Here is a 72,089-nt window from a genome sequence, read left to right on the forward strand (position 1 = left end):
AAGCATGGAAGATGCCTTGGACAATTTTCATACCAACATCACAACAACCTTCTTCAGGTTTTTCCTAGTACTGTTCATTTACCTGCAAATAACATAATTTCAGTTTTCTCAATGGATGAGTAGTGTTGGATTGTTTAAATGTGACATATTATTACAACCTGTTCTTCAGGAGATAATATGTAGGCTGTTTCCAATTTCTAGTTATTAGAAATAGAACAGAAGTGAACCTATATAAGTAAATATCTGTTGTAACATATAGTGTCAATTGCATATATGCCCAATATTAGTATAGCTGGATCTTTTGGAATATCTATTTTCGTTGTTTTGTGAAAATTCTACCCTGTATTTCACAGGGACTCTTCCAGTGTTCACTCAAATCAGCAGCAAATGAGTCTTTTGATGTTCCCATCATCCTTGCTATCATTTGCTGTCTTTGTTAACTAATCTTAGACATTTTGAGTAGGGTAGGATAGAATCACATAACAGTTTTCTGTTTCATTTTGCTCAGCACTGACAGAGATGCCCAGAGATCAAAGACCTCTCATTAACCTTCAGAATTTTATGTGGAAGAGGAAACAAAAATATTTACTCATGTATTCTAATAACAAAAATAAGACAATTCTTCTTTCTCAATTTTTCATTACTTAGCATAAATGGAATGGAATTATATGAAATATTATCTCCTGCATACACTGATATTATCATAATAATTTCTATTATATTATAAAATATAGTGAATTTTGACTAATTGACCTGAGGAAGGAGAATGAGTGGAAGAAGGAACCTAAGATTTGTCAAGCTAAAGGAACACATGTCAAGAAACCACAATTTTTGAACTTCCTGTCTCCTAAGTGTACATGCTATAATATATAATGTGTTTTGGATATGCTGGAAGAAACACCAAAGGGAATAAAAGAGATTCCTATAGCCCTCTCCTGATCCAGCCATAGTAGGTATATTTTCATATAGAATAGAGTCACAGGTTCCATTTAGGCTTACCCCAATCCATAATGGTGAGGAAGAGGAACTGTCTCAAGATTTTCTCCAAACCACATTATTTTGTTCACTTTGGGTCCTGAGAGCCTCTCATCTCCCATGTCTCTGGTACATTCTGGAGGTTCCCCCCAACCTCCTACCTCCAGTGGTTGGCTGTTTCCTTTTTTCTTCTGGACTTCAGGGCTTCATTCCTTTTCTGTCGCCCAATAACAAATCAGAATCCCTTTTCCCCAAACCCCCACCTGTCCACTTTCCCTCCCAGGTCCTTCCTACTCCCTTGTGATTGCTTTCTTCTCACTCCTAATAGTACTGAATCATCTTCACTTGGGTGCTTCTCCTTCTTTATCTTCTTGAGTTCTATGGACTGTATCTTGGGTATTCTGTATTTATTTTATTTCTTTTGATTTGTGGGTAATATCCACTTATTAGTGATTACATACCATGCATATCTTTTTGTGTCTGAGTTACCTCATCAGGATATTGTCTAATTCCATCGATTTGCCTGGAAAACTCTGGATGTCCTCATGCTTAAGTGCTAAATAGTATACCTTTGTGTAAACGAACCACATATTCTGTTTCCATTCTTCTATTCTGTGACATCTTGTTTGTTTCCAGCTTCTGGCTATCACAAACAAAGTTGCTATGAACATAGTGGAACACAACCCTATGCAATAGTGAGGTATCTTTTGTGTATATTCGCAAGAGTTTTATTGCAGGGTCTTCAGGTAGATCTATTTCTGTTTTTCTGAGGAGTCTCCAGAATGATTTCCAAAATGGTTGTACCACTTTGCAATCCCTGAGGCAATAGATGAGTGTTCCTCTTTCTGCACATTCTTGCCAACATTTGTTGTCAGCTGAGGCTTTCAGCTTACCCATTCTGATTTGTGTAAGTTGGAATCTCAGGGATATTCTGATTTGCCATTCTCTGATCACTAAGATCTTTGAGCATTCCTTTTTTTCTTAAAATTCCATTCCCCTCTAATTTATTATGTGTGATGATTAATGCTGATCATTATTGGAATTTTATTTATAATTCTCTGAGAAAGGATTCTGGGCATGACTCTGAGGATATATTTAATGTTATTAGTTTCTGTCTATACTTAAGTAACTGATATGGTCAAACTAATAGTACAAATGGGATCTACTATTCCTGTCATGGTTCCTGGGATGTATAAAAGGACAAAGCTTGCTGAATATGAGCATTCATTTTCCTCTGCTTCTCAACTAGGTGAACAATTTCACTAGCTACAAACTCCTGACATCAGTATGATGATTTCTTGAGCCCTCAAATAATGAGCTATTTTTTCTAATGTAAATAATTTTCTAGAGTTCCTTTTCACAGAAATAGGAAAATATTTTTTAAAAAGTGTTGCTACAATGCACAGGAGCAAGTCTGATTTTATTGTATTAATAAATTGTTGATTAAGCCATGGAGAGTGTTTTTTAGTTAATATTTTTTATTGAATGTATTCTTCATTTACATTTCAAATGCTAAAACCCCTCCCGGTATACCTCCTTTAAAAACCCCCAATTCCTTTTCCCATGTCCTGACTCCTATGATATGTCCCTCCACATGACCTACTTCATCTACACCCCCCCCCCACCAATTTCACCACACTGGGTCATCTATTGACCCTTCACAGGACCAAGAGCTTCTCTTCCCACTAATGCACGACAAGGAATTCCTCTGACACACTTTTGACTGGAACCATGTGTTGTTGGTTCAGAACATGGGGGGTGTTTTATGTTGAGAATCTGGAAGAATTTGTTCAGATAAATTCCCCACTTTCATTTATTGAGCAGTACTTAGAATGACATTCTTTTGTAGTTTGGTAGAAAAAAATTATTAAGTGAGTCTAGAGGATCTGTCACATGAAATCAGGTGCCTGATTAACAGAAGTGGAAGAGAATACTGTAAATGTAATCTTCCAAATACTGTGTAGAATCAAGAGTCAGGCACACTGGAGTCCAAGCAATAACATAATTTAATACAATTTATGAAAATAGGTAAGAATATGTAATACATAACATAAAATAAATACAGTAACTGAAACTATTGATAACAATGAAGTTAAATATAAAACTGAAGTTGTTTCTTGTAATAATCTCTTCTGCTATGGTTCAGAGTGAAGTAGAATTGAACATTGAAGTGGAATGACCTGCATCTTCTTCAGTCATTACGAAGTTTCCATTGTGGAAAGTTGTATGTTGATGTTGTTTCATTGTCCTCTGGTAAAGGAAATATAAAAATATGGTTAGACAAACATTCTCAGTTATAGATTCACCCCACTTCAATTAAGACTTGAGTTAACACTATATCTGATTTTGAATGGTATTGCCTATTAAGATTCTTCACATACGTGTTGTAGTAAATCTGTTGCAACTTAATATGTATACCAAATGCTACTTATTTGGCAAGATTATCTCTCAAACATCATTTTTTGTACAAGATAGCACAGCTTGTGGAACATAGTTTAAGCTTATAGTATGTTGAATAGACTTTTAAATAAAATAATTGATTTAAAGCAAACTTTTAAAAAATAATTTCATATCCAGAATATCATACATGACTTATATACCATGGAAAGAAAGGAAAGGAAAGAAATGTAGCATGTAATATTAAGGAATTCATACAGGGTCTAAAAATATTCTTTTGTTGTACATACATGTTTGTAAGTTTGTACATATGTGTGTCTGTATGTATACCTATGTATATATTCATATAATCATACACAAGTTAAGTGTTGTTTAAAACACTTTTCCAATGCTTTAGTATCATGATATGCTCTAATGCTGCTCCGTTATTTTCAAATTTATGAAATCAGGAAATGATGTCATCCTTCCATCTATTTGGTAACTAATTCAAATTCTCTTAACCTGTAGGGACTTCTGCATGAGGAGCAGTAGATGGAATCTTTAATTCTGCAGTATTAGCATTTAAGGTTTCCCACTGTGACCATCTATGGCTTTTTTTTTTTTTTTAATAACAGGTGACTTACCAGCAGTATTTAATGACATCTTTATGTCATCGGACCTCTTTCGATTATCATCACTAATGATATAGTCCTCATTTCTAAATATATCTACATAGTTGTCAGTCATGATTTGTATAATAGATATCTGTAACATCACAAGGTAAAAACAAGATCCTCTATTATTTCACATAGTTTACTAAATTGAAATCAATAAAAAATTGAAATCCAAAATCGTGAGGAAAATAGCAGTTAGTCCAAACAGATAGGGATTTGAGCTTCTGTAAATTTAATTATGCCTATGTCTACAAGATCCTACTTCTTGTAAATCACCCAAGGTCCAGAATTCTTCAGAGCTTTGAGAATTTCATTTTGTTTTTGCTCTAATAACTGATTTTTTCTTCACTTTACATCAAAATAACCCACCCCTTACTCTCTTCCCAGTCCTACTTTTACAAGTCTCTCCCCCAACTGCCCCCTCTCTTTCTCAGAAAAAGGAGAGTACCCCTTGGATAGACCCTACTTAGAGACATCTTGTCCCAGCAGGACTAGGCACATTCTCCTGCACTGAGGCCCAGCCAGGCAATTCAGGTAGGGGGAAGGACATTCAATGACAGGGAACAAAGACATAGATAGCCCCTGTTCCACTTGTTAGTAGCCATACATAAACACCAAAAAGCACATTTTCTACGAATTTGTATAGTCCCTAGGTCAAGCCCCTAGGTCAAGCCCCTGTATGCTTCCTGGTTGGTGACCAAGGCTCAGTGAGCCCTCAGGGGCCCAAGTTACTTGACTCTTTTTAGGGTTGGCCTGTTGCTGTGTATTATAATGCTAATTGCAAACTCCAAGACTTAGTTGTCCCAGAGTAAGGGTCCTCAAGTAGACCCAAGTGATACAATGTGAACTTGACCCCAAGTTATTTCTTTTCTTTCTTTCTTTTTTTTTTTGTTTGTTTTTTGTTTTTTGTTTATTGGTTTTTGTTTTTTTTTTTTTTGGATTTTGGTTTTTTGAATATGTGTTTTTTTTCCCCGAGACAGGGTTTCTCTGTGTAGCCCTGGCTGTCCTGGAACTCACTCTGTAGACCAGGCTGGCCTTGAACTCAGAAATCGGCCTGACTCTGCCTCCTAGAGTGCTGGGATTACAGTGCATGCACCACTGCCGCCCTGCTCCCAAGTTATTTCTAACTGGTGAATACAGCCTATAGCTTGGCAGAATTGACATAGGCTTGGTTTTCTGAGCTTGGGGTCAGAGGAGGCCTAAAGGGGAGGGAGAAGAAGGTGGAGAGAGGAGAAAAGCACCATTGGTTAGGAGTCAAGAAAGCATGGCTCTGAGGTATGGCCAATTGTAGTTAAGAGCAGCCCAGGTAAAACATTGTAAGTAATAACTTGGGGTTATTGACAGGAAAGTAGATTCTAACAGTATAGATGTTAGATACCTGCCCAACTCTAGCGCTAATTTAGGCTTATTGTAAATAATAAAAGGGAACTATGTCTTTGTTCCCTGTCATTGAATGCCCTTGCCTCTGCCTCCCAAGTACTGTGATTAAAGGCATTGTGTGGTTTTGATCCAGGTACTAAATGATCAAAACAGGGAACAAGCCCCAAATGCGATTAAATATTTTCGACAACATACTCTGTAGGTCTTCTTGTGGTGTCCTTGACCCCTCCAGTTTGCTTGAGAATTTTATTTCAATAATGAAGGAGTGTACAACACACCAACATTGAATAAGCTTTTGCATCACTGCAATTTTTGTCCAATTTGGAATAACTAAATTATTCCTGAAACCTGTTCAATTCTTCTAAATTGTTCAATTCTTTTCAGCTATCTTTCCAAAGCATTCAGCAAGTCTCTAAAGCTGAAGACAATTATGTTATTGTTAGTGATGTTATGTTGTTTTTGTTAACACACATACCCAGAGCCTAATAATGTCTTTGCTTGTTTGATTGTTTGTTTTAGTTTGGCTTTCAAGACAGGAAATCTCTTTATAGCCTTGGCTATCCTGCTAATCTATCTGTGGATCAGGCTGCTCTTGAACTCACAGAGAGTCTGCCTGCCTCTGCCTCCCAAGTACTGTGATTAAAGGCATGCTCCCCTACCACCTGGCCCATAAATGTCTTTTTTTTTATTATCATGTCTGATTGATCATATATTCCATCTTACAAGGAGCTCCTAAATTTACTTTAGATTGGAACTGGGCACAGTAATCTATGACCAATGGGACATTAGTAAACACTGACCTCTTCAGCTTCTGAAAACTCTTCTACCATGTGTAGAAGGCTGGACTAGCTAGCCATAAATCACTACCCAGTTCAAATGACAGACATGATAGCAAACTCCAGTTGACCAGATAAAATGCTGATCTGATCATCCCACAAAGAATTAATGTGAGTCATGAATAAAACAGGACTCTTCAGGCATGAAATTATGGGATATTTATTATTACAATAAAGAATATGTGCAATATAAATAAGCAAATACAATTAATTTATACACTATACTGAATAGAATTCTAATCAATTAAGACAGAAAAATTGTCAAATCAATTAAGACAAGTTCTAACAAATCCTGCCAGCATTTTGAAAAGGAGTTGTGGAAAGAATACTCAAACAAAAGAAGAATGAAGAAATTTGTGGCTATAGGGATTTTAGTCTTTAATCAATGAAAAAAATAATTATGGACAGTTAGCTAACTGGGTGGATCCAGAAGAGACCTCAGACAGCCTACTGCAATTGTCCCTCCTGCAGAACAGCACGGCATTTAATGCCCTTGTGCCAACAGGTTGCTCCATATTCACTGGTGATGTTACAAATATCCTCTCAGACACTAGACTCACCTCAGTTCTTGTTAAAATTGATTCTAAAGATTTCCTCAAACAATTAGACAAATATCAAGTGAAAACATATCCGGAATCTGAAGATGAAAGGCATAAAGATATGTAACTTCACATTCTGAAACACATCTCCATTCTAGACAGTGAATTATGAACTGCTCGTTTACTATAAATCCTGGGCTTTTATGATGCTAACTGCTGACTGCTAAGAAAACTTTACGATAATAATTGTATTATTTCAGAAATTCATTTTGTAATATTTATTTAAGCCAGTTAGTAAGGCTAATTTTTGATATACATTTAAACCAGTTTGTAAGGATAATTTTTTGGTATTTTATCTGCATCGGGATGAAGCGTGACAGAACCTCTTGAAAGTAACAGCGCAGATAATAGATGAATAGTGGCACAGAGCTTTGTTTATTGGAGCTTGAAATTTTAATCAAGTAATTGTTTTCTCTAAGATCCTGGTACTTTCATTCATTTCAAAGAGCTGTGCCATCTTGTGTAGTCCCATGGGCTAGTAGGAAGTGAATAGACAGGTAAGACATGAGCTTGAGTACAGTGAACACCTCACACAGGATTCAAATGCGAATATTGATCATGCACAAACATGGACTCCTGGAAAATTACTTAGTTTTGGTTAAACAGGTGCTAAATGGAAAAAAAATGGTATTTTGTGATCCTTCTAAAAGGAGATTAGCATCTACCTAGATTTATGTATGGCCTCTTACACTGCTTTTAAATCTAACAATGTAGGAATCCTTCTCTCCCTGGTGAATCAAGCCTTGTAAGTAGGCACAGAAGGACACAGAAGTGGTCCATTATTCCCCTTGGTATGTGTCCTTTCACTAGCACAGCCAAAGTGAGCATATGGGGTAGCATTCACATCAAAATCGAAGAAGTTATTGAAAGTATCCAAAATCCCCTTACTGTTACTACACATCACCAAACTTTTGCCCAAAAAATGTATTGATGTTTTCTCCAAGTATTTTCAAGTAGTTCTCAACGAGATATTGTACGAGAGAAATACGAAACAAAGGGCAAATATGTCATGATGTCATTTGACAGAGTTGTAAATCACATTTGACACAGAATTTTAGAGCTTAGAAAAATGTAAAATTCAGAATCTAGAGGAAAAACTTCATTGCTAGAAAATATATGAGCGGGCTGGAGAGATGGCTCAGTGGTTAAGAGTGCTGATTGCTTTTCCAGAGGTCCTGAGTTCAATGTTCAATTCCCACCAATCACATGGTAGCTCACAACCATCTGGAATGGGATCCAGTGCCCTCTTCTGGTGTGCCTGAAGACAGCTACAGTGTAGTCATATAAATAAAATAAATCTTTATATACATATATATATGTGTGTGTGTGTATGTGTGTGTGTATGTATGTATATAATGTATGTGTATATGTATGTATGTGTGTATATATATATATATATATATATATATATATATATATTCCACATCTATCCCAATAAAATCTGTGTGACAAGTTCCACAGACGACTGAGGCATTAGACTTCAAAAGGAGGAGGTCTTCTGGAACCAGTTGTGGAACCCTCAGCAGGAGCAAACATATTGAGCTGTAGTTCTCATGGCAACAAATTTTCATTCCTTTCATTAGTTACAGGTTTGGGCACAAAACCATCCCTAGAAATGGGATCACTAACATGACATTATCTCTGGGAAAACCAATGCTTTACTTTTCAAATTGTTTACAAAATTATTATGATAGATAAAAGCTTTCCCAACAATAAGATTTCATATGGCTACATGTGTGTCATCAGACATAGGTTTCAGTATATGGTAAAGAAAGCCTTAATCAAAATAGTTTAAATTTATGTGTTTTATAAAGATTTATCAAAAATCAGGCATTAGATGATAAATAATAATTAACCATATGGGGCTGGAAAATTAGCTCAATGGTTAAGAGCACTGACTATAAAGATTTATTAGCCTGTTCTTGAGAATATGCTACTAGCCTTGGATGACTGCTCTATTGAATACATTCTTTTAGAATTGTTATATTTTGATAACTTATATTATTAATAATAATGTTACCTGTTCTGTTTGTGATTTACTGAACATGTAGTTTCAGAGTTGTAATGTTCAGATGATTTTTGTATTTTACTGTGCCAAATGATTTTTGTGGTATTCATGATAGTTTTGCTGAATAAGGTTTCTAAGAGTTGATATGTTTGATTTTTAATGTATAAAATCCCTTGCTTGAGAGCTGCAAAATACACTCAGATTCAGACTGCTTCTGTGTTTGTTTCTGTTTGTCACTGACAAATCCTTACCCATCTGGACTTCAAAGACCCTCATCCCAGGGATGCCCATACCTGACTGGGGAGGTCCGTAGCATATATGTGTGTATGTATACATATATATATGTATATATATGTTTACATATATATGTATACACACACATATACATACTCATATACATACATACATATATGTATATATATATGAGTGTGTGTGTGTGTGTGTGTGTGAGCAACTTTCAATCTTTTACAATCTTTTGACTGTAATGTTTGGCTGAATAAATATGTGATGAATCAGGAAGCCAGGTGAGCACTCACCACTGTTGTCATTTATAGTTTTACATCAAAGACAGAATAATCAAAACAGTGAAGCCTAATTATTTTAGGGTTAAAAACTGATATTGCAGTTGTAAATCTGTCGGGAGTATTAAGTTAATTGTGTGGCAGGAGCTGTAACTGTTGTTTACTGTCTTGCCTTTTCTTGTCCATGGCTGCTGAGATCTAGAAGCTGGAGCAGTGGTTCTGCCACTCAGGAGGAGGGACACTGGCTGCAATAGTCAGTGCAATACAGACTGTGGTGAGTACATTTTACTTTTTTGGTGCCCAATTTAATCATGAATTTTTTAAAATTAAGTAAAAATTGTTTTTAATCTTTGATTATTTATAGTCTGTATTATTTACTTTTCTGTTACTGTAATAAAATACCATGACCAAGGGAATTTATGGAAGAGATTATTTTGGCTTGTGCCTCCAGAGGAATGAGACCATCATGGAAGGGAGCTGGGAGATCACATGTTAAGCCCCAAACATGAACAGAGAGAGTGAACTGGAATTGAGGCTGGTTTACATGCATGCCTCAGAACCTGACCCTGGTAAGCTATAGCTGTAAAGTCACCACCAGGGTTCTGATATTTGAGCCTATGGGAGACATTCTCATTCAAACCACTACATTCCACTCCCAGGTGCCAAAGGTTCAGAGCCGTTATTATAATGCAAAGTGTATTTAATCCTACTTCTTATTCTCTGAATAAAGAGGCCAAGCTTAAAAACAATGGCTGCAGAAGGTCTCAAGAAGCCTTACTTCAGACTTCCCTAGGATACCCTCTGTGAACTCCCACATATTCTTCAGCCATTCCACTATGGGGCAGACAGAGGCCTGAGAACATCACAGGCAGGAGTCCAGTCCCTCACAATACAACCAGCCTCACATCAACACACTAGGCTGTGCTATGCAGAAGCGGGGGCTAGGCCTTTCCTCTGGCCTGTCATTGATTTGCATGGTCTGCCTGTGATATCAGACACCAAAAAGTATGGCAACCAAACTGTATGGTTCACGATGAATGTCAATAAATAGAATAAAAGAAAAAAGGAAGAAAAAAAGGAAAAGAAACATAACTGACAGGAATAATGGTCATATTTTCAGTAACTCTGCTAGAAACATTTTATAGTAAGTGGATTTTTAATGTGGAAGACTGTATGAACTCTGTGGCTAAGTAGAGGTGAGATGACTTAATGGATGAATCAACTCAAGGACTGTCCTATAAAAATGTGCAAACTATGCCTGAATTGCTTGTGTTTGAGTTAGAACCTCCCATTTTTCTGCTTGGGTTAGACTTGAATGATAAGAAACCTTATGGAGCTTGGAAAGGCAGGCTTGTCAGAGGCCATTGTCTTGGATATTGTCCAGATGTGTATACAAGTCTTCCCACACTTCTGGCTCATGTCCCCAGATGCGATGAAGCTTTGCTAGGAGCTCTCACCTTGTAGGCATGGCAGAAATTGTTAGCCCATTTGCCTTTCAGGCAGCTGTCCTGACAACCATGCTCCCTGCTCTTGTAAAAAAAATCACAGGGTTTCTGATTTTATCTTAGACACTTAAAACTCAGAATGTGCAGAGTGACTACTGTTTTCCTCATCAAATCCAAACAGGCCATACCCATTTGCTTCTATATCCAAATTCACCCTACATCACACACACACACACACACACACACACACACACACACACACATATATATATATACCTTCTTGATTCTTTGAGACTGGTGCCCAGCCAGCTCTAAGATCTGTGTGTCTCCCTCTTACTCCACAGTACTAAGGTTGCAAACACACCAGCACCATGGCTAGTTTTCAGGTGTGTTCTAGGCATTTGAGTTCAGGACCTCATGTTTGCACAAAAATCATTTCACCACTGAGTCATCTCTTCTGTCCCTCTAATTTGTTGACCTTAGACTAAAGCCTGGCAACTTAAAACAAAGGTTTCATAGACTATATTCTTCCACCAGCAGGCTCTCAAATTTTTCCAGCCTTTAATTCTTTAATTGGTAGAGAAGACGAACCTGATCAAGTCTCCTAAATGGTAATATAGGGGTGCTGCTCACTGCCTTGATCACTGTGGCCTGCTTAACCTGCTTTCTTACCCGGGTGTGGTGGCACATGCCTGTAATCCCAGCATTTGGAGGCAGAGGCAGGCACATTTCTGAGTTCAAGGCCACTCTGATCTACAGAGTGAGTTCCAGGACAGCAAGGACTACACAGAGAAACCCTGTCTCGAAAAACCAACCAAACAACCAAGCAACCAACCAATCAATCAAACAAACAAACAAACAAACAAACAAAAACCTGCTTTCTTTTAGCACAAAGGATCACCAGTCCCATCCACAATGGTCTGGGCACTCCCACATCAGTGACTGATAAAGAAAATGACTTACAGGCTTGCCTACAACCCGATCTTATGGAACATTTTTAAATTGTTGTTCTTTCCTCTGAGATGACTCCAGTTTATTTCAAATTGATGTAAAACTAGCCAGAACATCTGCTGACCAAAAAAAATTCTGAAGAATAAACTGATAATGAGATTCTGATTTCTTAACTTCCAATCTTAAGTACTAAATTTTTCATTTCTCATTCAGATCTTAGCCTGTGAGTCTTTCAAGAAGGAATTTATAATATTTTTAATAGTTTAGTGTTAGACTGAGCCACATAAAATTAATGTTTTTGAGAGTTAATATGTGTAATGTATGGTTAATGCTATTACCAAAGTACAGGTAACATGATCTACATTGAACAGTTATTGCACACACAATGTTCTGTATAATACTAAAGATGATCTCTCTCTCTCTCTCTCTCTCTCTCTCTCTCTCTCTCTCTCTCTCTCAGCGGAAGATTGGTCAATTTGCAAAAAGTGTGTTTTCAGATTATATTCTAGTAGAATATAAGTGATATAAAAATTTAAAAATAATATATACATACATGCATGCATACGTACCTGACAGGAAAAAACACACATAAAAAGACATTAGGAACTAACCTGGGGTAGCTTGTTACAACCCCATAGGTGCTGAAAGCACACAGTTAGGTGAAGATGTTTTAAAATAACACAATTCACAACAGGAGTATAAAGGAACAGAAGAAGTATTCATTTGAAAAAAAAAAGCTCTTTTTCTCCTCTCCTCTCTCAGCACAAATACCCACTTCTCTCTCTCTCTCTCTCTCTCTCTCTCTCTCTTTCTCTCTCTCTCTCTCTTTCTCTCTCTTCGCCCCACACCCTTTCCCCATGGCAATTTCCTTGGCCTTGGTCCTTGGGGCCAGTGAACTAGCCCACCAGAAAGCATCTTCCTAATAAATCTGCCTTAAAAGAAAAAAATATATATATATATATATTTGAAGAAGCAATTGATGATAAATTTTAAAAATTAAGATTGATAATTTAACATTCATAAAATATAAAAAAGATAAATAGATCTGGAAATTAAAAAATATAAAGCCCTATAAATCATAAATCCAACCAGCAATATCTGTAACCAAAATAATAAAACTGTCAAAAACCTATACACATAGCTGTGCCATATTTGAATTTCTGAGAAGAAAATATTTTGAAGGCAACAAGAAAAATAATAGCAACATTAATGCAGAAAGTGAAAATAAGAATTACAGTCATTGTCATAGCAGAACTTATAGTAGCTTGAAGGTATCTTTAACATGCCTACAGGAAGAAAGAAACTACTACTCCATAGTTGTACATACAAAATAAAGTAAGCAAAATAAAGACTTGGGCAGGCAAACAAATATTGTGTACACATCATCTGTGTACTCAATTCAATCAGTGGATCTATTTCATGAAAAAAAAAATACTTTTCAGGCAGGAAAGACTATGACACCAGAGAGAAACCTGGATCTATACTGAACATACAAAACAAAACAAAAACTAAGAATCAAATAAATGAAAGTTTAAATAATTCTTTTAACTTTCTCTAAAAGCAAATTGGCAGTGGTAAAAATAGTATCAATAGTTTATATGTTTACAGAACATACAGAAGTGAAATATGTGCTAATGCTAATAACAGGACCACAAAGTTAGGAAGGAAAATTGAGAATTTATTATGCTAAGGTCTTCAAAATGCATAAAATTATCCACTGTAAACACCAGAATAAACTACTAGTATTAAATATATTTGTGGGGCTCTTTCATATTGAATAAGACATGCCCTGCAGGTCAAGGAAAACCTGGAATTTTAGAATCATGTGGTCCTTTACTGCATGGACAAGCACTGGAGTCCCCTGGGAAGTCAGAGTAGAGTTGGCTGCATTACCTCAGGATCAAGTTTAGCAAACGTCACGTCATTTACTTTGAGCAAGTTAGTATAAGATAGATGTAGATAAATCAAGGAATTCATTTGGCAGGCAGACATGAGTAAATGCTGCAAAAATCAAGTCTGTTTCTGTTCCCATTTAATGTGGTATAATCAAATGACTACACAGTTCTGAAAGAAAAAATTTCTCAGATGCACTATTATCATGAAGGACCACTGTTTTACACAGAGCTAAAGAAAGATAAAAGTGGGTGTGAGGGTTGATTGGCCCGGGGGAAGTGACACTATTAGGAGGGGTAGCCTTGTAAGAGTGGGTATGGCCTTGTTGGAGGAAGTATGTCACTGTAGAGGTAGGCCTTGATGTCTTGTGCTTAAGCTCCACCCAGTGAGGAAAAAAGCCCTTCCTAGCTGTCTGCAGAAGACAGTCCCTTCCTTAGGATCAAGTTGTAGAACTCTCAGCTCTTTCTCCAGCACCATGTATGTCTGCAGACTGCCATGCTTCCTGCTAAGATGATCATGGACTGAACATTATATGGAACTGCAAGCCAGCCCCAATTAAATGTTTACCTTTATAGGAATTGATTTGGTCATGGTATCTCATCACAGCAATGAAACCCTAAGACAGTGGGTTTTGGTGGCTTGAAGACTAATGTAGGGAAATTCATTGAACGTTAACAAATGCTTTTCAAAGAGAATAACAAGGAATGTGTAATAATTTGACAGTAATTATGAAGTAAATAATAAAAATGTTCAATTTATAACTAGAAATGCCACAGATTTTAATATTAAACACATAAAAAGTACATTAAACACGAATGGTTTAAACACACCAATTAAAAGACAGAGAGTATTTAACTGGTTTAAAAAAGCGATATTAAACTTTGTACCATCTACAAGAATATTTATGGTGCATACCTTAAGCAATAGAATTCTTAAATTGTTATACTAATGTTGGACCAAGTAGAACTCAGAAAAATAATTATGAAGAATAATGTTGCTTAGGAGGAAAAGACTAATTACTAAGAATATCCAAAAAATATATGCATGGAGTGTGAGTCTCACAAAGAGTCCAGGTGGTTGTGGCCCGTGTCTTTAATTGCAGAACTTGGGAGGCAGAATTCCAGGCAAGCCTGGTCTACAGAGAGAGTTCTAGGATAGCCAAGACTACATAGATAACCCTGTCTCAACAAACAAACAAATAAGCTCAACAAAGAAAACCAGAAGAAAAGGTGCAAAACCACAAATATATATTCAGGACTCCATTTTTGAACTGTGTATGGTGGTTTTCATGACTGTAATCCCAGCATTCAGGAATCAGAGGCAAGATGATTAGATGCTTGACCTGAGGAAACCCTCACCCCTAACTGTACAACCCCAGGCTTGTATGCAGCTGAGCCTTTCTGTTCTGGCTAAGGTAGAAAATGGACACTTTTGGGTCTAAATGTTGATGGGCAGATACTACCAGGTGTTTGCTGAGATATTTATCCAAATTGAGTTTGTCTCAGACTTTGCACAGACAACTTCAGTCTGAGCTCTGTGAGTCCAGGTATTTTGGAAACTGAACTCTCATTCCCACTTCTAAACAGCTTCAGTGGCTGAGCACATGTGGCCCCAGGTGCTGCCTAGCCCCACACTCCCTAATCCCCCCTCCATCCCATCCAAGCATCCACCAGTAGTGGGAACAGTGGCAAGGAGGGAGCAGCCTGGTTCTTTTAAATCACCCACTGCACCTGCTTCACTACACCCGGGCAGGTAGGAGGGATGACATAAACAACACATGGCTGGCTGCTGTCTTGACTATGGGATAAAGAAGGAGGAGTCATAGCCTCCCCACTGTTTTAATTAAGGGCAGTCACATGGCTAGAAGCCACCTCTGTTATGTGTTGGAAAAAAAATGAAAACAATGTTCCTTGCTTATTGACCCTAACAGCCACACCTTGTAACATGATAGAAACCCACTTGATATTAATTTTGAAGGTATTACATTGGTTTCTCTTGTTAGAACTTAGTTTTTGTCTTCCAAAATTTATGGTTTTGCTCTATGTCTTTACTCTTTAAACGGCACTTTATTTTAAAATGCAGGTCCAGTTTAGAGCAGGTAACTAAAAACAGGCAAAGAATGTTTAACTCAGATATGCTTGGTGGGAACCAACCCTCAAACCTGTCAGAGAACCTGCTGAATATGGCATTTAAGATGCTTTAACTCACCATGACAGAGACTCCCAAATCCACCAGTGATCCCTTCAAGGTCTCCAAGAAGATGTGGGCATAACAACAAAGGACTCCACCTGGATTGTGGTACACTGATGACTGCTCATAACTGCCCCAATGCCTTACCCATTGCCAGGACCCTGTCCAAATTATGGACAAATTGGACACAGGACATGTAATGCTTCAAACAAAGTAAGGTCAGTCTCCTAATCCTTCACAGGAAGGTCTCTCAGATTTGCCAGGTCTGGCAGCCAAAGACTGCCGTGTACATGTACATGGGACCTATGTCCCCAATAAAGCCATCGACACCATGGGAACCTAGTGGGTTGGCCACCTAGGTAACTCTCCACCACTTTGATTGCTACATAGGTCCTTTGAATTATACTTCCTGCTTACTCAGGTAAAATCTATTCTTCTCAGGTCTCTGAGAAGACTAGACTAGTGAAAGAAGTAACTTTTTATTATTCCTTTATCTAAAGAAACTCGCTTTCCAGTAAGTGATCCCAGTTACAGCCACCTGTGTCTCATGATGAATAACTGGATAGGAAAAAAGTGTAAAATTTAAAGTTTATGTAAGGACTGAGGATTCAAAAGTTCTGAGAAAATGTTTGAGCGTCTAAGAAGGTGTTTTAAGGTTGGTAAGTGCAAGTTATGAGTATTAGAAGATGTAACAAAAAAGTATGGAAAAGAATGAAAGAAATCCTTCCAGTTTCTTTCCTTCACTATGGTACTGGTATAGTAAGACTTCCAGAGTGGTATTGTTTTTAACTAAAATCATTTTACTGTAGCTTTTGTTGGGGATTAGTTCTAATGCTTTGAAGTAATCCAGCCCCAAATCAGGAATCCTCTTATCCACACATTGAAGGTCCTTATCTCCATTGGTTTTTGATCGACCAATAAAGAGTCAACGGCCAATGGCTAGGCAGGTAGAGATTCCTTGCGAATAGTACATGTTGTTTAGCAGTTCGGAATTAAGTAAAGGATTAATTGCTGGTGTTCCTTTCTCTGGAAAGCCAGCCAGAAGGCCCTCACTGCCCAGGCGAGAGGCTCAGAGCTCGTTAACTCTTATTGAACCAGAGAGAAAATGTTCTCTGTATAAGAAATAATTACCTCACAGATAAAATGTTACAAAGAAGGAGAAAAATTAAAATCCTTCACACAGGCAAATGTGCACAGATGCACATACATTTATATACACACACTTATACACACACATTCATACACACACATTCATACACACATTCATACACATACATTCATGCACACACATTCATACACACACATTCATACACACCACACATTCATACATAAACATTCATACACACACATTCATGCATACACATCATACACACACATTCATACACACACATTCTGCTTGGGCCTAACCACGTGTTTCATCTCCTCCACAAGTGTTCATGCATACCTACACACAGACAAACAGACATACATATCTATAGTCAATGGCTGGACCTGAGCCCCAAATCCCACACACATACATTTGAATGGATGTATAGGACAGACCCCCCCAAGCCAACACCTTATTTCTATTCTCTGGCCTTTTTAAAGACAAAAATTCTTAGAAAATCACCTCATAGATAAAGTGTTAGATAAAAGGGGAGTTACAAAAGGATACTGATATTAAGTTCAAATCAGTGTTCATTATGAGTTCAAAAGTTTCATTGCATTCCTTATAATCCATCCTTTAGTACTATTTTGTGAGGAGTCTGTACATTCTATTCTTGATTCTAACTTTATTAGATCTTTCTGGCAAAACAACTAAAACCATTTCTTAAAACTTTCTTCCTAAAATTATTTGAATCAAGTCAGGAATTCTATAAGATAATTAATTCATCTGAACAGTATAAATTCACGACAGTTCATCTTTATGTTAATTTGCAGGAAATCTGCTCAATGGGGTGAGCCAATGTCCAGGAACCCTTAGGTGATATAATAGTGACAGGGAAAGTATATTGGCAGCAAGAAGCCATCCTGGGATGAAGTCTCTCGGAACATGGCCTCCCAGTTCACCTATGTTAGGCCATGCAAAAAGGCAGGTCACCTTCAGCAAAATCACCGCTGGCCTTAGCCTCTCCTACATGGCTCCTGCCAGACACTTAGGCTCATTCTTTAGCCTAAAATCTTTTTCAAATAGGAATGCTTAGTAGTGACAATTTGATCATAATATGTGTCAATCTCTTTGGTTAATCTCTAAGCTATTTTATAGTCTGAATGTAATGTGTTACTAGTATAAAGTTTCAGGAACTATTTTTCTTTTATTTATTATTATTTTAAACAGTAGGGGTGTAGTGTGCATGCAATGGTGCAGATGAATAAGTTCTTTTCTTCCCCTTTTGCATGGGTTCTAGGATTGAACCCTGACCATCAAGCTTGTATCTTCTGACAATGGCAGTTTCTACCTTTTGAGCCATTTCACAGGCCAAGTTTCAGTGAATCAACAACAACTCTTAGAGATTAAATCTTTACTTTGTGAAGCTCAGAAGCAAGTCTGGTCTTGTTGTTGTTTTTATTTGTTTGTTTTGTTTTGTTTTTGAGTGTGTGCAGCTTTGGCTTTTGAGAAGATGACATTTTTAGAAGCGGGGCCCCTTGAGGGTTACTAGACCTTAAATAAAATTCTCATCAGTGTGTGATGACAACACTCAGCAACAATCAATTCTTGAAGGAAATTTGTCATGTGAAGCTTTTCCAGAGGCATAGATGCAAGGCAGCGCTTCCCCCCCCCCCCCCTGCAGGGGACACTTTGACAATATCTAGAGAAGATTCTTACTTTCTCTCATGTGCATGTGTGATGTACATGCATGTGTATTGGAGGCTCAAGGTTGGTGTTATGTGTCTTCTTTTCTTACCTTATTTGTTGAAGCAGTCTTTACGTTGAATTCATAGCCCTCAGGTATGGCCAGTCTAGCTAGCCAGCTTTCCCAGGCAAGCCATGTCTGCCTTCCCTGCATTAGAAACATAGGCAGGCTGCCACACCTACCTGGCATTTATGTGGATGATGGGGGTATGACCTATGGTTCTCATGCTTCTGTGTGTGGCAAGATCTTTAGCCATCAACCTATTTTTCCAACCCCAAGATACAGTTTTTGATTGTGTGGCAAAGGAGGGGATGTTGCAGACTCCAGTGGCTGGAGTCGTAGAAATGGGTTATGTTCTGCTCTTCCATTCCTGGCCCCATCCAGTGAAAAATCACTTGTATCACAATGTCCTTAGTGCTGCTACTGAAATACTGGCCAAGACACAAGATGGCAGAAGACTGTTTTCCTCAGAGATAGCACAGAACTTTTGGGTCAGGTTGGACACAGCCTCTTGAGGAAACATAAAAATTCGGACATAACTGAACAAGGGCTGAGTGTGAAGCATGGCTTTTCCAGTTCTTTCTCAAATGCAAGCCTCACTACAATTATTCTGAGCTTGAGTTTCATTAAAACTCAACTGTTTCCAGGTTCCTTCTAAAGGTGTGCATGTGCATGTGTGTGTGCATGGGTGTGCGTGTGTGCATGCATGTGTACCTGCGTGCGTGCGTGCGTGCATGCGTGTATGTGTGTGTGTGTGTGTGTGTGTGTGTGTGTGTGTGTGTATGTTTGAAGCATTTGGGCTTCACATTTTTCCCTTTGGCTGTCTACAAAACTTCCTTGGTTTCCCTTTTCAAAAACTGCTCCTGTAGTTTGACATTTGTGTATAGAGATGAAGAAAGAAAGTAGACTGAAAGGTAGATCATTTCCAGGTAATCTTTAATCAGAATAACTCATCAAAGAAAGCAACAACCATTTAACAATTTGTATCCTAAAGAGCAAAGAGACCTGTGAAAATACTGCACTGTGTGAAGTGATTCAGATCCTTATTTGCTAAGGAAACCATGTGCAACATCTTTTTTGTTGCACCAAGGCTTCTCTAAGTAGGAGCACACCAGATCCTCTCTGCCACATCCCCGGAGCTTCCTTTCCTCAATGGAAGCAACTCTACTTTCAGCCAGGAATTTCCTAACTTTGTCTCTTGCGTTGACACCCTGCTAATGGCCTGTCACAACCCCAGTTACTTTTTTACGGAAGTCTCCTGTTCTCCGAGCAGGTCGATACCATGCGAAGGGCTGCCCTTCAGTTACTCTGATCTCTGAAGTCCTTTTCTTCCTACTTCTAGGATGATCTACCACCATTTACAGTGCTGATAGAAATCCCAGGATAACTGTTTTTGGAAATTACAAATAGATTTCTGGAGTGTGTCAAAATAGTGAAGGGATTCTGATTTGATAAAGTCTGAGAAATAATACAGGTTCAAAAGATGATTTTGCCATCTGTTTAATTTAAGGAAAGAGGATTTCACAGCTTGCTTGAGGTCTAGCTAAAGCAGCTGAGCTGACCTGCCTGGCATCACCACTGGAAAAGGAGAATTCCTGCTGTAAAGCTGACATATGCAGAGAAGACTCTGCCTGATCTGAATAGAGAAAAGTATTCTTTTCTGAGCTAACTTGCAAAACTCTCTGGGCCCCACAGTTCCCTTTTAGCAACACTGTTATCCCCACCCCACCTCCACCCTCCATGTTTGTTGCTATTTCTCTTACCTTTAGATTGCTAATTAAGGACATAGCTCCTTGCCTCTGTCCTGACTCTTAGCACAGTATATAAGACAGAGAAACCTCTTCAAGTGTTTTAGTCCTCTGTCTTGCCCTGTGTCCCCCTTGGGTGCAGTGGGTGAGAAGGCCTGGAGCTCAGACTCTGGGAGCAAGTGAGAATGGTGCGGCAAGCTCGTTTATTCTCCGGGAGCGCCCTTTTTGCCCTCCACAGGTGTTCCATTGGTCCCAAGCAACCATGTCCTCCAAGCATAGCTCCCGACTGGCTGTCACTGTCTGCGGCACCAATCCCTAAGCTCTCACGCAGGCTTCAGTTGGTCCCTCATTTGGAAGTTACCTCCACAGCAGCGCGGCCCCACTCACTGTTTATGTGGAAGTGGCCACAGCCTTGTCAGTGAAGCCTGCTGCTTCTCCGACATTCAGGAATGCTGGCCGGATGCCTGTTTTCTTCATTGGGTGGCTCAGATTATTTTGAAAAGCACGCATGTTTTTCCAGTTTGAAACTTAGGCATGTTGACATGCTTCCTCAGTGTAAAGCAAGAGCTCTGCATACCCACGTTAGTGAATTCAGGAGAAGAAACTGTGAATGATTTTTCTAAGAAATGCTGTTTGCAGCTTGCCATTACATATCAAACTTTCATCCAGCCTACAACCAAGTTAGTAATGTGCTTTGAGATCTTTATGATTGTTCTGCTTACTTACAGTGTAGTCAACCTATTCAGAATTAATTGTTCCTTAAGAAAAACAATGTATTCAATCTTACTATGCTTTGGCCTCCCTAATGTATGATTTACTCTATTTCTCCTTAATGATTCATTGATTCCTCACTCAGAGCAATGTATTTGTGCAAAAGATGTAGGGGCTAGAACTATGACCATTTGCTGAAGCAGTAAGGTTTGAACATTTCCCTCCAATGTTGAAAGCAGTATGTGGGCATACACTAATAATAATACCTGGTTTTTGTCCTTGGGTGGTATTCTGAGTCAATAGGGTCAGAGAAACAATTTTTCCCTTCATGAGACCTCTGTGAAAACTTAAGACAAAAGTTCCTCATTCCTTTCCACACCATATTTGCTCTGCTGTTTAATAAATAGATTGGACAGAATGGCCTTTGTTCAAGAGATCGGGTCAAAGGTATTCAGACAAACCGGTCAGACTCACTCTTGGGTAAATGACACCAAGGGTCAGCTTCCTTTCTTAGCATCTGTGATGTTCCCTCCAAGATGAATTGGCCAAATAACCAAGCCCCAAACTTTGGAGGGGTGTAGAGATTCGAGGTACTGCCTTTCATGGAAGCATTTCCTGTTCACCTACTAATCAAAGATTGAGCAATGGCCTATTATAATGTTTGAGCAAGTCTGCTGGCTCCCAGAAACAGCTGTTAAATATGTTCCTTCTTCCATGCTGTGTGTGTGTTTGGGGGCAGGATTAATTATTTTAAAAATACTGGAAGGAGCTCACAAGTTGATTTGTAATTAGATAAGCTAAAAATTATTTTTAGAATTTTATCCCAAGACAGTGTGTTTTGGACTTACGATGGTATGACCACAGTACAGATTCAGCAGTAACACATTTTGCATGTTGAATTTTCATCTTTTCTTGATCTGGTGCTGTGTCTCTTTGGGGTTCCTTACATTTTGCTCATGATTCTTTTGTTTTCCTTTAATGTGGAATCTGTGTTTTATATTACTTTGAAATATTTCAGCATCTGAGAATGATTTGTGACTAGTAGTTTTGTAAAAACTTGAATTTATGGTATTTTATCTTCCCTTCTTTTGCTTTTGTTTGATCTTGAGGAAAAGAGAAGTTTGCAAGCTGATGTGGCCAACTGTGGGGGTCTCAATTCCTTTTGAGTGGATTTCCTTTTCATCAACAGTTATTCATACTATACATTTCTCCCTGCATCTGTTTTGTCAAATTGTTTTTCTAAGATTTATACATAACACTGTATTAGGCTTCTTTTTTGCCACTGGGACAAAATACCTTAGAGAAACTCTTTAAAAGGAAGTAAGTTTTATTCTGGCTGGTACTTTTAGAGATTCAGCCTGTGGTGAGGTGTAGCATCATGGCTGAAGGCTGAGGCAGAATAAGGTCCCTGAAGGTCAGGAAGCAGAAAGTCAGCAAGCCCCAGAGACAGAATATACTTCCCAAAGGCCTGTCTGCAGAGAACTGCTTTCTCCTAGCAGCCCCACTTTCTAATATGCCCTGTGGGCTGTGTTATCAATTACTCATTGATGAAGTCAGGGATTTCATGGATCAATTATAGAAGCCCCTAAACAGGCATCCAAGATTTCAGCAAGTGGAAATTTGGAGACATTTCATATCTAAGCTGCAACAGTGTGCTGGACTCATTTTCCTGTCTTCTGGTTTTTGTACTCCTGATGAGAAGACTATGTTCAATTTTGTTGCAATTTCCAGTGACTGGATGCCTTTTCTCTGGCTCTCTTGAGAAGCTCTCCTGTGTCCATTTCTTTTCACATTCACTCACTAGGTCTTTGTATATTTTTTACTAATTGTTATATAAATCCTACCTACTCTACAATCATAGTTAGTTTGAGAGTCTATTTAATGGTATCTTTTCCCAGACCAAAACAAATCTCATTTGGTTTTTTGGACAGTGCATTACTTACTATGGCGGTAGAGTGAGGTGATTGCAGCTTGCTCCCATGATGGGGTCCTCCCATTTCTGGCACTGCTGAGTTGCAGCTCTTCTGAGGTCTAAACTGGAAACATGACTATTTTCTAGATTTTTGATGAAGGAAAATGGCTTCTGTTGTTTCCTTTCAGTCCCCTGGACTCTTGTGGTGCTATGCATTCTTTTCTGCTGCCACTCTTCACTCTGGCATGTGCTTCTCAGGGTCTGTGGTCTCATTGGCAAACTTCCTGAAAAAAAATAAGATCAAATGGTGGACACACTCCTGATCCTCCCAATTCTTACAGCTATTTACTTAATAGATATTTTATGTTTGTCTGGCATCTCTAGTTACATACAGTGAGAAAACTTACCTGAGGCAGTTTACAATGCTGTCCAAGGTGAGCATCACACTGTTGGGCTCATGTGAGTGAAGAACAGCTTTTCATATGTAGGCACAGCTGTTCTCTGAACTTTGCACACGAGGAGACACAGAATCTCCCCAAGCTTCCTGTCATCCTAGTTTAGTATAGACAGAGCTAGTTGTGTCCCTTTGAGAGGCTGGGCTAGCTGGACACAGGATGTTCTCACCCAGAATTAAGAGGAAAGTTCCTCATGCACAGCAATAATCCCAGGAAACAGCTTCAGTTTCTAGCAGGCATACTGAGTGGTTCACAACCCCTATAATCCTGTTTTCCACAGGCACATGAAAGCACAGGCACAAACCCACACTGAGACACACATGCATACAATTACAAGTAAGAAAATATTTTTTAAAAAGAATCCACTTTGCTAGGCAGTAGTGGTACATGCCTTTATTCCCAGAAGCGGGAGGCAGAGGCCAGTAGATATTTGTGAATTTGAGTCCAATGTTGTTTACAGATCGAGTTCCAGGACAACTACAGTTATACAGAGAAATTCTGTCTTGAAAAAATAAACAACCAGCAGTGCTACCAGCTAGGGACCAAGTGTTCAAACACATAAGCCTAAAAGGCACATTTCACACTCCAACAATAGGAACAGCTAGACATCTTTATAAATAAATAAACAAACAAATAGCATGCTGGATCTATCTGCAGCAGTGATTCTCAATCTGTGCATTGTGATCCCTTTGGCAAACCTCTGTCTCCAAAACCATTTACATTATGAGTGTCAGGAGAGAGGATGGGGAGAGGGACCTCTACTGGTGATGGTCAGTCACTAATGAGTTCCTACACAGTCACAAACTACCAAATCTAGGAGCATAGTAGGTGCATAGTGGTGTTTTGGAAAGTACAGTGTGTAGCAACTAGAAGTAAGCAGTAACTACCAGAGAAAGGGTGGAATGCAGCTTGGAGTTCAGAGTAAGGCTTGGCCGCTGATTCAGCATTGAAGACACCACATTACTGACAAGCATTATTTCTATAAGGGACTGGCATTAATTTGTTGTGGACATTTTTATTTACCAATCAGAAATAACTTGGGAACAAGATCACATAGCGCCACTTGGGTCTATGTACAGATTCCAAAACTTGGGACCTACACTTAGCATTACAATACACAGCAAGACCAAACCTCAACACCTATTAAAGGCTCTCCTTACTGAGTAAGTTGAGCAGTTCTCAAGCTGTGGGTCAAGACCCCTTTGTGGTTGAATGAGCTTTTCAACAGCGTTGTCTAAGACTATCAGAAAACGCAGATATTTACATTAGAATTCATAACTGTACCATATTCACATTTATGAAGTAGCATTGAAATATAATCTTATAAGTTGGGGTTCACCACTACAGGAGGAGTTATATTAAAGTATTGGAGCATTAGAAAAGTTGAGAATTTCTGTATTTCTCAGTCATAAGTGTAACACATTGCTTTTCTGCTTTCTCTGCTTTTCACTGAACTTTCATGTCCCATGGGTCCATTAGAATTCGTATAAATTATCATAGTGCTCACAAGGACTGAAACACTCACCAGTTTTCAAACATGGCAGCGAGGACTATTGCCATGACTATCAGATATGTGTTCTGCTCCTAGACAACACTCTTTTGTCCTCCTGTATTTCACTTACAAGTTTAAAGAGTGTTAAGAATTTCAAAATAGAGCCTGGAGAGATGGCTCAGTGATTAAGAGCACTGACTGCTCTTTCAGAAGTCCTCAGTTCAATTCCCAGCAACCACATGGTGACTCACAACCATCTATAATGAAATCTGATCCTTTTTCTGTTGTGTCTGAAGATAGCTACAGTGTACTCACATTAAATAAATAAATAAATAAATAAATAAATAGAAAGAATGTCAAAATAATGATAATGGGGCCCATAAGCAAGTGTTAGGGATCCTCTGGGTGAGGAACCCAGCCCAGCATTTGGACACATATGTCAACAGTGCTGAGGCTGAGATGTCCTGCTCCCTGAGTTGTCTCTCTTCTAGTTTTGGTATTGTGCATGTCCAGCTGGTAATCAGTGCCCCAAATTTTTATCTGATGGGGATCACATTTACTTAGGTCTTGGATTTTTATCATATTTTCAACCCATGATCATATTATGTTATTGTCAAAGGAAGTTTTGAAGATGTGATTAAAAATAATAGTGACTTGATGTTGAGATAATCCAAAGGGAGGTCATGCAATTGGGCTCAGTCTCATTACATTCCTTTAAAAGCAGAGAGTTCTTTATGGCTGATGACAGATAGAGAAAGGTCAGAGAAATTTGAAACTTGGGACTGATTTAGAGTGCCCTTGCTGACTTTGAAGATGATGAGCTGCGAAGAAGGCCTTGAGAGAAGGCTTTTCATGCTGAGTGTGACCTCTGATCAACAGTCAGCAAGGCTTCTGCCCTATAGCTGCATGAAAAATTCACTCACTGTCTACAACCAGAAACAATTTAGAAGTGGCTTTCTCCCCAGCCCTCCCATACTGGCACTAGATTTCAGATCATAAGTAGAGAACCCTATCATCTGTATGGACTTCTGACTCACAGAACCATAAGATGATACAGGGGTGCTATTTTTAACCCTTCTGCTTATAGTAATTCTTTGGCTAAAATTAGCAAACTAATATAGCCCACTGAAGTGTCAGCTATTAACTCCATACGTGTTTCTGAATTATGAACTCTGGAAGTGGATGATCCCAAACATGAAAATATATGCGTGTATGTGAGGTATCTATCTGGTGTAGAAGAAAATGACTTGGCTTAGAGGATATGGTTAGCAACGCTTTCTGACAGTTTCGGGAGAGATGTGATGCCTCTTATACATACATACCAAAAACAAAAGCAAGGGACTTTTTAAAAAATGTTATGATCACTGTTGAGGTTTTAAAAGATCATCTTCACCCTTTTCTATTTGCTTTATGTTTTAAGTTCTAGGAATTCTCCACACTCAGTTTGAAACATGAAAAAATTCAAAAGCTGTAAAGGGTTTTGTTAAGAGGCATCCATAATTCTCATATGTAAAGGGGCTTGTATATGAGAAAGGTGCAGAAAGATGTAAATTAAAAAATTGTTCTGAGCTACCTAATGACCCTCTAAGTGACAAAACATTACACTAGAAGCTGAGTAAACTCAGTCTGAAATTCATATTTCAATAGAGGCATCTGAAAATGTTAACACTATCAACCAACAAGGAAATAAAACATGCACTGGTAAGCTGAAGTTACCTTGGCCAATAACCATTCTGCTACAATTCAAGATCATTTAGAAAACTGTGATAGTATAGGATGGTACATTAATTCACAATGCCCCATAAATGAGTCTGTCTTCAGGCAAGAACAACAATACTATTATCTTCGTGGTCTGAGGCAATACTACAAGGGGAAAGAGAAGAAGGTAGAGAGAAGAGAAGAGATCATGGGGTAGGAATCTTGAAAACATGGCCATGAGGGCTGGCCAGGTGGAGTAAGAGCAGCCTAGATGAATATGACAAATCATATTTTGGGATTATCGGCAGGGAGGTCAACATAAAAGCAGAGAGGGTAGATATCTGCCCAACTCTAGTGCTCACTAAGCCTTTTTATTAATATGAAATTTTTAGGTCTCTCATCTAGGAATTGAATGATCGAAGAAGTTGTAGAAACCTTCAGCTGAGGAGCCCCGGGGACTACAGTCACGGAGAACCACTTGAGTAGTGGCTCTGAGGCTCCCGACACCTCATAAACTGCCACATCACAATCTGTCATCTAAAGGGAGAAATCAGAGGTGATGCGCAACCTAATACACACCCTCACCCACAGGATTGGCTTGAGGTGGCATTCTGAAGTACCAAATGTGGGCATGCTCCCCATCCTGAAAGGCTCCAGGACAAGTGGGAGCACTCCTCTTTGTAAGTCTGTGTGAGGAGAGCAGTGAGTTTACTGGGGTGATCAATGGGGGGTGAGCAATGGAGAAATCATGTGGCCTCACACCTGTACCTGAACCCCAAGCGACCCCACCTGCTGTGGTCCCTCCCTCCCATGCTGCTACAGAGCTCCCAGTACTCAAGTGGATTTTCCTTAAGTTTTATTTTGTTGTTTAACCCCAAACTCTGGTAAAAGTAAGGCAAATTTCATTATGTTTTAGGTCCATTTTACACTTAAACACTCTCAGTAGTTTTTCTAGGATGCTTTTGCAGTGCTTAAGCAGGCCTTGAGAGACTACCAGAAGAATGTTTCATTGTATTCTTTTCCCAGCCCACAGGAGTAGCCTTCCTGCCAAGAATAAACAAGTCCTAACTCTGCAGACTCCTACACAACTAGGTAGGAACCTATTACTAAACTGTGCTTTCAGATTCACTAAAATTATGTCAAAGAACAGGAACAAGTGTAGAGCGAGGGGGTGGGGGGGAGACACCTGTTCTCTCAGAAGCCAGGATCCCCAGCAAGCTGCCTCAGGCACGGCTCGGGAAGATGGAGCAGGCTGCAGTCTATGGGCACCAGCGTTCCATTCCTGTGCACAGCCAGTCAACAGTTCCTCACACATAAACACAAACAACCCCCCACCCAGAGAAAAAAGAAAAAAAAATCATCTTAACAAGGAATGAACACTAATCTCAATAAGTACAGGGGAGTCCAGAGTAGCTACAACTGAGCTGGGACCTCCAGAGATGACACAGACCAAGGGTAAATCTGAGGAGAGAGAGGCCCTAAGAGCTCCCTGGCTAAGGTCACATTGACATTGGCAACCCCACTGCCAGGCTGGAAAGCAGCAGGGCACAAAGACTGGGTAGGACCGGTCCTTGCAGGCTTCAGCATGTGCACCAGGCTCTCCTTCCTGCCTTTCCTGACTGAGGTAGGAAAGTTCCGAGGCCTCCCAGGGTTGTTCTTAGCTCCCTTTCACTTTTTGGATAAGGTCAAAGTCCCTGGACCCTGTGATCAACACCAAAGGCAAAGTTGTCATAGGGCGATCTTTCAGGAACTGAGGTAGCTGAAGTCAATAATGGTTCTCAAGCCCCTGTTCTGAGTCCACATGGTTTCTCAGTCATTATCATGTGAGTCAGGGGAAGATCAGAGAAGAGTCTAAGGTGGTGCTAAGCTGCAAGAGCCACTCTAGCTCTGGCAGAGAGAACTGAGGTTACTGAAGTTACTCCCTCCACCCGTTGCCCCAATTCTTGGTTTCACTGGCCTCAAGAGAGCATTCAGCCCAGGAGTGGGGATCGGCCAGGCACAAGAGGAAAGGAGGCCCTCATCTTTGCTTCTTAGTCCTAAGCAGGCTAAACTACTAGTTAGATAAAAGGGGCTTCTTAATGGTTTGGGGTGATAGAGCCACAAGGGTATAAAAAACGATCAATTCTGAGACTGCATACCTCAAATCCAATGCAATCTACTCTTTTTTTTGGGGGGGGGGAGCTTAGAAAAATTTAGATTACTTTAATCCCTGCCAGGATTAAATTCAGGTCATCAGACTTGGTGACAAGTGCCTAATTTACCAGCTGAACCATTTTGTCAGCTCCACCAACAGTTTTGAGATTTAACAACAATAATACAGAAATGATAAAAAAAAATTCAATTTTCCCCCCAGTCCCTGCTTCCCCATATATGACTCTGAAACTAATCATTTATTAATAAATTCCTAGGCTGTAAGCTTTGGTTCATTTCTTTACTAACTCATAACTTAAGCAACCCATTCAAACTATTCTTTCTACCACAGTTACTTACCCATCCTCAGCTTCATGTGCTGGTACCAAGCCTGGTGCTGACCTTCTTTATTCTAGCCTGAGTTCAGCCACCTACCAGTTTATGTACATCTCCTCACTGTTTCCTGGCAATATCTCCTTTTATTATATTCTGAGTTCATCTGTGTGGCTGGCAACCTCTGCTCAGATCTCATGCTTTGGGCCTCCACAGTGTTCCCTGGTGAATCTCCCCTTATCCTGAATTCATCTACCTGCTGGTTAGTTACCACTCCTCCAGTCCCTGACTGCTTCTTCCTTACTGTCTTCCTTCAGCATCTCTCCCAGTGTGTCTCTCGAATCTCTCTTTATTCTCTCACTTTTTCCCAGAATCCTCTCTTCTCCTGCCTGTGCCCCACCTCCGATTTCCTACCTCAGCTCATTGGCCATAGGCTTTTTTATTGTCAGGTGATGCTTATAAGAGATTTTCTCTATACAGAAGAACCTTACTTGGAACTTAAATAAAAATGGAAAAAACAAAAGAAATTCTTCAAGAAAAAAAGTGTTTTATGACTAGCAAGCCTTGGCATGAAAAGGCATTTCAAAGCAGGCCAGAGTAACTGTGTTTGGCCCTGGAATCCCATGAGGTAGCTGGATGGAACAGACTCCTACGACTTGACATCTTAATTCCTCATGTGTGCCTCTCCCATCCCACATGCTACAAACAAATAAACTAAGTTATATTAAACAATTGTGTGTGTGTGTGTGTGTGTGTGTGTGTGTGTTGTAAGACAGGGTCTCAGTGTGTAGCCCTGAGTAGTTTAACCTTCAGTATGTGAACTTGACTGACATGAGATCCACCTGACTCTTCCTCCTGAATGCTACAAGTAAAGGTGTGCACCAGCAAACAAACAACAACAAAACCCAAAGAAATGTAAATTGTGTGTGTGTGTGCCTGCACGTGTCCATGTGTGTGTGTGTGTATGTGTGTGTGTGTGTGTTTGATAATCACATTTAAAGAAGACTAGTCCCTTTGAGGTGGGTATAGTAGAAGCTGAAGGGAGGAAAGGATAATAAGAAAGGAATGCAATGATAGTTTAATTTTTAAATATACTGTCAACCTTAAAAATATAACAAGAATAGACTGCATGTGGCCCTGCCCCTGCTTTGTACTCAGTATTACATAAACATATTGAATGAGTTATACACTTACATTACCTTAGCTATTTACTGAAATAAATTTAATCCAGCATTACATCTCAAATAAGTCATTTTCCTATCTTCTTTCTTTTCTAGTTATCCTGCATCTCATCTTTTGCTATAGCAACACTTTTATTGGCCTGGAAAGGCAATTCTGTATCTAAAAGGGCTTGCTAATCTCCATGACAACTAGAATTCTATTTCTAGAAGCCAGGTAACAAGTTGGGTATCTTGAAAATGCCTGTAACTCCAGTTCTGAGGGATCTCATATTATTTTCTGGCCTCTCTCTCTCTCTCTCTCTCTCTCTCTCTCTCACACACACACACACACACACACACACACACACACACACACACATACCCCAATTTTATAGTAATATTTTGGCTATTGAACTCTGACCAACATCTTTAGATAAGTCATATTTTTATATTGTATAGTAGTTGTGTTTTACATTCTTTCACTCACAAGTGTTTCAGCTATACTACACACATTTCTAGGTTAGCCTGGGCTATAGGGTAAGACCTTGTATATTAAAAAAAAAGAAAATTAAAGATTTTAAATTGAAGTACAAGGCAAGACAATAAATATATAAAAATACAATTATGAAATAATTCTTTGACCCTTATTATAGCAGAAATCTGAGGTTTGCTGGAAGGTGTTTGTAGTCATAGGCACTTCTCCATAAGATACTAGTTACAAATAGAAAAGTTGATACTTTGCTAGGAGAAACTTGAGAGACAGCATTTCAAAATAGATAAGGTTAATGTCACCAACAACAGAAAAATTCATTATCATGCATCTTCTGAAATGAGACCTAATATTTCTATAAAAATTCATAGTTTGAATCTAATCATGAAGAAGAATTAGGGACATCTAAACTGAGTACATTTTCTTGGTTCCCTACTCTTTGAAACTGGAAACATCAAGAAATGCAAAGAGAGTGAAGAGACATGACAAAAGCAATGCACAACTCAGGACTCGTGCGCATAGACATTGCTGAGATAACTGTGGGAGAACGGGGTATGGATAGCAAAGCACTCGGGAGTAAAGGTTGTCATGACTTCAATCAGTTCTGAGTGGCCCTCAGAATGAGAGAGTTAGGAAAACACAGGGATGGATGACAAAGCAGACAGGGAGCTAGAAGTGTAGACTTTTGGCAAGTAGCATCAGCAGAGAGTCCACAAGTAGAAGGCGCCAGGGGACTGCACTGATCCTCGCTGGAGCACAGCAGAGGAGAAGATGAAGGAAGGCTTGCAGCAGAGATTAACCTTCTCACTCTGGTGCAAGAAAGCTGTCTGGGCAGGGTGTTTACCACTTCTATAGAGGGTATGTTGTGGTTGAGATATTAGGAAAATATGAATTTCCAAAATTTTACAATAGCCTCATCTATAGCCAAATTTGGTAGAAACTCTTTAAATCCCAAGTACATTGTAAGAGTACTTGAAACTACCAAGTTCTCTAAATCTTTACATTAGATATTATTTATTCAAAACTCCATTATTTACTACATTTATTTTTAGGTAGATTTGAAGCATATAGAACTTGTGGTTTGATGACACACACATTCTCCCTTGAAGGAGGCATAATTTAGCAGAAATTAATATAGCAGAAAAGGTGCTATTGGCATCACTTACATATATCTCAAAATAAGTATTTAATCAGTGGTGGATTATTTTCTGAAAACTAGTCACACCCCCTAACCAAGAGTCAGATATAGTCATTATCAACCCATTTGCTATTTCTGTTGTGGTTTCTTTCTGTGAACATTGTATATTGAGGAGCATAAACTGTATTTGGGCTTTTGTATTTTCTTTCCAATAATCATAATTGGAGCTTCATTTAGTGATCAATTTTACTGCATATTATTTGTAGGTATGCTCATACCTATGTAACATATTCTTATATATTTAATTTTAAATATCTCACATTTGAAGGACTTATGGCAGCCTCCAGTCTGAAAATATTGCAAATAACAGTTGTTAAAAGAATCTCTGTATATGTAACACAAAAATCATTACTTTATTTTTTAAATGATGTTCCACTGAGTATAGGGACCAATGGAAAGACTATGTATTTCATTCACACATTTCAAAAGGACTAAAAAATCTAGAGAAAATATCTTAAATGAAAATGGACAGTGATAACTGTGAAATTATCACTCTCAGGATTGATTTCAACCCATCTATCTGTGGCATGCATGGTTATATAAGAGGAAGGTTCTCCTCGAATCACCATGGGCGTGTGTTCTTTGTATTTGTTCTTTAGATTACTAACTTAAGTTGTGTACACCCTTTCTAAAGCACTGTCTCACAAGATACTTCAGATAACCCTCCTTTTCCTCTGAGACTGAAGCTTTCTAGTCCACAGGAACTCTCTTTTTCAGCAGGAAGAGAAACAACTCCAACTAGCATCAAGAGCCACTGAAAGTAACCAGATTTTCTAGGTTTTTTCTTCCAAAGAATAAACAAGGCAAGCCGCTTGTGTGAATCACTCTCACACAAGCCAAGCTGCAAAGACTCAAAACCCAACCCAGCTATGTGAAATAGATGTAGATCAACTGCATCCCTTGGGAAGCGCTCTCTGTCCAACATGTTGAGCTGCCTGAAAGGAGTGTTCCTGGTTCCCAAAATTTTCATGCTGTTGCCAGTCCTGGGTTGGGTTTTGATGATGCAACTGTTTTTGAATCATTTGTTCTCCTGTGAGTAAGCTCTCACCAGTATTTCTGTAAATAACTCCAATAAAACTCACTGTTTTATTAACTGTACTTGTGTGGTATACATACTTTGGTCTGTTTTGGGTTCTGTATCTGGGGTGAGAAGCAGAAGTTTTGTAACACAAGTATTTACTGAGTTTACTTAAAAGTTTATCAACCATTAACATGTAAGGCAAATAATCATAACTTTCAAGTTCTTTGTAAAGTGCATATTTTACAGCCTCAGGACTAAGTTGGTGCAATAATTATAGCTTTCAAAGGTTCCATAGACACCCCTGCCAGGAGCCATTCTCACATAGATCTCAAAACCCCCTCCTCTCAGCCATTTCTAGCCTGCTTTTTCTAGCTTGCTTTTATAAGGAAATGTACTAGCTTAAAAATTAGCCAAGTGAGCTAGATGGTCAGTATATGCAGGGCTCACCCGAGTGGGCTAGAACAAACGAAGCTTACCTCTGGTTAGGTCACCAGAGCAACTCCTTTCCACTTCACCTCCTCATGATCAATTTATTGTGCTAAGTTCCTGCAGCAATCGCCAGCTTTTCCCTGAGATTCTGAGAGACAATTCTGAGAAACTGTTCCCGAGAAATGATGCTAGCCCCCTGAGATTGTTCCCCGAATACAATGACTTCCCCCCTTTACCCCTCCCTACACCTTGCGTGCTTCCCTTTAAATTGCCTTGTGTAAAAAATAAAATTTGACAGCATGATCAGAATACTGTCTTGCTGTCTGTCTCTCGCATCTCTTGTCTCTTGCCTTCTCCTAGGTGGTCCGGAGACCCTGTTGACTGTCTTGTGGGTTGGGACATACCCCTCTCCTCAAACACCTGAGGCTGTAGCCAAGAGTGTTTCTCTTGTGGTCTTCTCTTGTGGGTCTGGGTCTATTCAGAGATTCACCAAGTAACTCAAGTTTTGTTTTTAGAAAAAATAGAGGCTTTTTATTTTTTAAAAAATAAATTTGCAGGAACAAACCAGAAAGAGTTCTGTGGGTAAGGCCTATAGTCATCTGTGGACAGTTCAAGGATTAGGAAGACAAAAGCACAAAGGTATAATTTCAGAAAGCCAATTTAACTCATTTCCTGTCTGGGTGCAGGTAAGAATTGATTATGTAGCAGACACCCAGTAGGTGTCTCAGCCATCCAAACAAATAATCATTTCATGTAAAAGTGGAACTTGGCAGTTGGCCTGTTCAAACTTGTGGCTCATTAACCATTCTTTGTAAGAAAAGCTGGAGCAGTGAAATATTTTACAACAATCAACAGCATTTAATAATAGCTCAACTGCACAGGGAGGTTATCTTTCTTAGGCAAGTTAGCTGACAGGGTACATTCAAGAAAGGAGAAACATTAAAGCAATTTTATTTTCACAAGCGAACCAGACTGCGCATGCGCGACTGCCTGGCAAAATCCTCTATTCTTAAAGGAAGTTTTGTTAATTCAATATCAAGAACACATTTGTAGAGCCAGGCGGTGGTGGTGCACTCCTGTAATCCCAGCACTCTGGGAGGCAGAGGCAGGTGGATTTCTGATTTTGAGGCCAGCCTGGTCTACAGAGTGAGTTCCAGGACAGCCAGGGCTACACAGAGAAACCCTGTCTCGAAAACCAAATCCAAAAAAAAAAAAAAAAGGAACACATTTGTAAAATGTTAACATCTGATGTTGGATATTGGTTCTAATGCTTATTTCAGCTCCCTAAAAAGCTGCACTGCCAGATCTGAGGGTCCCTGCTCCCACTCCCCTCCCCTCCCCCGGTTCAAATGAGTAATAAAGAGTTGCCATACAGCCAAGGGCTGGGCAGAAAGACAGGGGCAGACTTAAATTTTAAGTGCAAGGGAAGGAGAGAGGGGGTTGGAAGAGAAGGGTCAGATTTAAGAGCTGAAAGAGGGAAAGCATCCTACACTGTAGGATGTGTAGGAAAGTGAATGCAACCCTATGGGAAGAGGGCACAGAAGATGACAGGCAGCAAAGATACAACAGAGATTTAAAATGCATTAAACCAGGGATACTGGAGGGAAATGTGTGCTACCCATCAGCAGGATTGCAAATATCCAGCTATTGAGCTTAGTTAAGACATATCAAAATTATCTAGTGTGTGTGTGTGTGTGTGTGTGTGTATGTGTGTGTGTGTGTGTGTGTGTGTGTGTGTCTGGTGTGTCTTTCATTTACCAATCAAGAGAACTCTTGGGCAGGTGCAGTGACTGCACTACATGTCAGAAGCCAAAGCAGTTTAATTAATTCAGTCTAGTGCATTGAGGTCCCAAGAAAGTTTCACATTAACCTGGACACAGGGGGTACAGAGCCCAGTCAGCCAATACACAGTTTAGTCAAAGTTTCAACTTTTTTAAAAGACAAAGCAGAATAAGATTTTCCCACATTTTCTAGTTCTCACCAGCTGCTGTTTCCTTAGCAATAGCATATCTTGGTTCAAAGTGACCCAAACCTCCTTGCAGACTGAGAAATCTGTCAGCAGTCCAACTCTGAGATGTGTTAGATGTGTTGTCTAATTAAGCTATAAACAACATTACTTTCTCATGAAAAAAAATGAGCATGAAGCCACTTCCTCAGGTCTGCAGCTTGCTTGGCAGAACACCAGGATCCTCTGCTTGAGGAAGTGCACCTCCTCGGTATCTCAGTGCTGAGAGTGACAGAACCATCCTAGGGTGCCTTGCAGCTAGCAAGGTAGGAGCATTATCATGCCATTTCTCCACAGTAAAGTAAAATACTTTCTACTGTGATCCCTAGAGATTGGCCTGTGTTCCTGAATAGCCAGAGAAATGTTGCCCTCTGTGGATTAGCTGCCTATGTTTGGACTACAACAGGCAAAAGTCTCAACATTGTTTGTACTGCATCCACAATCTTTTTCAGCAACCTAGCCTGTACTCTAATAAACTTAAGAACACTTAATAATTTTAGTATTAGTAATTTATTCTCCGTTTCGGCTACATAATTCAGACTGTGCCTAAAAGGGGAAAATGAAACAAAGTATATTCTTAGAATTCTCATATGTAAGAATGATGGAGTTTAGAGAATTATACAACCTTTGTTGTATAACTAAACCTTCAAGAAGTTTCTGTTAAATCTTGAGCATGATCAAGCAAGACTAAGTCAGAAAGCAACATTCTGGTTCCCTTTTATACTAGGCTCAAGTACAATCATATACAATACACATATCAATCACAGACATTTTTTGTCCTCCTGCTCTCATGGAAAGCCTTGAGTCAGATACTCAGTCCAAACATAAGAAGCCAATTACAATAATAATAATAACAACAATAATAAAATCTGGTTTGGTGGCACACACTTGTGCCAGGGAGACAGAGACTCCATGTCCTACCTAGCCAGCCATCTGAGCCTACCTATCCAATTCAAAGCCAATCAAAAATCCTGTTTTACAAAAAACAGTGGATGGCACCTGAAGAATGACATCCAAGGTTGTCCTCTGGTCTCCACACGCAAGCTTACATGTGCAGGGCCACAGGACCAAACTATCCTGTAAAAGGATTTTCATCCGCTGCAGTAAGAGAGCTCAATGGGTAAAGGTTCTTGCAGCCAAGTCTGATATAACCTGTCCAATACCTGGGACCTCTATTGATGAGGTTTGGTCTGTTGTATGTATTGTCCCAGAGACAAGAAAGTGCAAAGGTAGATCCAAGTGAGGCTATGTGACCTTGCCTCCAAATTATTTCTGATTGGTGAATAGAGATAACAACAGTCAATAGCTGGGCAGAAGAAACCCATGCAGGCAGGGTTTAGCATTCCAGGACTTCCAGCATCAGAGAAGAACCACAAGGGGGAAGACACCATGGGTTAGGTGAGTCGTAAAATAAAGACCATGTGGGTTGGCTACCTGGATATAAGAGCCGTTCAAATGAAACATGGCACATTCTATCGTGGGATTAGTAGTGGGAAATAGACAACAGCGAGAGGTGCACAATCTGCCCTGCTCTTGTGCTGATTAAGGCTAATTGTACATAGAAAGGTTGTGTGTGTCTTTTATCTGAGAACTAAGTCAAAGGCAGGGTAAAAACCTGAGTTGGGATTAAATAATTTCTACAACATCCACATATACAACTCCTGCCCACCCCCACATACACAAATAATAAATGTAATTTCAAAGGGGGTTAAAGCACTTGTTAGTAAACATGAGGATCCACGTTTGATCACCAGAACCCATGTGGTAGGACGATAACCAGCCCCGTCACTATCCTCTGGCCTCCATAAATGCATACTAACACACACATACGAACACAGAATAAATTAATGTAATTATTAATTAATTAACTAATTAAAGGTTTTTCACATCATCTCTTGTTGGCCCAGACTCACTTCTGACTTTCGTTTACATAGCTCGCTTCCCCACATCTACCTCTCCTTATCTCATGTCTATCATGCTTGCATGTGTTTCTCCTCCCTAATCTCCATGTTTAAATCTATATTAAACTCTTTATAAACTACTGTTCTGGGGACTAGACAGATGGTACCCAGGTTAAAAGAACTTATTGTGCAATCATGAGGCCTGGAGTCCAAATTCCAGCATCCTGTACACACCCATGAGTATAGCTTCCAGGAAACAGACATTGTCTTAGGAAGAAATAATGAAAAACTGCCAGTGATTTGGAGGAAAAAACACTTACAAATGTATGGCAAAAATGCAAAACTCTGTTCTTTTAAAATATAGCCTACAAAAGAGTTAGGACCTGGGTTATGAATGAAAGGGAAGTAAGTGAAAATCCCGGTTCCTTTCCTACCATGTAACCCAACCAAGTACCATTATTATCTCTACAAATCTGTTTCTTGCTGAGTGTGCCAAATTTATATGCTGCTTCTCAATATCAAAAGGGAAACCACTTAGCAAAGAGTCCATACAGAGTAATTTACTAATTATTGAATTTTGGAACAAATGTTAAAAAGACAAGTAGTGTTTCATGTTTATTTTTAACTGTCAGGCACAAGACTTAGAATCCTGACTTAAAGTTGAGATATAAAAGGAATTACAAAAAGCCATTTTGCCAAGGACAAATGCTAAGTAAAAATATCTAGTACTATGGAAATATAATTGACATAGGCACAATCATAAGTTTATTAGAATAATTTGATGCATCACCTCAAAGTTTTCATTTTTACAAAGATATGGTTTCATTTTCATAAACAATAAAGGGAAAACAACACATCAAAAAAAGAGAGCAAAGGTAGGAATGAAGAATATTACTAGGTTGCTTTACTTTCCAACTTAAGAACCAAAATACAACACAGGAAAAACTCCTCGTACAAAAATGGTAGAAAACATCACACTAAAGATAATAAAACACCTCTCGTTCCTGAACACTTCAAAAAACAGACTTCCCTGAGATCTTCGAGATTTTCGGTCTGGAAACAAGAAGCCCCAGTAAGTTACTTCATCACCACAATCCTATTTCCAATGTCAAAGCAAAACCTAGGAAAGCTACTCTGGTGGCTTTCTCATTCTCAGAACTTTATTTTTATTTAATTCTAGACATACAGAGAAACTACTTAAAAAGTCAGATAAATTCTGATAGGCAGCAAAATTTCACGCAAAAAAACAAAATATAAAAACAAATTCTATTTTGTCTTATGACAACAATAAAAAATGTTGTCAGAAGACAGGCAATGGTAACACACCGTTCATGCCTGCACTGTGGCGACAGAAGTAAGTAGCCAGATCACTTGACTTGGAAACCAGCCTGATATATAGGCTACTTGGGAAAAGCCAGGGTTTCCTGAAGTGCCTGCTCTGCAAGCATGAGGACCTAAGTTCAAATCCTTATGCACATAAAATCTGGTGCAGTGCTGCACATTTCTTTCTAACTCCAACTCTTTGTCTCACAAGAGACAGGTCCTGGGAGTCTGCCAGTCCAGCTGAAATACAAGCTCCAGGTTCAGTGAGAAATTAAGGTAGAGACAAGTGGAAGACATTGACCTCAGACCTCTGATCTCTACACAAAGCATAGGAAACTCAGGCCTCTGTTCTTTAACATGGATTAACTCAGTTACTCACTGTAGGGCTACAGAGTAGGTAATACTATAGTCATCACACACAGCTGAATAAAATGAAGCTCCAGAAGTCACTAACCGCTCCATGGCCATGCAGTCAGTCAACGGGAGCAGGCAGGATCTGAACTGAAGATGTCAAGTGTTCAAATCAACTACAGCATTCATTTAGTTAGCAATTTTTACAAAGAGCCTATCAGGTGCCAGACACAGTTCTAAGTACTAGGGATAAAATTATGAATAAATCTAATGAGATCTTTACCCTGTAATTAGGAAGAGAGAGCCAACAATTCTAATGGGAATAATTAACAAGTGTAAAGTGTATCTAATAATAAATAGGGATGAGAAAGAGAAAATAATGTTTAATTTAATGCTAAACAAGAGTCAAATGACAAAAAGAGGGAGACTTGCTTCTCTTTTAGGAACCAGGAGAAGTTCTCTCAAGTAAAGAACAGCAATAGAAGTCAAGAACAACTGCCACCAGCCAGAGATGGTGCCCTGTACATCTGCCAGGGTAGCATCCTAAAGCCCAATAGTGAGAGAGTCATGGGGTAAGGCTAAGGTTAGGTTGGAAGCTGCCCTAGTGGCAGGGAGAAGCAGCTTAGATTCAATTCTGTGTGTAACCCAGGGCTTTTGGAGGATTTGAGCACAAAAAGTTCAATCCAAGTTCTTTTTAAAAACACCATTCTTACTGTTATGTGAGGAACAGCAAGCTGGAGAACTGCATCTGGGGTGCGGGGAGACTGCGGGAGGAGAGGGAGGGAGCCCTGCCAAGATCTGCAAAAGCCAGAGGCGCAACCAAGCACAGAACTATCAGGGAATGAATGGCCAGGACTGACCTGTGCTGGAGGAAGGAGGCGTCGCCGGTTGCGGGACTCAGAAGCAGATCCATGGGCGCACAAGTCAGTGAACCACGCAGCGCGGGTGGCAGGGCCTGGGTGGCCGTGCAGTCGCGGCGGAGGGGGAACCGGAGGTCACCGGTTACACAATTCTGCAGCCTGAGCTGCAAGAGCGGCGCACGGGATCGAGGTCTCCAGGGTTAGCGCCATTCCCCGGACCCCCGGCCCGGGGGTCGCCGCCGCAAAACACAGCACCTGGACCTCGGCAGCACTGCAGCCACTCAGTGCCCTCACCGCGGCCAGGAGGAAGGCCGGAGAAGGTAGCAGGTCGGCAGGCCTCCGAGGGGCACCGCACCGCACCCCTAGCTCCTTTGTCAGCTCAGCCTCCAACTTCACGATGGCTCCGCCCTGCTCCTCGCCTCCCCCACATCCCTCTAGCGCGCCCCGCCCCCATCCTGCCTTTGACCCGCCCGCTGGGTGAGAGCTGACACTTTCAGTAGACACAGTGCATGGGAGCTGCTAGCACAGAGAGCAAGCAAGTCAACGTCCTTCTCCTGAGTTGGGGGTGACATAGCCTCGGTGGTAAATTGCTGGCTGGCAAAGGAGGCCTCTGTGATATCAGACCTGAGACTCCATTGTTATTACAATAGTCCTTACTGTTGAAATATTCAAACTCCTCTCCCAACCAACTCCTTTCCTCCAACACTTTCTTTCCTCCACCTTAGAGACTTGAAAGTGTTTGCAATCTCTTAAACAATCAGTACTGTTTTCAAAACTGACTTTGCAAACCTGAGGTGTTTCCCCCAGAAAAAACAGGAGATACTCAAATAAAATCGCTCTCATTCTCCCTCCTTCATAAATTCAACTTCAATATTCTATCCCTATCCCTAAAAAGCAGCATGTTTCTCTGGACCCACAACTGAAAAGATAGAAACAGCTTAATTTCAGGAGTAACAGACAGAGCTCCTAGCTGCCTTACCAGCAGGTCATGTCCTGAAATGTAACAGTGAAGAAAAAAAAGAAAATGAAGATTTGAGCGAATGATATTTTAAAAATTGTCTCTACACAGCTGTTATTTCCACTAAGAAAAATGAAAAAAACCTGTATTTTTAAGGCTGAGAAAAGCATGTTCCACCACAGTTCACAAAAATTCATTCTAACCAATAGTTAGTCACAGCATACATTCTGTCCACCACTCACTTTACCACATCTTTTGTGCCAATGGACAAACACATCGATTCCCAGTGTTCAAAACACATTTAGTGTGGTGAGAGAGGCAACAGCTGCAGGATAAGTTCAGAGCTACATCTGAGGGAAAGCTTTGGGGGGCATAGCTAGAACATGTCAATAAAGTCATAATATGAACTGAATTATTAGTTCTATTAGGGAGGGAAACTCCAGAGCAGCATGTGCATGGGCAGAGGATGGAGGTCAGCGTGCATTCTGGGAACTGTGAAGCATGAAGCAGAGAGTGGCATAGGCTGCAGAGTATCCAGACAGAGGAAGCTAGGGAGGCAAATGGAGGACTGAGAATGAAGGTCCTGCAGGGTTTGGAGACCTGGTGAGCCTATACTCCAGAGGAGGAATCAATGAAAGAGTTAAACAGTAAAAGTAACTTTAGTAATTCACCCTGGCTGCATCCATAAGAGAGGACAAATAAAATGGAGGACAAAGTCATTTTAAAGGAGATGTTCAAAGATATGAAAGTTCAGAACAGAGATGGTTCATCTCTATACGTATTAAAGTCATCAGATATCAGGGCTTGGGGGAAGGCTTAGTGGGTCAAGAATTTGCTACACAACTGTGAGGAACTGAGTTCAGATCTGTGGCACCCACATAAATGCAGGGCAGGGGTGGGTGCTTGCCTATACCCCCAACTCTCATGAAGTAGAGACAAGATTTCCAGAGGAGCTGAACAGTCAAATTGCTAAATAAGTGAATTCCAGAACTGGAGACAATGACTCAAGAAATCATTTTGAATCAAGTCAGTAGTATGAATATCATCTAACGTGCTAAATTCTAATGCATTGATTACCCTACAAACTGGGGTTCACAAACTCATTCTGTTCCTAACAATTATGGCTCAATAATTTTTTAAATATTATCCATAAGCCAAAATAAATATGTAACTCTGTGATTACAATAAATGAGGCCACATAACTTAAGTATTTGTAACTTAACAGGTTGGTAATTCGTCAGGCAAAAAAGTAATATACTTAAGTCAAAAACAAAACTATGAATTTTATTTACTAATGGGACATCTGTAGCCACTGGGGAATGTACCACTTCTCAAACTTGGGACTATGGGACAATATCACTATTGTTTCCCACTCTACATTGGCAGGAAATGGTCAGGCACACTGCTCTACACTTAATATTCTATCATAGTGAAAGGGACAGGTTCCTCACTACAAATAGAATACAAAATAGAATCGCCTGGTTGAGTGGTAACAGCCAGATTTTTTTCCTTACTAAAATATAAAAATACATTTTCCTCTATATTGGCCATTAACTTGACAATGCTTTTATCAACCTTAAGTTCTCACCAACAACTTGACATCTAATGTTTCAGCCTCTATGGATAAACTTGGTCTCAGTCAACTATTTTATTGAGTTGCAAAGGATGCTTTTCTAAATACATATTCCTTCTGTGGTTGTTGGCTGCCATTCCTGTTTAATGAGCTATCATGGTGGAGCACACCTTTAATGTCAGCACTCTGAAGGCAGATTGTTGTAGAAGTTTTTAATCCCGACCCAGGTTTCTAACCCACCTTCCAACCTTTAGCTCCCCGATAAAAGATACACACGGCCTTTATTTTTGAAATAAGCCTTAAATGGCACAAAAGCTAGGATTAGAATCCTCTTTGGTATTAGAATCTACTTTCCTATTGATAACTCCAAATTATTACTTACTATTTTCTCTGTTTCTTCTGGGCTGCTCGTAGCTCTAATTTGCCAGCCCGCGGAGCCATGTGATTATCGCTCACCTAACCTGTGGCAGCTTCTCCTTCTCCCTCATGCACCTCTTTCTTCTTCTCGTGGTTCTCCTTGGACCCCAAGCCAGAGAAACCTAACACCCATCTATGTCTCTTCTGCCTAACTATTGGCTGTTTCTGTCTTTATTTATCAATCAGAAATAACTTGGGGGTAGGGTCGCAGATTCCAGTGCTTGGAAACCCGCACTTAGCATTACAATAGACAGAAAGACCAAACCTCCTTTTCTCTCAAATATGCACTGAATCCAATTACAACAGTTATGATAATTATAGTCACACGATCTTTAATAAAGAAATAGCCGGGTGGTGGTGGCACCCGCCTGTAATCCCAGCACTCTGGGAGGCAGAGGCAGGCGGATTTCTGTCCTGGAACTCACTCTGTAGACCAGGCTGGCCTTGAACTCAGAAATCTGCCTGCCTCTGCTTCCTAAGTGCTACGATTACAGGCGTGCACCACCACTGCCTGGCTTGTTTTTTCTTAACAAAGCCACATCCACAGAGTGACAATGGAGACCCCCACTTTTAGACATAGGTTAAGATGACTGGAAGCTCCGAATTTTGATGTCCCCATTGTTGGAAGTAGCCAGGCCCATTACTGTATTTGATCAAACGTATTTTCTAACCAAGGTGATGGCACCCACATATCATCACAGCACATGGGAGGCTGAGGCAGGAGATTCTCCTGCAACTAGGAATGTGAGGCCAGATTGGGCAACACAGTCAGGTGCTATTTCCATATCCATATGCAGCCACAAGCCAAGCATTCAGACATATCCAGTCCTGGGAGACATCAACATGGCACACCAGAAACAAAGGGAGGCCGTGGGTGCTCTGAAGAAGCAGCTGTAGCTGAAGAGGCAGGGCAAAAAAAAAAAAAAAAAACGAAGAAACAGGTGCTCATTAGCCGAGAGGGGTTGTTCCCAGGGTTGACCAAAGAAGCTGAGGCCTAGGAGGCTTGAGACTGTTCCCAAATAGGAAACCAACTCCTCTGAGTAGCTCAAGATGTCTTCTGGAAAATGTGCAAATATTCCACACCAACTCCAGTGTCCTGTGTGACAGGACAGTACATCATTAAGGCAGACGAGAGATAGATGCCCCTTGGGGCTAGGCTCCCTGGAGGTCTCTGGCAGAGTGCCCACCTCTGGCCTTGAAAAGGGCCTCGATGTTCTCCACAGATACTGCGCTTCCTGTGTTATGGGTTCTGCACTGATTCTTTATTCTTCCTATTCTTAATTCTTTATATAGCACGATCCCAGCCTACAAGCTGGTTAAATGATAAAGGAGGATTATTTGATGTTCCAGTAGAAGGAAAAGAGGATGTGGCGGTTATGCCTACTGCTCCCAGTCTTGAACTGAATGAACTCATGTTGAACCTTAGTGAAAGAAGGTCTTGGATTGTTTCTCATCAGGGCCCCCCTTTATTACTAGCCTTAGCAAGAGTAGTGACCAAAGAATAGGAGATATTAGGGAATGTTATGGATAGTTTGTAGCAGGAAGAACACAGTAGGAGAAAATATAGGACTACTGATGAGCCATTGCCTTATACAGGTGCTTATGGTAAAGAAGGTAACAGATGGGTAATAGCATTGAAGGGCAGAAGGTCCTATTGTATTCTTTAAATTTTAGAGATAGATTAGCTTGAGCCAGACCACTTTGGGGATTGCTTTCCGGGGCAGTACAGAGGGCTCTTGTAATGAACATTACTCATTCTTAAAGCATTTTGACTTTTGGTGGCAGAAGAAGGCTTATAGTATACAAATTGGCCTGAAAGCCCAGGTTCTCCTATTGATTATTAACACAACTTTAAGTACCCAAAAATTAGACTCGTACACCACATGTCTAAAGTTCATGACCTAAGTCTGCTTTTGACCATGGTTCACAGAGCAATAGTTCCCAATATAGCTGGGCACCATGCCATGTCTACTTACTGTTCTAATTAAGATGGAAGTGTACCTTGTTTAGTAACTGTTTGAGTGTTTGTGGAGGTGTGCCAACCTCGACCTGTTCCTCAATATACTAAAAATATGCCTGACTGAAAAATTAAAGTTGTAGCAGATTCAAACCGCTATCTTGTGTGTCTGTCTGTCATTACCTCGCCACACCTGTGCCTTCCTGATTATCAAAGCCCTGGTTTTCCCATGTTCATGACTTCCCCAGCTGGGTCAGTCCATGGCACAAATACAGTGGCTGGTCGCATAAGCTCATGATGCTGTGAGTATCATAGAGTCTGGGCCAGGAGCAGAACTCAGATCAGCTGCATGTTATCTCTTTGAGGTCAGGTGGTTTCTTCATTTGGGATTCCTGTCTGTTGCTTTACTTCTTAGTCATCATGTATACAAGGACTGCTTAATCTCTTTCCCCTTGTAACCAAAGAAGTTTTATACAATCTCTGACATACAGGAATACAAAACAGGCAATTCAAACATTCCTTTGTAAGTTGGAAGCAAATTTATCTTAAAACCATTTATTTCTTTTGACGGGAAGACTTAATTCTTGGCTCAGTTTTTTATATGGAAGGACAAGGGCCACCTTCACCACTTTCACAACTGATTAACATTCAGATTTCATAGGTTCCCCCCTCCCTTCTTGCTCCAGCCCTGCTCACTAAGGCCCAAACATTTATTTATTTGTTATATGTAAGTATACTGTATCTGTCTTTAGACACACCAGAAAAGGGCATCAGATCATATTACAGATGGTTATGAGCCACCATGTGGTTACTGGGATTTGAACTCAGGACCTCTGGAAGAACAAATCGGTGCTCTTAACCACTGAACCATTTCTCCAGCCCAATTTCATTATTTTTAATCCAGAAAAATATGGTACAAAATGGAGGAGCTGCATGTAAGGCCAACTCTGAAGTTGCTGGATTCTGTCTTACTCTGCAGCTGTACTGGATGGTTTTGTGTGTCAACTTGACACAGGCTGGACTTATCACAGAGAAAGGAGTTTCAGATGGGGAAGTGCCTCCATGAGTTCTAGCTATGGGTCATTTTCTCAATTAGTGATCAAGGGGTAGGACTCCTTGTGGGTGGTACCACCTCTGGGCTGGTATTCTTGGGATCTATAAGAGAGCAGGCTGAGCAAGCTAGGGGAAGCAATCCAGTAAGTAACATCCCTTCATGGCCTCCTGCATCAGCTCCTGCTTCCTGACCTGCTTGAGTTCCAGTCCTGACTTCCTTGGATGATAAACAGCAATGCGGAAGTTTAAGTTCAATAAACCCTTTCCTCCCCAACTTGCTTATTGGTCATGATGTTTGTGCAGGAATAGAAACCCTGGCTAAGACACCAGCCAAGATTCATTGACTGATTTCTTTTTTGCATGAAATGCAAACCAGTAACTTAAACAAATTTAAAATGTTAAACATAACCAAAAGATTCACTAATTTGATGTGTGCTGAGGAATGATGGTAGGAAAATATGAATTCTCAGTTTTCTGTTACATTGCTCTAGAGTCAGGAAACCATGCATGTTCTGTGGAAACAACAGCTTGAGTCTGAGCAGAGGAGCTCCTAACAGTGTTTGCTGGTGCTGCACAGAGTGATGGCATGCACGGTACAAAATTCAGACCTACAGCTTCTGGGAAGCTGAGAGCTGCCACACGGTTATGAGTGCTTCTGCAGACACCTGAGATTCATCATAAATGTGACCTTGAATTAACTTCCTTAGGCAGTGCCACAGCACGCCATCTTCAAGCACTGCATGATGCCAGCTATACACCCAGCAGCCAGCTAGGAAGAGGCAGCCTGCACAGGTTGAGTCTGGCCTTGCAGAGCGAAGGATACAGTCCAGAGGCCTCTGGCAAGAGCCTTCCGGTCTCTGCCTCTGGATTGGGAACACCCTCGGCCACAGCACTCCATCTCTAAGCAGTGCAGGAAGCCAACTATAAAACGAAGCAGCCAGTGAAGAGGAGACAGCCAGCACAGCCTGCATCCAGAGCTGATCGGGGCCACAGAGGTACATACCTAAATACAACTACAAGAGAGTAGGTCTCGGCTGTCATCTTTGCTTCTGTGACTGTGCAACAGATTGGTAGGCAGGTTTCACCAGAGTAGAGGATCACTTGGGACACACCACACCTGGACTCCATTTGCACCTAAGAACTCTGCAGCACCACAGCAATTTGTGCCAGGAGAAAGCAGCTCACCCAAGGTTGATGAGATAGGCCTACAGGCACACACACAGGAGGGGCAAGCTCCTGCCAGTGACAGCAGGCCCAGCTAAGACCAGAGATTACCAGATGGCAAAAGGCAAAGGTGGGAACATTGCTAACAGAAATGAAGGCAAGATGGCACCATCCGAACCCAATTCTCCCACAATAGCAAGTCCTGGATACCCCAACACACCAGGAAAGCAAGATTTGGATTTAAAATCACAGGCCATGAGGCTGATGGAGGGCATCATGAAGAGCTTCATGAAGGACACAAATAATTGCCTTAAAGAAATACAAGAGAACACAAGTAAACAGCGAGAAGCCCTTGAAGAACTAAGGGAGAACACAACAAAACTGGTGAAGGAATTAAACAAAGCCATCCAGGATGTAAAGAAGGAGGTAGAAACAATAATGAAATCACAAAGGGAGACAACTCGGGACATAGAAAACATAGGAAAGAAGTCAGGAGTCATGGAGACAAGCATCAACAACAGAATACAAGAGATGGAAGAGAGAATCTCAGATGCAGAAGATACATAGAAATATATATCTATGTATATAACATACAAATATATGTATAATAACATATAGAAGATATGATACAACAGTCAAAGAAAATGCAAAATGCAAAAAGCTCCTGACCCAAAATATCCAGGAAATCCAGGACAAAATGGAAAGACCAAACCTAAGAATTATAGGCATAGAAGAGAGTGAAGATCTCCAACTGAAAGGGCCAGCAAATATCTTCAACAAAATTATAGAAGAAAACTTCCCTAACCTAAAGAAAGAGATGCCCATGAACATACAAGAAGCCTACAGAACTCCAAATAGATTCAACCAGAAAGGAAATTCATCCCGTCATATAATAATTAAAACACCAAATGTACTAAACAAACAAAGAATATTAAAAGCAGTAAGGGAAAAAGGTCAAGTCTTCTCACCAGAGACTATGAAAGCCAGAAGAGCCTGGGCAGATGTCATGCAGACCCTAAGGGAACACAAATGCCAACCCAAACTGCTATATCCAGCAAATCCCTCAATTACCATAAATGGAGAAACCAAGATTTTTCATGACAAAAACAAATTTACACAGTATCTTTCAACAAATCCAGCCCTCCAAGATATACAAAGAACTCAAGAAGGGAGACTCCAGGGAGCCAAAAAAAAAAACCTCTTAAAAATGGGGTACAGAGCTAAACAAAGAATTTTCACCTAAGGAATATTGAATGGCTGAGAAGCACCTAAAGAAATGTTCAACATCCTTACTCACCAGGGAAATGCAAATCAAAACAACCCTGAGATTTCACCTCACACCAGTCAGAATGGCTAAGATCAAAAACTCAGGAGACAGCAGGTGCTGGTGAGGATCTGGAGAAAGCATAAAACCCTGACTAAGACATATACTCAGAGGATTCCCCAGCATATAATAAGGACACATGCTCCACTATGCTCATAGCAGTCCTATTTATAATAGCCAGAAGCTGGAAAGAACCCAGATGTCCCTTAATGGAGGAATGGATACAGAAAATGTGGTATGTTTACACTGTGAAATACTACTCAGCTATTAAAAACAATGAATTCATGAAATTCTTAGGCAAGTGGGTGGAACTGGAGAATGCCATCCTGAGTGAAGTGACCCAATCACAAAAGAACACACATGGGCTGGAGAGATGGCTCAGTGGTTAAGAGCACCAACTGCTCTTCCAAAGGTCCTGAGTTCAAATCCTAGCACCCACATGGTGGATCACAACCATCCGTAATGAGATCTGATGCCCTCTTATGGGGTGTCTGAAGACAGTTATAGTGTACTTACATATAATAAAAATAAATAAATCTTTAAAAAAAAAAAGAACACACATGGTATGCATTCACTGATAAGTGGATATTAGCCCAGAAGCTCGGAATATCCAAGACACAATTCACATATCAAATGATGCCCAAGAAGAAGGAAGGAGAGGCCATTGGTTCTGGAAAGGCTCAGGGCAGCAGTGTAGGGGAATACCAGGATAGGGAAGTGGGAAGGGGTTGATTGGGGAAAAGGGGGAAGGAAGAGGACTTATGGGACTTTCGGGGAGGGGAGATCCAAGAAAGGAAAAATCATTTGATATGTAAGTAAAGAATATATCGAATTTTAAAAAAGAATTTAAAAAGAAAATAAAATAGAAATATCTAGGCAAGACCTTTTTATATCACCTCTAAAGCATTTTTTTCACTCAATCTCTCTTCTGTGGGAGCTTAATATCTCTGTATACTTAAACAATTACCATTATAATCCCTTCTATCCCTAAAAACAGTTAAATCCAATTTCCTCATCTCTATCCTCTGTCTGCTTTTTGGAGGCCAGCAGCCTTTTACTGTCTGCCTCTGCCTTCCTCCAAACAGCCTATCTTTGCACAGCAAGGAATACCAGCACCATGAGCAGCTCTTTCTAATCCTTCCAAACTGTAATGAAGAATTGAAGAATTCCCCTCATGGCTCCAGCAAAGTCTATATTCCCTTCTAGCTTTAAGAACAATTAAACCAAACTTTAGAACCCTATCCTTTGATTGCCTGTTTGTAAGAAGCAGGCAGCTTTAGCTTTACTATCTGTTTCTCTGCCTCAGAGCAATCATCCAGTCTCATGTCACAGCAGGGGACCCAGGTGAGCTGAGCCTGTTCCTGTGTTCCTTTGTCTCAGTTTCCTGTAAGCTGGAGCCACCACTTCACTCCTCTTGCTGAGAAAACAATATTCCCACTTCTGAGACTTTTATCACTCTGTGTATGTGATCAATCCAAGAATTCCTAAAATAATAGTGGATTCTTGTCTTTTTATTTATTTTTTTTAATTTTCATACAACATATTTTGATCAGGTTTTCCCCTTCACCAATTCCTCCCAAAATGGAGTCTTGATGAGACTGACCTATACTTGAGAAGGTGAGGGAGTCCTTTAGTGGGCAACTCTAGGCTTGAGACCTAGCCTAAATAACAGCAACTCAGTTCAATGCACAGGAAACATCTGAAAAAGACAGGCTGGAACTACAGTACCAACTAATATTGAAGCCTGAAACCTGAGGATGGGATCAGAAGTCTGAGACCATGTGACATACTCAAGTCAGGTGTCCATGGGTGATGGAGCCGCAGACCCAGACCCCAGTGCAGGTGAACAGAACACAGACTCCTGTGTGAGCTTCTCCACTCTTTCTGTACCGGCACCATCCAAGGATGCTGCCTGTGGGGTGGACATTCCACTCCTTCCTGAGTCATGTTCCACTTGCTTCTGGAAATCCCCTCACAGATTCATGGGGAATAGTTCAAGTGTGTTTCAAACTAATTAAAGTGACAAACGGGTTTAACCATCACAAGGTGTATCATCCCAGAACAAGCTTCTAAGATAACACATTTGGTTAGCTGAGGTTTAAGCAGATGACAGGATTTCTTTCTATTTAGAAAACAAGAGAATGGGGTTAAAAATTAGAAAAAATAGGGGAGATGTTTTGTGCACACTGTATGTAGTTATTTCTCTGAACAACTAAGTTTCCATCCAGCTCTAAACCACTGCACTCAGCCAGCTTTATTATCAGATACAAACAGCCTCTTTATAAAACTGTAACATATATACACAGTTTGGTCACACTATCAACAAACCCTTCAATCATAGCAGTGACAGATTTAGAAGAAGCTTATCATGCCAAACAGCAGTTCCCACAGAGACAACAAAGATGTAGGGACTTGTTTCATGTCACATGCTCTCGTGGGTTCACACTGCTAGTCTCCCCTGGGAAAAAATCCAAAAACTCTACAGTTTTACCCTGTGGACCTTGGCAGAGGCATAATTTGGCATCCATATGTACATAGGCATGACAAGTAGTTATTTGAGAAGTTCTGAAGAGTCACACCTAATAAATTAGTATGTCTTATCTGATTATTACAGAATAATAAAAAATATAAAATTACACATGCGCTAACTATTGGATGCCATCAGGGAAGACTTTACACAGAACAGACATTATAAAACTTGGTCTTTGTTGACTGAAAAAATGGAAAGTCTGAAAATTGAATATTTAACCTCTTACTTACCTCAAATGGAAGCAAATGCAAACCAGACCACAGGATAAAAGATGTATGTGATGTCATCACCTGCACATCAATCAGCTTTTTGAAGTCTGGAACACAACCTGCAGTCCAGAATACACACCCCAAGAGAATGCCTTGGCCTCCCTAATGATATCTCTAAAGATATTTTCCAAAATACCAAACATGGGCTTCAACTTTCTGGCAGGTGGAAAAGAGAAAAGTGAATTCATGAGGTGGGGGGTCCAGTGTGTAGTGCCTCCTAACTTGCTGTGTGTCACATAGCTGATCTTTCTAATCTTTCATTTACAAACTAAACAAAAGAAAACTGTGTACTTGAAGTTCACAAAGGCAGGCTCCCTGGAGAGTGGCCACTACTCACTCCATATAATGAGGAAGGTGTCCCTTCTGTTCTGTGGTTAACATTCTATACACAAAAACAGTGCATTCTTATTCTCGGATCTGTATAATGATGCTCTATTTCAGTCTTGCACATGTTTGCTTGGGATGGAGTCTCCAATAACTAAGCCTGTGCTTGGATTTATTATACAGCTGAGTATGTCCTTGAACTTCTGATCCTCCTGATTCTAATTCCCAATGATATGAACCAGCACTCCAAATTTTTGCAAACCTAGAGTTGAAACTTGTCAGGCCAACACTCTATTATGGAACTATATATCCAGAGTCTCACAGGTGATAGGAAAATGGGGATACCTAAAATGATGGATCTGATTCTTTAGTCTTGGAGTTGGTGGCAGTCATCATCATCATGTGATAAACTGAAGTACAACATCAGGAGAAAGGAGTTCTAACCAGCAACAAGAGACTAATAGTGTCCCTCAACACATATGGCAAAAACATCCAAGTAGCTGCCTAGGCTTGGAACTAGACAAGGCTGTCTAATGTAGAATCTTTGTAACAAAACCTGTCCTACACATTCGGGGTTCAATGTACACAATGAGAGACATTAACTAGAACTTTTAGCAGTCTTACATCTCCCAAGGAGCTCTACATGACTAACAAAGCAAGCGGCTGTCATAAGCCAGCAGCACCTGCTAGCTTTCTCCTCCCCAGAGCAGCTATGTGGCCCTGACATTACTGGCAGATGGTGACATGAACAGCAAGAAATACACCAGGCCTTGCACTGGGAAAAGTGTGTGCTCAATGCAATAACTGTCCTTCATTCATTTAAGAAAGAAAAGCCAAATAGTCCTGAGAGGAATGAAATATACCTGAAAAACAGAGAGTTAGATAGTTGTTCATAAAATGGTGGCCACCTGAAGTGTCATTTATTTTTAAATCACATTTTCTGTTGGAAAATAAGAGATGGGAAAATATTACTTCTACTCTTATTCACTTCATCCCCAAGTGAAGAAAGCACGAAATTGTCCAGTGGTTATACATGGACTGTAATCTCAACAACTGGGGAGGGCTCAGAGGAAGGAGAATCAAGAGTTCAAGGTCATCTTTGGTTACTTAGCCTGTTGTCCAGGATACAAAAGAACCTGACTGTGCTGTTCCATGTCTCATCACCAGCTCCAAGAAGTCATGGCCTTGGTCCACTCAACTTGCTGTGAATGGGAATCTCAGGCAGATATACTATTACATTGGGCTAGTCACAAACACATTTAAAGAATAAAAACATTTTCAGAACATAATAAGATTGAGCTAATCCTTTCTAATGCTCTTGATGCCTAGAGCTGCCAACTGTGGCATCCTGCAACCTTCCAGAACCAATTTACATTGTGGGCTTGAGATTTACATTTGTTTACACAAATAAAACATAAACAAACAAAGAACAACTGTTAAAATCAATAGCTCACCTCAGTTGTGAACAGCCTTAAGAATTAATATTATGAAAATACTTTAAACCTAAAATTTTTCAAGGTCCCATTAGCAGACAAGGTAGAGGATTAAAAACGCAAAGAAAAGAAAAACAAAAATGACGTGTGCTTTAGGGAAATTCAACTTAATTGTAAGCAATAGTTAGAAAGAAATTGAAATAGTATATAAATGCCATAATGAAAACTCACATTTTTATAATGATTTAATACAGAGGTAAAAATCAGATTAAAGAATGACAGGCTTTTCAGTGTCAAAAAATAATAGATTGTTATTCAAGATTTGTTGAAATACATCTTAAATATGTACAATGAACTCTCTATAATCCTCCCTGTCAAACATGCTTCTAAGTTCAGGAAAGTGTTCTTGAAGGCTGAGAGATGCAATTAGTGTACAGCACTTACCTGGCCTGTGTAAGACCCTGGCTTCCACCTGCACTACCAGAGAGCTAAACAACCATCTATATTCTTGACCTACCCTGTCCTTTTTGTATTCCTAGGAACCTCACTAATTCAAAGACACCTTCCAAATTGTATTAACACCTTATATTTGAGAGACTCCAGGGTAGAACTGAAGTTCTTGCTTGACACCTTCGAGGATTTTCTGCAGTAGGCCAGACTTTGCCCTAGAGAAGGGATTGTGCAATGGCTAGGGCCCAACCTTAGAAGATAGGGTACTGAAACTCCATGATGATGAGCGGTCAGCTTGAGCTGGACCTGTACTGCTTCTTAGGTAGAGTGTATCCACATCAATACCTCACCTGGCTGATCCTTCTGTAGAAACACTCTTGAGCCAGTAGCTAAATGTTCCTTGGAAAGAAGAGCCCAAAAAGGTCAGAAGCCTCTAATTCTTATGTTACAGGGGTTTGGGGATGTGAGTAGGTTGGCTAGGACACTACAGAGTTTGTTGTGTGGGAATGACAATTAATTGTATGTCTTGTAAAAAAAATACCAATGTGGAGAAAAGGAAAGCAACAGACTAGGAAATGCAAATGGATCTCCACAGTTCCACACTGGGCAGAAGAAACAAAGCCACAGCTGCAGAGAAAACAGCAGCTTCACACTGGGAGAGTACAGAGATACTCAGCCTGCTCTGCAGAACACAGTTTAGCTCAGTCTTCCTGGGAGTGGCCTGTCTCCCTACCTTTCCTGATTCTCTCCCCTACCCCCTCTAAGGTCTCAATTACCACCAAATACCCACAGAATAGTTTCTTCCAGCAGCTTTTTAGGACTCTCTAACAGTTGCAAAATTCAGAGCAGAGGGCTGGGGGTGATGGTGGTGGAATGAAGGAAAGGGTACTTGACCACAGGAAACAATCTTTGAGATGTAGCCTCTTAGAGGCCACTGCTTTCCTGATCTCTACCTAAATTCCAGGACCTTTCCTGGAATTTCACTTCATTTAGACACTAATAATGCAACAATTCAGTACTGAATTGTTAGGTAGGTCAGTCCTCCTCCTGCATCCCTCAGGAATGATAGATCCTCCACTCCAGATTGCTCCACAACTTCACTGACTTGGCAATCCTCTTCACAGGACCACTGGCTTGCTTCCTTGCAGAACACAGCAAAAACTGCATCCTGTCTTCCACTCTGAGGGAGTTCCTCAAAGCAGGCTACATATCCCTGTCAGCTGCTTCTCCCATGGAAAAAAAAGAAGCTTATGGTGATAAGGAGAGGGAGAGAAGAGAGAGAGAGAGAGAGAGAGAGAGAGAGAGAGAGAGAGAGACAGAGACAGAGACAGAGACAGAGACAGAGACAGAGGAGAGACAGAGTCAGACAGAGGAGTGACGGAGACAGAGACAGAGGCAGCGAGAGAGAGAAAATGTGAATTCACATACTGAGACTGAAAGTCCTGGTCAAGAAATGTTTGGTAAGATTCTACCATACACTTTTCCCTCTTAAACAAACATCTTTCAGTAACACTCCAGATGCTAAATTTGTCCTTTGTCTCAAGTGTTGCCTCTCATGCTCTCTATAGCTTAAAGTTTCCTAACAACTTGCCCAGCAAAGGCTTAAAGTGTTGTTGAAGTATGACTGCTCCTAAACCTGAAAATGCTACAATGTTGAATTTCAAGTGTTGTTCTTCAGTCAGACAGTGTTGTTCAATTCCCTATCTAAGAGTTCTTACCATGACCAAAAAGCAAGTTGAGGAAGAAAGGGTTTATTTTGTTTATACTTCCTCATTGCTGTTCATCATTTAAGGAAGTCAGGATAAGAATTCAAACAGGGCAGGAACCTAGAGGCAGGAGATGATGGAAGTCATGGAGGGATGCTGCTTACTGGCTTTCTCCCCATGGTTGGCATGGTCTACTTTCTTATAGAACCCAGGACCACCAGCCCAGGGATGGCACCACCCACAATGGGTTGGGCCTACCCTCATCAACAACTCAGTAAGAAAAGGGCTTAGAGCTGGATATTAGGGATGCATTTTCTCAATCGAGTTTCCCTTCTTTCAGGTAACTCTAGCCTGTGTCAAGTTGACACAAGTCTAGGAAGATACCTCCTTTAAAGTTGAAAATCTGAAAGGGAGTTTTTTACTTGGGGGAGATTTCCCAGCTGTGGCTTCTATTAGGGGGTCTACTGTTCTAGAACTACAAGCTGGCCATCTTCATGTAGAGTAACCTCTCAGCTGCTGGTGAAGATGTGCTTCCTACTCCATGTACTCAACACCCAGCATGACAGTAGATGAATCTACAAGATAAATACCTGAAATCTTAATTAATTTCCTAGAAGATTCTGCTACTAATTAACTTTGGAAATAGCTGCATAATGAATGGTGAACTTCTTTCTAATCTATGTAAAATTGTAAACTGAATTTTCACACTATAGTTGACACCTGCACTTTGGATTTCAAGAAAGACACACAGCTATGTAACCACAGGAGGTATCAGAACCCAATTAATCACTCAAATTGATCCTGGCATCGACAGTGCATTCCTCAATTTTTGTGTAATTTTGCGGACCCAGATTAACATAGTCCAAGCAGCATTAGACCAATCCCCATTTCTTGCTTTTTTTCCAGTTAAAAAGTCTCCTTTTTCTCACATATAAATCAAGTATAATTATAATAATTATGGAAATTATAAGGTATGATATATACTCATAGACTAGATGTTATCTAGTCTATCAATATTGTACATTTAGATATAGTATTCTATCATCTATCTTAATTAAGAATTTATATTTTAGTCAGGCAGTGGTGGCACTGGCCTGTAATCCCAGCACACTGGGAGGCAGAGGCAGGCAGATTTCTGAGTTCAAGGCCAGCCTGGTTTACAGAGTGAGTTCCAGGACAGCCAGGGCTACACAGAGAAACCCTGTCTCGGAAAAAAAAAAAAAAAAAAAAAAAAAAAAAAAAAAAAAAACCCAAATCGGAAAAAAAAAAAAACCAAAAAAAAAAAAAAAGAATTTATATTTTATATTTGAATTATATTTTGACTTTAACTTGTAAACCACCTAAAAACCATCTATTTAAATCTAGATGATCTTAATGTTAAATAACTTAAGTTTGATTATGAGATTATAACTAGTCTTCAACCCCATCAGAGATCTAATAACAGATTAAATATTACCTGAATATATAGGAAGTGCAAAAACATATATGATTAACCTGGACTGATTTCTGGTGTATTATCAAGAAGTAGTATTTAAGACTTTTGCAGCCTTGGTTCCAAATGGGTAGACCATCATTTGTGCTCAATTATGCCCATTCACTGAAATAAACTTTATGCATAACACAAACAGACTTGGAGAAACTGATTGCTCTTTTGATGTGGAGATCTGCGGCAGAGTTACAATTGTCAACATATGGCTATAAGAAGAAGGAAAGGTTGGTTGATGGTTTGCCACTTTTTCCTCACCAACCTTCACTCTTCTTTCCTGAAGAGTCTGAAGGATTTCCTTTCAGTTTTGAGTCACTGTTTCTAAGACTACCATTAACCAGGATCATTTGGGCTTGATAAACTTTCTAACACATCAGCTTCACGGCTTCTTAATTTTTACCAAAGTGCTTCTCTTCTGGACCATATTGGCACTTGCTATTTCACCATTCCCTGGATTCCGTACACTATCTTTAGCATTGGCCTAGCAAAGAGAAGCACATCTTCCATAGTCCTCCCCAAGCGTAATATTCTTGCTCTCATCATTAGGGGACTCTTGCTTTTCAGGGCCATTCATACTTCTCAGATGTTGGTCCTCTCATAGCCAAAACTTCTCAATTAATAGCTAAAGCTTTAGACAAAGATGGGAAACTTCATTGTGCATATAAACATCAGAGGGGGCAGGTAGAAAAACAAAAACAAACACCAGACACTAAAAGAAACTCTACCAAAAACTTTCATTAGAGTCCAGAAAAGCATGCACAGATGTCCTTCCTTTGCTCTGCTTTGGGTCCATTACACCCCACATAGGGAGGTATTGTCTTGCCTATGACATTATGGTTGAAAGACCTTTCTCATTGTCTCCCAAGTTCTGATACCAACAGTTGGCAGAACTCTCTAATCATTCCTTTCTCAAGGAGTAAAGGTCATCCAGTCCTCCAAAGAAACTATTGGACTATTCAAGTAACCTGGCCAACTTCTGAGTCCACTATCACTTTTCCCTTGTTCAAGTAGAGTGATCCTGTCTGGGTCAAATGCATAACTGAAGGAGCAATGAAGCAAACTTGTAAAAAAATCCCTGCACAATGATTCTCTCCATTCCTATGGCTGTGAAGGTAGCTGGCATTACATCATGGGTCTACCACACCCAAGTCAAGGAAGTAAAAGCCACACATGCTGCCAAATAGACTGTCTCCGGATTATGACCCATTAAAATTAAGGTTTTTATAGAGACCCCAGATCCTTCTGCTACCTGCCTCTCTACCTTCTTTTGAGACTTGTGTTTGGTATGAATAAAGGTTTCAATCCCCACTGTCCTGTCTTGGATATGGCAACTGAGGAAAACAGATAGGGAAGGTATTAGCTAATGTGAATACAGACCAGCAACCCATATTCATCTTGACCTTTGCTCACTGATGTGTACTCTAAATGTCTGGTTGTATTGAAGAAAGGAAAGATATGGGAGTTCATCTTTGTGATAGGAATACAAAATTTACAATTCTATGAATGCCATATGTCTGAGCTACCCTAGTTGCCAGAAATAAGAAGTTTCTATTGTTAAGTTGGAATTGTAGAACAATGGTTTCCTAAAAAACACATAGGTATATAGCAAGAGAGTCTCCTCCCAAAAAATACAACTAAGAAAATATAATCCAATGGCTGTCTTCCCCGGCTGATGACTTCTTGTGGCACTTCATACTGCACTTCACTGCCTCTCACGTCAATGTTAGCTAATGGTGTAAGGTGATGTCTGGTCAGTATTAGTGTTTTGCTAAGCTGTTTCATTCAGGCCTACTCAATTTTTTAAAAGGGAACTTTGGTTAATCAAATGATAATTTAAGGGACATAAATATGAATTAGGAAAATGTAGAAAACATAACTTACCATTTCTGGACATTTTAATGTTTTAAGGTCAGTCTCATAATTATGTGCTTATAGAAAAATACATCTATATACATGTATTATCCAGAAATTTAGCAAAATACATTTACTATTGTACTTTTAAAAGGAAACTTAAATTATGTGAGACCTGCTTTTAATAAACCAAAGCCTAGAGTAGCATTTCAGTATACATAAGAATAAAGGGAATTGACACATCACAGATCAAATGAATGAAAGTTTATTGAAAATTTAAGCAACCAAATTTATACCAAAGACCCATATTGTATACAACATACATTTTATTAAAAAGGGAATATAGATGCTTTAAGAGGACTAACTTAGAATGATGCTGTTTTATACTAAACTTCATTAAGTATTCTGAATGAATAGAACAAGGAACAAAGACTTTCCTAATATTGGACACATAGTTTTTAAGGCCAATTAACATTTGGCTCCCTGAGGTGAAGTTTTAATGGTCATTATCATGTTGTTTTCAATGCCACAAAATAAATTGAGCGGTTAATTACCAGGTCTTCTTCCTAACAGTATGTTGCTCTCTTCACAAAGTATTACATAAAGACATTATCTAAAGCATGAATGCTCCTTCTGGGGTGATTGTTAAAGCCGAATTTATTTTGCTTCCCTATGGCCTCCTTCCAGTTGTAAGTGCTACAGACTTGACAGCAGCTCCCTATACTTTCACGTCACTGCCTAGTCATCAGAAATCTTAATGACAGCTTAAAAGATACCTTTTGTATAGTGAAGTGAGTGTTGACTGAAGCAAAGTGACACTGGTTGGCCCTATATCTTTTGAAGCTGTATAAATGTGTGGCATCACTTTTATACATCCTGATACATACCTGAAAACATCTCTCTGATTTTTATATTCCCTTGTATATGCAGGGCTGGAGTAGGATTCGCTGTGATTGTGAACAACTTTCAAGCTGCCTGAACACTGTCTTATCACATCACCAATTAATGGTAATAAATGTTCTGAAAAGCAAAGTGTTGCAGAACATCCCTTAAGGGTCATACTTCAGCTTCCAAGTCTGGTCTGCTGCCCTGATCTTTCAGTAGTAGTTTGATGACAATCATATTTTGTTAGCTGCCTAGACCTGATATTTGAGTTATGTTGGATTTAAGCAGGTCCCACAAGGCTGCAAGGCCTCATCTCACCAGCTGCTTGCCTATGTGCCTCTTGTTTTACATCCTATTTCTTTATCATAGGATTTCTCTGTAAGACTGGCACCATTCATCCTGCTGGTCTCGCCTTTGTTTTCTTGAGTCCCATTCTCTAGGATATGGGATTGAATCAGGATTCCCACCTACTCACTGGGTACTATGCTACCTCCTAAGCCTTTTCTGTGTGTTTGTTGCTGGGGATTGGAACTAGAGAATGCATACTAAGGAAATGCTCTGTCATGACCCCAGTCCCCATGTAACATGATTGTCAAGGCTGAGCACAGTTGCCTAGATGTCCTGGTTCTTCCTAGAAGCAAACAAAGAATGAATATACAGTGGCACAAGCAATATAGGACATGGCAAATGAGTTTTTGAGAGCTGGTCCACCTCTTTGAATGGCCTATTATGGGGGAGCTCTGAGAGGCATGGATGTCAGAGACTTCATCTAAGAATTGCTTCTAGAATGATATGCCTTTCCTGACGGTCTTACATATCCTAACGATTCCTGAGCATCAGTCTACCCTATTGGACAAATTTCCTGCAGATCAACATGAAGAGGAACTTTCATTGAAATAGCACTATTTAGATGAATTACTGATTTTATAGAATTCCTGATTTTGTTCAAATATTATTAGAAAGAATGTTTAAGGAGATGGTTTTAGTTTTTTTCTCAGAAACATACAATAAAGTTAGAATCAAGAATAGAATGTGTCCCCTCCACACAGAATAGTAAGTAAAGGTTGAGTAATAAGAAATAGAATCAGCTTTCATAAACTGCACTAAGAAGAGAAATAGGATTGGAACAAATTAATGATCGTGGAAAATCAATAATTCCAGGTGAGGTGTGCATTAGAATAAAATAAGGTCATACGGGGGCTGAGAGAGTGATTAAGAACACTGACTGCTCTTCTAGAGGTCCGGAGTTCAATTCCCAGCAGCCACATGGTGGTGGCTCACAACCATCTATAATGAAGACACTGACAGTGTACTCACATATATAAAATAAAATCTTTAAAAAAATAAGGCTATATGAAACTGTTCTTTGAACTTATGAGCTTAGAGAATGAAATCTTGCTTTGAACTACCAACAGCCTTCTGTAACTCCCTTTTGTGTAACATTATATCTGTGAGGTAATTTTATAAAAATAACTTTTGTCTAACAAGATTTAAAAAGGCTGATTCTAAAAATAAAGGATGGCTGTTGGGACTCTGCTCCATCCATCAAATGTGTATATATGCATATATGTCTGTCTGTACAGAATGTGTGGATACCTATCTATATATCTACATATTTACATATGTGTCTATGTGGTCTACTTCCCTGTCCCATTCTTTCATTTAGTCTGTGCTTTGACTGTAGAATTGAGGACCCTGATATTTACAGTTGATAAGCATGTGTAATCAGGGCCAATCTTGTTGTTGTTTTAGGTGTTTTCTTCTTAGTGTTCTTTATTCTTTAATAATGAAGACTTTCCACATTATGACTCTCACTTCCGGGAGAAGAGAATGCTGAATCCTCTCTTCAGGGAGACATAATGATTCCTATATTTCCCTTAGGTTTTAGTTTCTTGAATATAATTTGTTTAAGTTGTTTATGTCATGGAAAATTTTGCACTCTCCTTAAATCATCACAGTTTTGCTGGATATATTATTTTAGATTTGCTGTTATAGTCTTTTGGAACTGTATGTATTGCTACAGCCTCTGGGGGATTTCAGTTTTCACTGAAAAATCAGCTGTCTTACAGCTTTCAATATACATTCTTTGTTATATATATTTAAGTGTTTTAATAATGCTCAAAGGATTTTCCTTCCTTGCCTTGTTTATTTGTTGTTCTTGGGGGGGGGTTGTTATGCATAGATGAACCTTTCCTTAGTGTGCGGACATTTTATCTATGAGCATGCTGAAGATATCCATGCCATTGACTTGGTGTCTCTTTCATATATGTTAATTAAAAGTTTGTGTATTTGATGGTGTTCCACATGTCTTATGACTTCCTTTCATGTGTGTGTGTGTGTGAGAGAGAGAGAGAGAGAAAGAGAGAGAGAGAGACAGAGACAGAGACAGAGAGAGACAGAGAGATGTTTGCATGTACTTTTGTGTTTATGCCTCAATTTCTCTTAATGCTGGACTACAAATTTAAGCTGAAATAAACATTTTAATTCTTAAGATGGTTTTGGTCATGGTCTTTCATTCAAACAGAAGAAACCTAGTAAGAAAAACATGAAGCTACAGAGACTGTTCTATGATTTGAATTTGTACAAGTTTAAAACACAAATGGACAAGTATTATACAAAATGTTAACATCTCTAAGTGTCATCAGGTCAGCTATTAAAACTGAAAACTTATTCTAACTTTTACAGATTATTCATCAAAGATAATTGACAGGAACTTTAATGAACAATTAGAATCGCATAATTTTAGATGACTGTGAGATACATAGATAAAATTTTCATAAAATATGCTTAAGAAAGTCTGAATCCTTTCCTCTGGGATATGATGTTCATCCCTGCCCTATGGAGAACTGATCAATTATGTCAGGAGAAAACTGCAGTTAATTTCGTGAATAAGGAAACAAAATGAAGTTCCTTAAACAGCCATGTAAGTGTTATATTATTTTTCTTGAATAATGTAAAGTACATTTTATTTATCAGCCTTCAAAACCTGGAATTTGCTATAGATTATGTTGATTTTTCTTAAGAATAACTCATTTAAAATTCATTTTAAAAATATTATAACTCATTTAAAGTTCATTTTTAAAATATTGTATTGAAGAGATTTACTATTGTAATGTTGTTTTGTATACAATGGGACATACCATGCTTAGATGAGCTAGTGAGAATGCTTTATCCTTTTATATTAACCATATGTATTTATAGTAAATATTTCTTGATTTGAGCTTCTGTAAGTTTAATTATGCCTATGTCTACAAGATCCTATTTCTATTTGTTCTTGTAAATCACCCAAGGTCCAGAATTCTTCAGAGTTTTGAGAATTTCATTTTGTTTTTGCTCCAATAAATGATTTTTTCTTCACTTTATATCAAAATAACACACCCCTTACTCTCTTCCCAGTCCTACCCTTGCAAGTCTCTCCCTCAACTGCCCACTCTCTTTCTCAGAAAAAGGAGAGTACCCCTTGGATAGACCCTACTTAGAGACATCTTGTCCCAGCAGGACTAGGCACATTCTCCCACACTGAGGCCCAACCAGGCAATTCAGGTAGGGGGAAGGGCATTCAATGACAGGGAACAAAGACATAGATAGCTCCTGTTCCACTTGTTAGTAGCCATACCAAGAAGCACATTTTTCTACAAATATGTGTAGTCCCTAGGTCAAGCCCCTAGGTCAAGCCCCTGTATGCTCCCTGGTTGGTGACCAAGGCTCAGTGAGCCCTCAGGGGCCCAAGTTACTTGACTCTTTTTAGGGTTGGCCTGTTGCTATGTATTATAATGCTAAGTGCAAACTCCAAGACTTAGTTGCCCCAGAGCAAGAGTCCTCAAGTAGACCAAAGGGATACAATGTGACCTTGACCCCAAGTTATTTCTTTTCTTTCTTTTTCTTTTTCTTTTTTCTTTTTTTTTCTTTCTTTCTTTCTTTCTTTTTTTTTTTTTTTTTTGAGACAGAGTTTCTCTGAATATAGCCCTGGCTGTTCTGGAGCTCACTCTGTAGACCAGGCTGGCCTTGAACTCAGAAATCCACCTGACTCTGCCTCCTAGAGTGCTGGAATTACAGTGCATGCACCACTGCTGCCCGGCTCCCAAGTTATTTCTAACTGGTGAATACAGCCTATAGCTTGGCAAAATTAACATAGGCTTGTTGTTCTGGGATTGGGGTCAGAGGAGGCCTAAAGGGGAGGGAAAAGAAGGTGGAGAGAGGAGAAAAGCACCATTGGTTAGGAGTCAAGAAAGCATGGCTCTGAGGTATGGCCAATTGCAGTTAAGGGCAGCCCAGATAAAACATTGTAAGTAATAACTAGGGGTTATTGACAGGAAAGTAGATTCTAACAGTATAGATGTTAGATACCTGCCCAACTCTAGCGCTAATTTAGGCTTATTGTAAATAATAAAAGTTGTGTGTTTTTGATCTAGGTACTAAATGATCAAAGCAGGGAACAAGCCCCAAATGGGATTAAATATTTTCTACAACATACTCTGTAGATCTTCCTGTGGTGTCCTTGCCCCCTCCAGTTTGCTTGAGAATTTTATTTAAATAATGAAGGAGTGTACAACACACCAACATTGAATAAGCTTTTGCATCACTGCAATTGTTGTCCAATTTGGAATAGCTAAGTTATTCCCAAAACCTGTTCAATTCTTCTAAATTGTTCAATTCTTTTCAGCTATCTTTCCAATGCATTCAGCAAGTGTCTAATGCTGAAGACAATTATGTTATTGTTAGTGATGTTAGGTTGTTTTTGTTAACACATCTACCCAGAGACTAATAATAAGTCTTTGCTTGTTTGATTGTTTGTTTTAGTTTGGCTTTCAAGACAGAAAATCTCTTTTTAGCCTTGGTTATCCTGCTAATCTATCTGTGGACCATGCTGCTCTTGAACTCACAGAGTCTGCCTGCCTCTCCCTCCCAAGTACTGTGATTAAAGGCATGCTCCACTACCACCTGGCCCATAAATGTCTTTTTTAAATTATCATGTCTGGTTGATCATATATTGCATCTTACAGGGAGCTCCTAAATTTACTTTAGATTGGAACTGGGTACAGTAATCTTTGACCAATGGGACATTAGTAAACACTGACCTCTCCAGCTTCTGAAAACTCTTCTTCTACCATGTGAAGAAGGCTAGACTAGCTAGCTATAAATGTAGAAGAAATCACTATCCAGTTCAAATGACAGACATGATAGCAAACCCCAGTTGACCAGATAAAATGCTGATCTGATCATCCCACAAAGAATTAATGTGAGTCATGAATAAAACAGGACTCTTCAGGCATGAAATTATGGAATATTTATTATTACAATAAAGAATATGTGCAATATAAATAAGCAAATACAATTAATTTATACACTATACTGAATAATATTCTAATCAATTAAGACAGAAAAATTGTCAAATCAATTAAGACAAGTTCTAACAAATCCTGCCAGCATTTTGAAAAGGAGTTGTGGAAAGAATACTCAAACAAAAGAAGAATGAAGAAATTTGTGGCTATAGGGATTTTAGTCTCTAATCAATGAAAAAAATAATTATGGACAGCTAGCTAACTGGGCGGATCCAGAAGAGACCTCAGACAGCCTACTGCAATTGTCCCTCCTGCAGAACAGTATAGCATTTAATGGCCTTGTGCCAACAGGTTGCTCCATATTCACTGCTGATGTTACAAATATCCTCTCAGACACTAGACTCACCTCAGTTCTTGTTGAAATTGATTCTAAAGATTTCCTCAAACAATTAGACAAATATCAAGTGAAAACATATCCAGAATCTAAAGATGAAAGGTGTAAAGATATGTAACTTCACATTCTGACACACATCTCCATTCTAGACAGTGAATTATGAACTGCTCGTTCACTATAAATCCTGGGCTTTTATGATGCTAACTACTGACTGCTAAGAAAACTTTACGATAATAACTGTATTATTTCAGAAAATCATTTTGTAATATCTATTTAAGCCAGTTAGTAAGGCTAATTTTTGGTATACATTTAAACCAGTTTGTAAGGATAATTTTTTAGTATTTGATGTGCATCGAGATGAAGTGTGACAGAACCTCTTGAAAGTAACAGCACAGATAATAGATGAATAGTGGCACAGAGCTTTGTCCATTAGAGCTTGATATTTCAATCAAGTAATTGTTTTCTCTAAGATCCTGGTACTTTCATTCATTTCAAAGAACTGTGCCATCTTGTGTAGTCCCATGGGCTAGTAGGAAGTGAATAGACAGGTAAGACATGAGCTTGAGTACAGTGAACACCTCACACAGGATTCAAATGCGAATATTGATCATGCACAAACATAGACTCCTGGAAAATTACTTAGTTTTGGTTAAACAGGTGCTAAATGGAAAAAAAAAATGGTATTCTTCAATGGTGAAGAATCAATGGTGATTCTTCAAAAAAGGAGATTAGCATCTACCTTGATTTATGTATGGCCTCTTACACTGCTTTTAAATTTAACAATGTAGGAAACCTTCTCTCCCCTGTAAGTCAAGCCTTGTAACTAGGCACAGAAGGACACAGAAGTGGTCCATTATTCCCCTTGGTATGTGTCCTTTCACTAGCATAGCCAAAGTGAGCATATGGGGTAGCATTCACATCAAAATCGATGAAGTTATTGAAAGTATCCAAAATCCCCTTACTCTTACTACACATCACCAAACTTTTGCCCAAAAAATGTATTGATGTTTTCTCCAAGTATTTTCAAGTAGTTCTCAATGAGATATTGTACGAGAGAAATACAGAACAAAGGGCAAATATACCATGAAGTCATTTGACAGAGTTGTAAATCACATTTGACACAGAATTTTAGAGCTTAGAAAAATGTAAAATTCAGAATCTAGAGGAAAAACTTCATTGCTAGAAAATATATGAGCAGGCTAGAGAGATGGCTCAGTGATTAAGAGTGCTGATTTCTCTTCCAGAGGTCCTGAGTTCAATGTTCAATTCCCACCAATCACATGGTAGCTCACAACCATCTGGAATGGGATCCACTGCCCTCTTCTGGTGTGCCTGAAGACAGCTACAGTGTAGTCATATAAATAAAATAAATCTTATATATATGTGTGTGTGTGTGTGTGTACATATATTCCACATTGAACCCAATAAAATCTGTGTGACAAGTTCCACAGATGACTGAGGCATTAGACTTCAAAAGAAGGAGGTCTCCTGGAACCAGTTTTGGAACCCTCATCAGGAGCAAACATATTGAGCTGTAGTTCTCATGGCAACACATTTTCATTCCTTTTATTAGTTACAGGATTGGGTACAAAACCATCCCTAGAAATGGGGTCACTAACATGACCTTATCTCTGGGAAAACCAATGCTTTACTTTTCAAATCGTTTATAAAATTATTATGATAGATAAAAGCTTTCCCAACAATAAGATTTCATATGGCTACATGTGTGTCATCAGACGTAGGTTTCAGTATATGGTAAAGAAAGCCTTAATCAAAATAGTTTAAATTTATGTGTTTTATAAAGATTTATAAAAAATCAGGCATTAGATGTTAAATAATAATTAACCATATGGGGCTGGAAAATTAGCTCAATGGTTAAGATCACTGACTATAAAGATTTATTAGCCTGTTCTTGAGAATATGCTACTAGCCTTGGATGACCGCTCTATTAAATACATTCTTTTAGAATTGTTATATTTTGATAACTTATATTATTAATAATAATGTTACCTGTTCTGTTTGTGATTTACTGAACATGTAGTTTCAGAGTTGTAATGCTCAGATGATTTTTGTATTTTACTGTGCCAAATGATTTTTGTTGGTATTCATGATTGTTTTGCTGAGTAAGGTTTCTAAGAGTTGATATGTTTGATTTTTAATGTATAAAATCCCCTGCTTGAAAGCTGCAAAATATACTCAGATTCAGACTGCTTCTGTGTTTGTTTCTGTTTGTCACTGACAAATCCTTACCCACATGGACTTCAAAGAACCTCATCCCAGGGATGCCCATACCTGACTGGGGTGTTCCGTAGCATATACGTGTGTATGTATACATATATATGTATATATACACAGACACATACTCATATATATACATACCTATACATGTATGTACATATATATGTATGTATATATATGAGTGTGTGTGTGTGTGTGTGTGTGTGTGTGTGTGAGAGAGAGTAACTTTCCTCTTTAAAATAATTATATTTACAAAAATACACTGGACAGAAATTATGAGATACCACCAAACAGTCAATCAAACACAATAAGCTAATGGTCAAATTAAATAATATGGTGACTAATCTTCATTGTATCTTTGAATAGATTTGGAATGGTCTAGAAGATTGGTTTGGTTATCGATATGATGGTCTAGAGAGCTTTAACTCAGAGCAGAAGACTTATGCTGCATGTGGAAGTACAATCTTTTGACTGTAATGTTTGGCTGAATAAAAATGTGATAACTCAGGAAGCCAGGTGAGCACCCACTTTCATTGTTCTTTGTTTCTTGACTGAATATGCTACTAGATCACGTCATGCTCCTGATATTATTACATACTATGAGCTGGATAACCCCAAACCATGAGCTAACATAAAGTCATCTTTCTTCAGATTTTGTCGGGTATTTTGTCAATACAATAAGCAAAAGAACTAACATACATACATGCATCCATACATACATACAGTATTTGTATTTTTGGTGTTTATATTTATAAGCTACTAAGTAGTCAGAATTGCTATAATTGAGGTTTTACATAAAGTATATAATATTTAGGAAGCAGTATCTGCCATTGTAGTCATGACTATCCATTAATGGTGAAGTGACCCAGTCTGGCTTTTAACTCTTGGTAAAGAAATACTCTCAGCCTGTAAAGTGCTGAGATTGCAGGTATGTGCCATCATGCAGGACTTAGGATATAGTTCTTTATTCAAAACACTATTCAGGCCGGGTAGTGGTGACTCATGCCTGTAATCCCAGCACTCTGGGAGCAGAGGCACGCAGATTTCTGAGTTCAAGGCCAGCCTGGTCTACAGAGTGAACCCCAGGACAACCAGGGCTATACAGAGAAACCCTGTCTAGATAAAACCAAATCCCCCCCCCAAAAAAAACCCAAAACACTATTCACATGTAGAAGCAAATAAAATGTGTCATTTTTTGCCACAATTTTAGCTCTAAGAATATAAAGCCTTAAAGTTTGTTGTTCAAAGAACAAATAGTGCCTCATTACCTCTGTGGATATGACAAAGGAAATCATTATATGTATTTTAAGAAATTGCTGTATGTACAGAAAACAATTACAGAGAAATATTCAACTGAAGAATTCACCTTAGCCCCCAACCCTTCACGGATCCCTACATGAATCCCACACAGAACATTGCCTGAACTCTACTGTCTGGCACAGTAAGAATTGAAGTTTTGATTTACTGCACTGGGACTAGAAACCTAAGAACAGAGTTTTGGAGTTTTGGAAATGAAGATGAATCTCTTTTAAGTATAAAAATTCTCTAAAATATATTTGAACAAAATAGTCCTTGTGTATAGATTTCAAATGAGACAAATGTTTGCTTATAATGTCAAATTTTTGTAATTGTTCTCTTAATTCAAAATTTATAGCTTTTGAATGATGCCTTCATGAGAAAGACAGTACTGAACTCAAATACTGGATTCTGAGTTTTGACAAGTGTTCTGCAGGACAAGTTTGTACTTTAAAGAGTATCTCATTAATAATTTTGATATTATTGTGCCTATACTTTTTTAAAATTTATTTTTCAATTTTTGATTTTTCGAGACAGGCTTTCTCTGTATAGCCATAACTGTCCTGGAACTTACTCTGTAGACCAGGCTGACCTTGAAATCAGAAATATGCCTGACTCTGCCTGTCTAATGTGCTGGGATAAAAGGCACATTAATTAAAGGCACTGCCTGGCTAATGCTTGTAATTTTCAATGATGATGTTAAGAAGGTGGGATGAGATTACAAACAAATAAGACCTGATATGTACAGCATTTAATCTCAATCATAACTTCTCTAAATTGAAGCCTTGTGATCAATTCTTCAGACCTTCAAATGTTTTATCTCCATACCCTTAATCATTAGCTAATAGCAATGTTTTGTGATGTTGCTCAGCCTTGCTGAAGGAGGGTTCCCACTGAATGCACGCTTGCAGACTTCATTGGCATGCTTGACTTCCAGTGCCTCTCTATTTTGTGCTTGCCATTGAAGACATGATTCCTTCAATACATCAAGCCTATTCTTAGCCAAGTGTCAGTGCCACAGGCTGCCACAGTATCCCATTTGAACTGTAAGCCATTATAGATTGTCTTCTAAAATGGCCTTGGTCATGGTACTTTATCAGAGCACACAGAAGATATATAATAATTCATAATGAAGTTTCCTTCATTATGATCCTTATGATACTAGAACTTCCCTAACCTTTACAGCAGATACCACAATGTGCAGAATTCCTGAGTATGTATGCTTCTTCTCCTACGTCCAGCTTCTCTTTGAGGGCCTGGCATGATCTCGTATTGGCCAATTCTCTGAATATCAATTTTGTGTCTTTATCACTGATAAGAGAGAGCATACCTGGGCTGGATAGACGGCTCGGCAGTTAAGAGCTCTGACTGCTCTTCTAGAGGTCCTGAGTTCAATTCCCAGCAACCACATGGTGGCTTACAACCATCTGTAATGGATCCAATTCCCTCTCCTGGTGTGTCTGAAGACAGCTACAATATACTCATACTTAAGATAAATGAAATCTTTAAGAGAGAGAAAGGGGAGGGGAGCATACCCTATATGGGAGAAAGACAAGTACCTGCCATTGCAGATCCACCCTTTCAGACCTACAGTGTGAGCCTTACTATAGTACTCACTGTGTCATTATACAAGACTGCAGAGTTAGAGCTGGAATGTGGGGACTTTGAATTGTACCTGATCCTCCACACACATTTTCTTCCATGTGATTATACATTAATATTGAAATACCTCCTACATTCTAAGAGACTGGAACTTTGCTCACTTTTGGACTTCAGTGGCAAGTTAAAAATATACCTTGAGGTTATTTTAGATTTAAGGCCTATAACCTGCAGTATGCTCAACCTGTTTGTTTATTCTACCTTGAGGAGAATAGTCTATCACCCAGCCTTATTTGCCTTGGACTTCCCATGAAATCAACTTTACAACTTCAACTAAAATACAGCATTAATATTAAATTACAAAATCTGGCATGACTCTGAACCAAGAGGGGGGTGTGTGAGTGTGTGTGTGTGTCTGTCTGTGCATATGTGTGTGTGTGTGTGTGTGTGTGAGAGAGAGAGAGAGAGAGAGAGAGAGAGAGAGAGAGAGAGTAAGAGAGATGGTAATCTTTAATCCAGAAAACAGGTTGATAACAGCCCTAGTAAGAAATATCTACCATGAATACTGTATGCAGCATATAAATATTGCTTGATAGTACATTGCTTAATAATACTCTTTCATTTATTATCTGGATCAATGAGTGCCCGAGCCAGCCCCAGCAGAAGTGTTTCTTCTTGAGGCAGCAGAAGAGGGAAGAGTGTCTGCAGGGGTAAGACTTTGTCTTACAAAATTCTGGGGTAAGACTTTGTTTTATGTAAAATTTAGGGTTGCTGTATAATAAAAGGGTTACTTATCTAAGTCTAAGTTACTATGCTAATGTAGCTGACCTGCCTTCTCTGTTCCTTTGAAGCCAGAGACTGCAGTTTCAGGCACTTAGCACTTCGCCCTAAAACAGCAGGAGATTAAGGAAAGGATTAGTTGCTAGAGCCTTTTCCCCATTGTCCAGATGCCTTTTGCTTGTCAGTCTAGGGTGAAGTTAGGAGCAATAAACTTCTATTGAACTAGGAGAAGAGAATAACACTTGTAGAAAGAAAAACTTCTACATAAGTGACTATGCATAATCTTACATAAATTCATACACAGCTTCAAACATACAAATTTCCATGCAAAGTCAGCAAGGCACAGCTTGCATGCATTCTCACAATTTCATACTTACACACACACATGCATACATTCTCACAATCACATACTTACACACACATCCATACTTACATATGCATATGGAGCAAAAGACCAGCACCAGTGTAGAAAGAACTCACTCATTCTGGATGAAAAATGGACTCCAATATTTATTGCATTGAGAAAGAAAAAGTTCCCACCCCTTTAATGCTAAATGAATTAAATCCATGTTTGTAAGAAAAAAAAAGCTTTGCTTCTTTTAATAAGACTTGTCCTTAGACTTTTAATAGGACCTGTCTTGTCCTTACCATGGGACCTGTCCTGCCCCATGGTAAGGTGAAGCCTGCCTGCTCCTTCTACTCTCTGCAACATCTAGTTTCCCCTCTTTTCCTCTGCATCCTGCACATTGCTCTCTTAGTAATTTTATGTTACCTATAGTTTCTAAGTTATTCCATTCTGTATTCTCCTTCTAATCTTGTTCTCTTATGATTAAAAACTTCTCCTCAGTTCAGTTCTTCTCTCAGCTCTGTTCCTCTCACCTAAATTCTTCTTGTCTCTCTTCTCTTTGTCCTCAGCCCTTAAACATCTTTCAGAATACATGATCACAAGTTACAAAGTTCATCACAAGTTCACACAAAATACAAAGTCATCATTTGAAATCGAAGTTTACAACAGAGAATGTTAACATTTCTATCCATTAGGAGTAAGTATCTAGCTAGACATTTATCATTTGTCTTCCCTTCAGGATCACAGAAAATTTCAAACCATAACTAAGTTATAAGTGAAGTTTTGTATAGATAAACTCATTCAATATTTTATCTTCTGTCCTAACACCTATAGTAAATCCTAGTTCCCCTTTTTATGACCTTTGGTTAACTGTT

At 39.3% G+C, this 72,089-nt stretch overlaps 1 long non-coding RNA gene across 1 annotated transcript; it reads right to left on the minus strand.

The window, feature by feature from the left end:
- Positions 1–3,062: 3,062 nt before the first annotated feature.
- LOC127685022 (uncharacterized) lies at positions 3,063–40,276 on the minus strand. Its single transcript, XR_007977783.1, has 3 exons — positions 39,900–40,276; positions 23,085–23,337; positions 3,063–3,225 (listed from the first exon to the last, which is right to left on the minus strand). It is a non-coding gene; the product is annotated as an uncharacterized LOC127685022 (long non-coding RNA).
- Positions 40,277–72,089: the final 31,813 nt, after the last annotated feature.

Source organism: Apodemus sylvaticus, chromosome 5 (assembly GCF_947179515.1).
Source record: "Apodemus sylvaticus chromosome 5, mApoSyl1.1, whole genome shotgun sequence".
NCBI classification, from domain to species: domain Eukaryota; kingdom Metazoa; phylum Chordata; class Mammalia; order Rodentia; family Muridae; genus Apodemus; species Apodemus sylvaticus.